The 72,089-nt window shown below is 40.6% G+C and overlaps 1 protein-coding gene across 3 annotated transcripts; it reads left to right on the top strand.

Annotated features, from left to right (window-relative positions):
- The first annotated feature begins 12,895 nt into the window (after positions 1 to 12,895).
- Positions 12,896 to 67,461, top strand: mylk4b (myosin light chain kinase family, member 4b). Of its 3 annotated transcripts, none has more exons than XM_080886214.1 (14): positions 12,896 to 13,138; positions 40,366 to 40,618; positions 59,485 to 59,566; positions 60,589 to 60,991; positions 61,184 to 61,404; positions 62,388 to 62,493; positions 63,134 to 63,227; positions 64,459 to 64,568; positions 64,654 to 64,795; positions 65,071 to 65,141; positions 65,224 to 65,352; positions 65,435 to 65,666; positions 66,035 to 66,083; positions 66,223 to 67,461. In XM_080886214.1, the coding sequence occupies exons 2-14, from the start codon at positions 40,454 to 40,456 to the stop codon at positions 66,231 to 66,233; spliced, it is 1,815 nt and encodes a 604-aa protein (XP_080742340.1). In that variant the 5' UTR covers positions 12,896 to 13,138; positions 40,366 to 40,453; the 3' UTR covers positions 66,234 to 67,461. The 3 variants fall into 3 exon arrangements, with proteins under 3 accessions (XP_080742340.1, XP_080742339.1, XP_080742338.1); XM_080886213.1 differs by lacking the exon at positions 12,896 to 13,138 and adding an exon at positions 33,324 to 33,671; XM_080886212.1 differs by lacking the exons at positions 12,896 to 13,138; positions 40,366 to 40,618 and adding an exon at positions 50,971 to 58,484.
- The last annotated feature ends 4,628 nt before the right edge of the window (positions 67,462 to 72,089 follow it).

The raw sequence follows: 72,089 nt of genomic DNA, 5'->3' as shown, positions 1-72,089 counted from the left end.
GCAAAGCACCGAGCAGCATATCAGTCAGCACAGAAAACAAATGCCATAAATGTCATCAATTAGGCTGGAATAGTTTGTTTCTAGTGGCTTCTATCAGAGGTGTGGACTCGAGTCACATGACTTGGACTCGAGTCAGACTCGAGTCATTAATTTTATGACTTTAGACTTGACTTGAAAAAATGTTGTAAGACTTGTGACTTGACTTGGACTTTTACACCAATGACCTGGGACTTGAATTGGACTTGAACCGGTTTACTTGAAAAGACTTGATATTTCACCCCAAATATAAAATGTAACATGCATATTATATAGAGATTGAAAATGTGATGTCATTCTGGGGTAGAACCACAAAGGATTCTGGGAACTCGTGGCAAGAGGTACTAGCGCACGCAGGCTTTTAATTGAAATCAGTTATACAGCGATAAAAAGAAACACAAAAAATGGCAAGAAGCTGTTGTATTATTAACTGCAATAGCCGGTCACATGACAGCCACGGGAAGCCGACAGGTAGAGAAATCGGTTGTTATCGGATTACGTCGTTGAAGAGAAATTGTTCAAGCCATGTTTCCGAAGTAACAAAGAGGCGACGGATGGCCTGGATCGCAGCCATTCAAAGACCAAATATAACGTCCCAGAACACTCCAGCTCACAGGTTAGTCTGCTCCAAGCATTTCCACAAAGGTCAGTCTGCTGTAGTAGTTAATGCGTCATTTTCATAACATAATTGGTGATATAGGTTACAAGCAAGTCTGGCGCTGAACAGAAATTGTCGCGCTATGCTCCTTTATTTATTGTGCATAAATAGTGAATTGTCCTGACACAATATTGTGTTTCGCTTCTGTTATTATGGTGCATTGACAAAAACATACTTTTATTCACAGGATAAAACAGTTGTTTTGTATCACTAATTGCCCAGTACGATTACAGCATACAGTATTATTGTCACTGCTACATTTCTGTAACGCGTACCAGAAATTATTTCCACTACTAATTAATTACCGTTGAGCTCAAAGGTTATATTAATAAACGGTTAACGAATGTGTGTTTATGACGACGATTTGTGAGACTGGTAAACTTATGATATGTACGATGGTCTTTCGTTCTACACGGTGCATTTCAAGGTCCTGCACCCATCCGTCGGTAAACTGTACCTGGGCTTGTTGCAGTGACCTGAAGTTACTAAACTTCATGAGTGTGTGCACTCACTCCAAGAACCGTATGATTATAAATATGCATATAAATATGCTACGATGAGATAGCTGACTTCATCTAACTAGCAAATGTTGTCCAGGCTACGTTGGTGATGCAGTTTTTTTTAATGTGTATGATATTTTTGTCATGCGATTTTAAAGCCGGTCCTACAAGCGCATCCAAGAATAACATGCAGCTTATCTCAGAACTGTCGGTGAAAATTATTCTTGGAGCTAGGTTTAATTGAGCTGCATTTTAAAGAGGTGCAATTTCACAATTTGTGTATATTTTCTAAGTTCACTATTTTGTCATGTGTTGAGAAAAACACAGATTTAAAAATTACATGGTCTAATATTTACATTTAGCATAACTGCAACATTCTTTTTTCGTTTTTTTTTAAATACTCGAAAGGACTTGAAATTCAAAATTTCAGACTTGTGACTTTACTTGGACTTTTACACCAGTGACTTGAGACTCGACTGTGACTTGCCTGACATTACTTGAGACTTGACTTGAGACTTGAGGATAAAGACTTGAGACTTACTTGAGACTTGCAAAACAATGACTTGGTCCCACCTCTGCTGGTTAGAGTTGCATGGATCGCAGATTTATCCGTTTTTTGTGAATATAAGCTGCTGACTGGTGAGCAGAATTTTCAGCTTGGTACGTTAGTGTTCATCAGTTAATCATAAAACATATTTAGTGCTTATAACAAATATATTATGCTAAATAAAGACAGATTTTTCCACAATGTATATGATAGTAAGAGTTAGTAAGCCTCTATTAAAGTCTCCCTCTGCAGTCTGTTGTTTCTTAGATTCAGCATTGAAACTGAATTTAAAACAAAACATAGATGACATTCTGTCGCCTCATCAACCACCAAGATCTCACTGCCTACAGACATTCAGTAACTCTCATTGGATAATGTTAATAAATATCTTTCACTAAATATGAACGTTTTTTGCTTTTGTTTTATTTTTTACTGCAATTCCTGTAGAGTAGCTTTTATAGTGTTAATTCAGTATGTGCTACAAAATAAAAGCCTTTCCTTTACATTAGGTTTGTGGGCATTTTATTTTGAATTGTTCCAATCATGGCACTTCAAAGGAACAGCGCATCACAGGAACAGCCTGTGATGTCACAGTGCACATTCTACTGGAAAACCCTATAAATAGGGGAGACGTTCAACCAACTTTAGTGGATCTCGGATGGCAGAAACACAAAGCAACCTGGTTGTTAAAACAAAGACAAGGCGGACGCAGAGAAACGCACACGCACACGCTGACGCATCTACAATGGCAGAAGCAAAAATAGAAATGGTCATCACACCAAAACCTGAGGTTGATAAAGCCGCACAACCAAATACTAAAAAGTCTCCTGTGGCACAACCACCAAAGGAAACGGTTGTGAAACCAAAGAAACAAAAAAAGCAAAAACAGAAAAGAGTGGCTGAAGAACCAAAAAGACCAATTACTCGGGCATATGCCCGGGCTCTTCTTGAAGCTCAAAGCAGCACGGGTGATGGAGCAAACCCGAAAAATGAAGAAATGCAAAAAAACACTGGAGCCACTCCTGAAAAAGAAAAGGCTGAATCCCTCCCCATTTCAAATGCAAAGGAGGACATGGAGAGAGAGAGAAATGGGAAGAACCCCAGCAGACCAAACCCTGTGCCTAATGGAGGGACCCCGTTTAATCCCTGGCACGAGATTGCTGCTCTCAGACACCAACTGGAAGCCTCCCAATACCATCAGAACGACCTTTACTGTAAAATGGTAGGTGCAAACAAGAGGGCCTCTTATCACCAGTTTCAGGTGAACAAACTTCGTGAAGAAATTCACGAGAACGAGCGAAATCACGAGGAAACGATTAAAGGCCTCATAGAGCAGCTGGAAGAGGCTTCTAGTAATAAGCCCAATGACATCAGTGAGACAGACACTCTCGCAAGTGACAATGAAGCTATGGTCATATTGGATGAGGTGATTGCTACCCTGCAGGACCAAATCTGCCACCCTACCACAGAGCAGTGTGTGGAGTCTGCCACTCCAACCACAGAGGCTTCACACACTGACTCTGTAGGACTGAAGTCCTCTAAGGAGGCTGAATTTGAGCTCAAATGTAGGATTCAGCAAGAGCAGATTGAGATGCTCCAGAAACAGCTCCTAGCAGCTCAAAATCAGCTTGAAGAGCAGGCCGTTAAACATAGGCAGGAGCAGGAGACACTCAACCTGGAAATCAGTGACCTGAAATCCCAGCTCTGCCCCAACAAGGCCCTTCATGATTTGAAGCTAGAGTCTCTGGAGCGAGAGCTGAAAGGGGCCAAAGCTTCCTCACTTAAAATCCCACAGCAGCACAAAGAACAAAATTCCACTGCTGCAAATGAAATGCACAAATTTGAGCTTCCGAAAGAAAACGAGACTGGAGAACAGGAGAAGATGGAAAAAGAGGACTCACGGCCATCCACTGCAAGGTCTCTGCAGGAGCCTCAGAAAGAAAAAGACACCACAGAACAACAGAAGATAGAAAAAGAAGAGTCAGCTGCATTTTCTGTACAGGAATCTTTGCAAAGTCTACAAGACAAACAGAAAATGCTCAATGTCAAGGTGGCTGAACTCAAGACTGAAGTTAAGAGCCTGCCAGAGATTCCGCCAAGGAAGAAGAAGAACAAGAAGAAGCGGAACTGTGCGCGTCCCCAATTTCACATAATTGGTGTCAACATCAAGTCCTAAAAATCATATTTATATACAACTAAATTGTCAGTGAACATTTGAACCCCTCTCGGTCAAGACAGAAGGCCACCCCTTCCTGAGCCCGGTTCTGTCAGAGGTTTCTCCCTATTAAGAGGGAGTTTTTCCTCTCCACTGTCGCCAAGTGCTTGCTCATAGGGGATTTGGGGGCTTTTTTTTAACACCAACCACTGAAAAGTTCACTGACATCAAATTTAAGACTCAGCAAATATGGAAATGGATCATTCGTCATCAAGTGAGGAATCATCCATTTAAAACATGTTTGCTGAGTCATATTTAGTTGTATATAAATATGATTTCTGTCACACTAAGGCCAATCACAGACTAATTTGGACAATTGGTAAAAAATAAATAAATTGAAAAAATTGAAAAAAAGTAGTTGTGTCATTGTTTCGTGTAGATTTCAAATAACATGCCATTTTATGTCAACATATTTCTGTTACATTTGTAGTGCTCGTGGTTTTATATTCTTATGATCCTGTTTGTTTGATGAGTATATCCTTCTGCCTTGCTTCACATATTTACTGCTGCTTGGCTAGCTTTAGTCATGCTAGCATCAGCACGGGTAGAAACAGATACACATCAGAGACATCACATGTAGCTTGTGTTTATGTTCAGAGTGACACCTGATTTAAAAGCAGGCAGCAAAGCACCGAGCAGCATATCAGTCAGCACAGAAAACAAATGCCATAAATGTCATCAATTAGGCTGGAATAGTTTGTTTCTAGTGGCTTCTATCAGAGGTGTGGACTCGAGTCACATGACTTGGACTCGAGTCAGACTCGAGTCATTAATTTTATGACTTTAGACTTGACTTGAAAAAATGTTGTAAGACTTGTGACTTGACTTGGACTTTTACACCAATGACCTGGGACTTGAATTGGACTTGAACCGGTTTACTTGAAAAGACTTGATATTTCACCCCAAATATAAAATGTAACATGCATATTATATAGAGATTGAAAATGTGATGTCATTCTGGGGTAGAACCACAAAGGATTCTGGGAACTCGTGGCAAGAGGTACTAGCGCACGCAGGCTTTTAATTGAAATCAGTTATACAGCGATAAAAAGAAACACAAAAAATGGCAAGAAGCTGTTGTATTATTAACTGCAATAGCCGGTCACATGACAGCCACGGGAAGCCGACAGGTAGAGAAATCGGTTGTTATCGGATTACGTCGTTGAAGAGAAATTGTTCGAGCCATGTTTCCGAAGTAACAAAGAGGCGACGGATGGCCTGGATCGCAGCCATTCAAAGACCAAATATAACGTCCCAGAACACTCCAGCTCACAGGTTAGTCTGCTCCAAGCATTTCCACAAAGGTCAGTCTGCTGTAGTAGTTAATGCGTCATTTTCATAACATAATTGGTGATATAGGTTACAAGCAAGTCTGGCGCTGAACAGAAATTGTCGCGCTATGCTCCTTTATTTATTGTGCATAAATAGTGAATTGTCCTGACACAATATTGTGTTTCGCTTCTGTTATTATGGTGCATTGACAAAAACATACTTTTATTCACAGGATAAAACAGTTGTTTTGTATCACTAATTGCCCAGTACGATTACAGCATACAGTATTATTGTCACTGCTACATTTCTGTAACGCGTACCAGAAATTATTTCCACTACTAATTAATTACCGTTGAGCTCAAAGGTTATATTAATAAACGGTTAATGAATGTGTGTTTATGACGACGATTTGTGAGACTGGTAAACTTATGATATGTACGATGGTCTTTCGTTCTACACGGTGCATTTCAAGGTCCTGTACCCATCCGTCGGTAAACTGTACCTGGGCTTGTTGCAGTGACCTGAAGTTACTAAACTTCATGAGTGTGTGCACTCACTCCAAGAACCGTATGATTATAAATATGCATATAAATATGCTACGATGAGATAGCTGACTTCATCTAACTAGCAAATGTTGTCCAGGCTACGTTGGTGATGCAGTTTTTTTTAATGTGTATGATATTTTTGTCATGCGATTTTAAAGCCGGTCCTACAAGCGCATCCAAGAATAACATGCAGCTTATCTCAGAACTGTCGGTGAAAATTATTCTTGGAGCTAGGTTTAATTGAGCTGCATTTTAAAGAGGTGCAATTTCACAATTTGTGTATATTTTCTAAGTTCACTATTTTGTCATGTGTTGAGAAAAACACAGATTTAAAAATTACATGGTCTAATATTTACATTTAGCATAACTGCAACATTCTTTTTTCGTTTTTTTTTAAATACTCGAAAGGACTTGAAATTCAAAATTTCAGACTTGTGACTTTACTTGGACTTTTACACCAGTGACTTGAGACTCGACTGTGACTTGCCTGACATTACTTGAGACTTGACTTGAGACTTGAGGATAAAGACTTGAGACTTACTTGAGACTTGCAAAACAATGACTTGGTCCCACCTCTGCTGGTTAGAGTTGCATGGATCGCAGATTTATCCGTTTTTTGTGAATATAAGCTGCTGACTGGTGAGCAGAATTTTCAGCTTGGTACGTTAGTGTTCATCAGTTAATCATAAAACATATTTAGTGCTTATAACAAATATATTATGCTAAATAAAGACAGATTTTTCCACAATGTATATGATAGTAAGAGTTAGTAAGCCTCTATTAAAGTCTCCCTCTGCAGTCTGTTGTTTCTTAGATTCAGCATTGAAACTGAATTTAAAACAAAACATAGATGACATTCTGTCGCCTCATCAACCACCAAGATCTCACTGCCTACAGACATTCAGTAACTCTCATTGGATAATGTTAATAAATATCTTTCACTAAATATGAACGTTTTCTACCTGTCCTTGTTAAAATTATGAAAGAAGTTATTATGCCTGAGAATCTCTAGAATGTCGAATACTTTCCACTAAACAGTTGTCTTCTACTTTGGTTAGTTTTTTTAACAACCATTTAAAAAACATATTTTGCTTTTGTTTTATTTTTTACTGCAATTCCTGTAGAGTAGCTTTTATAGTGTTAATTCAGTATGTGCTACAAAATAAAAGCCTTTCCTTTACATTAGGTTTGTGGACATTTTATTTTGAATTGTTCCAATCATGGCACTTCAAAGGAACAGCGCATCACAGGAACAGCCTGTGATGTCACAGTGCACATTCTACTGGAAAACCCTATAAATAGGGGAGACGTTCAACCAACTTTAGTGGATCTCGGATGGCAGAAACACAAAGCAACCTGGTTGTTAAAACAAAGACAAGGCGGACGCAGAGAAACGCAGACGCACACGCTGACGCATCTACAATGGCAGAAGCAAAAATAGAAATGGTCATCACACCAAAACCTGAGGTTGATAAAGCCGCACAACCAAATACTAAAAAGTCTCCTGTGGCACAACCACCAAAGGAAACGGTTGTGAAACCAAAGAAACAAAAAAAGCAAAAACAGAAAAGAGTGGCTGAAGAACCAAGAAGACCAATTACTCGGGCATATGCCCGGGCTCTTCTTGAAGCTCAAAGCAGCACGGGTGATGGAGCAAACCCGAAAAATGAAGAAATGCAAAAAAACACTGGAGCCACTCCTGAAAAAGAAAAGGCTGAATCCCTCCCCATTTCAAATGCAAAGGAGGACATGGAGAGAGAGAGAAATGGGAAGAACCCCAGCAGACCAAACCCTGTGCCTAATGGAGGGACCCCGTTTAATCCCTGGCACGAGATTGCTGCTCTCAGACACCAACTGGAAGCCTCCCAATACCATCAGAACGACCTTTACTGTAAAATGGTAGGTGCAAACAAGAGGGCCTCTTATCACCAGTTTCAGGTGAACAAACTTCGTGAAGAAATTCACGAGAACGAGCGAAATCACGAGGAAACGATTAAAGGCCTCATAGAGCAGCTGGAAGAGGCTTCTAGTAATAAGCCCAATGACATCAGTGAGACAGACACTCTCGCAAGTGACAATGAAGCTATGGTCATATTGGATGAGGTGATTGCTACCCTGCAGGACCAAATCAGCCACCCTACCACAGAGCAGTGTGTGGAGTCTGCCACTCCAACCACAGAGGCTTCACACACTGACTCTGTAGGACTGAAGTCCTCTAAGGAGGCTGAATTTGAGCTCAAATGTAGGATTCAGCAAGAGCAGATTGAGATGCTCCAGAAACAGCTCCTAGCAGCTCAAAATCAGCTTGAAGAGCAGGCCGTTAAACATAGGCAGGAGCAGGAGACACTCAACCTGGAAATCAGTGACCTGAAATCCCAGCTCTGCCCCAACAAGGCCCTTCATGATTTGAAGCTAGAGTCTCTGGAGCGAGAGCTGAAAGGGGCCAAAGCTTCCTCACTTAAAATCCCACAGCAGCACAAAGAACAAAATTCCACTGCTGCAAATGAAATGCACAAATTTGAGCTTCCGAAAGAAAACGAGACTGGAGAACAGGAGAAGATGGAAAAAGAGGACTCACGGCCATCCACTGCAAGGTCTCTGCAGGAGCCTCAGAAAGAAAAAGACACCACAGAACAACAGAAGATAGAAAAAGAAGAGTCAGCTGCATTTTCTGTACAGGAATCTTTGCAAAGTCTACAAGACAAACAGAAAATGCTCAATGTCAAGGTGGCTGAACTCAAGACTGAAGTTAAGAGCCTGCCAGAGATTCCGCCAAGGAAGAAGAAGAACAAGAAGAAGCGGAACTGTGCGCGTCCCCAATTTCACATAATTGGTGTCAACATCAAGTCCTAAAAATCATATTTATATACAACTAAATTGTCAGTGAACATTTGAACCCCTCTCGGTCAAGACAGAAGGCCACCCCTTCCTGAGCCCGGTTCTGTCAGAGGTTTCTCCCTATTAAGAGGGAGTTTTTCCTCTCCACTGTCGCCAAGTGCTTGCTCATAGGGGATTTGGGGGCTTTTTTTTAACACCAACCACTGAAAAGTTCACTGACATCAAATTTAAGACTCAGCAAATATGGAAATGGATCATTCGTCATCAAGTGAGGAATCATCCATTTAAAACATGTTTGCTGAGTCATATTTAGTTGTATATAAATATGATTTCTGTCACACTAAGGCCAATCACAGACTAATTTGGACAATTGGTAAAAAATAAATAAATTGAAAAAATTGAAAAAAAGTAGTTGTGTCATTGTTTCGTGTAGATTTCAAATAACATGCCATTTTATGTCAACATATTTCTGTTACATTTGTAGTGCTCGTGGTTTTATATTCTTATGATCCTGTTTGTTTGATGAGTATATCCTTCTGCCTTGCTTCACATATTTACTGCTGCTTGGCTAGCTTTAGTCATGCTAGCATCAGCACGGGTAGAAACAGATACACATCAGAGACATCACATGTAGCTTGTGTTTATGTTCAGAGTGACACCTGATTTAAAAGCAGGCAGCAAAGCACCGAGCAGCATATCAGTCAGCACAGAAAACAAATGCCATAAATGTCATCAATTAGGCTGGAATAGTTTGTTTCTAGTGGCTTCTATCAGAGGTGTGGACTCGAGTCACATGACTTGGACTCGAGTCAGACTCGAGTCATTAATTTTATGACTTTAGACTTGACTTGAAAAAATGTTGTAAGACTTGTGACTTGACTTGGACTTTTACACCAATGACCTGGGACTTGAATTGGACTTGAACCGGTTTACTTGAAAAGACTTGATATTTCACCCCAAATATAAAATGTAACATGCATATTATATAGAGATTGAAAATGTGATGTCATTCTGGGGTAGAACCACAAAGGATTCTGGGAACTCGTGGCAAGAGGTACTAGCGCACGCAGGCTTTTAATTGAAATCAGTTATACAGCGATAAAAAGAAACACAAAAAATGGCAAGAAGCTGTTGTATTATTAACTGCAATAGCCGGTCACATGACAGCCACGGGAAGCCGACAGGTAGAGAAATCGGTTGTTATCGGATTACGTCGTTGAAGAGAAATTGTTCGAGCCATGTTTCCGAAGTAACAAAGAGGCGACGGATGGCCTGGATCGCAGCCATTCAAAGACCAAATATAACGTCCCAGAACACTCCAGCTCACAGGTTAGTCTGCTCCAAGCATTTCCACAAAGGTCAGTCTGCTGTAGTAGTTAATGCGTCATTTTCATAACATAATTGGTGATATAGGTTACAAGCAAGTCTGGCGCTGAACAGAAATTGTCACGCTATGCTCCTTTATTTATTGTGCATAAATAGTGAATTGTCCTGACACAATATTGTGTTTCGCTTCTGTTATTATGGTGCATTGACAAAAACATACTTTTATTCACAGGATAAAACAGTTGTTTTGTATCACTAATTGCCCAGTACGATTACAGCATACAGTATTATTGTCACTGCTACATTTCTGTAACGCGTACCAGAAATTATTTCCACTACTAATTAATTACCGTTGAGCTCAAAGGTTATATTAATAAACGGTTAATGAATGTGTGTTTATGACAACGATTTGTGAGACTGGTAAACTTATGATATGTACGATGGTCTTTCGTTCTACACGGTGCATTTCAAGGTCCTGCACCCATCCGTCGGTAAACTGTACCTGGGCTTGTTGCAGTGACCTGAAGTTACTAAACTTCATGAGTGTGTGCACTCACTCCAAGAACCGTATGATTATAAATATGCATATAAATATGCTACGATGAGATAGCTGACTTCATCTAACTAGCAAATGTTGTCCAGGCTACGTTGGTGATGCAGTTTTTTTTTAATGTGTATGATATTTTTGTCATGCGATTTTAAAGCCGGTCCTACAAGCGCATCCAAGAATAACATGCAGCTTATCTCAGAACTGTCGGTGAAAATTATTCTTGGAGCTAGGTTTAATTGAGCTGCATTTTAAAGAGGTGCAATTTCACAATTTGTGTATATTTTCTAAGTTCACTATTTTGTCATGTGTTGAGAAAAACACAGATTTAAAAATTACATGGTCTAATATTTACATTTAGCATAACTGCAACATTCTTTTTTCGTTTTTTTTTTAAATACTCGAAAGGACTTGAAATTCAAAATTTCAGACTTGTGACTTTACTTGGACTTTTACACCAGTGACTTGAGACTCGACTGTGACTTGCCTGACATTACTTGAGACTTGACTTGAGACTTGAGGATAAAGACTTGAGACTTACTTGAGACTTGCAAAACAATGACTTGGTCCCACCTCTGTGATAAACCTCCCTGATTAATGACAGCTGTTAGACTCCAAGTCTCTCTGTTATGTTACCATTTCTCTTGTAACTCTCCTTCCACTGCATTGTTTAACTATCAATTCAAAAGCTGGTCTTTAACAGAAATTCTAATGGGTTTTTTTTTTTGCTTTTTTTAAATCAGTTTTTTTCTTTTCGTTTACGAAAAAAATACAGATTTTGGCTGAAACAGTTTTTGAGCTATTGCAGGTAAATAGGGGAGGCAGGGATAGCTCAGTAGGTAGAGTGGTGGCCCCATGGTCGGGAATTCGAACGGTTCAATGAAAGGCCACCCTGAGCAAGGTACCATCCATACACATTGCTGGGCGCTAGATTGGTGGCTGCCCACTGCTTCACTGAGTGAATGGATTAAATGCAGGGAGGAATTTCCCCACAGGGATCAATAAAGTATTCATCATTATCAAATCAAGGATAAAGTAAAGACATCTACAAAATATCCCCAACATTTGATCTCAATTTGCTGTTCTTTAAATAAAACTTGATGTAATACACCCCCATACAATGTTTTAAAAGGACAATAAAGTACACAGAGATAGGAGATGAATGCATTACCAAAGTGTGGGATTTTGAGCAAGGTCTTGGCCCGTAACGTCATATGCAGAGGGTTTGCATGTCAAGTGAAGGCTGTGTGCAGGCAGGAATGGTGGATCTAAAGTGCAGACTCACGGCAGGCAAAGATGCACTCAAAAACAGCTTTATTGCTAGACACAAAAACGAACTAAACTGAAACTACAAATAAACTAAACAGGCTTGGCAGACAGAGCACACAGTACAGAACAAGGGAGATCACAACACAGACCACGAAAAACACAGGGTTTAAATACACAGAAGGAGCAATCAGGGAATGGGAGACAGGAGAGAAATAAAGCTAGGACAAATCAGGGCTAACGAGACAAGGGAAGCAAAACCCGACACATTAACATAGGACACATGTGACACACTGTAATGTGTGGTCACATTATGTGATTTAATTTTTGTACATTGTATAAGCTTTTAGGTGTAGTTTTGTTAAGGAAGGGCCTTAATCTTGTGATTTTTGTTGGAGATCCAACATGTGGTGTGATCCCTAGTTACGCCACAAGGGGGCACTTCCGCCCCAGTGAGATGGTTTAGTGTGACGCTACTGCTCGTCTTCAGATCTGGCAGAAGCGAGAGAGGAAACACACTACCTGTCGTCCATCTCATAATTTATCTGTTTTTTTCAGGTTAGTAAGTAATAAGGCCACACATGTGGTCCACATAATTTACATGCCAAATAAGGGTAAAACCTGACCAGCAGTTTGTTTTGCTGGGATCTGTATTCGTCTGTTTTGCTCATTGAAATGTGTTACGATCGAGAGTAGGAGCTAGCTTAGCTCGCCACATCCTAGAGTAGCTGTTAGCTTTGTTGTTTTCTAAACTTAAGGCACCCTCTTGTAACAAAAGTACACCACGGCTCCTGTATATTTGAGTTAATGTGTTCGCAGAGACAGTTTGATATGTTGTCACTGTTATTGTCTAAAGTTAGTGTAATAACCTATAATAATTCTGATCGCTCTGCAATGTTGATGTGGAGATTTCCACTACACAGATACGCCATTAGTATATGGTACAATACTGGAATGTTTGCTTTATCAAACGATGTGTGAAAAAAAGTGTGATTTATAGCTCTTAGTAACAAACAACAGAGATGACTGTTTAGATTTTTGTTTATACTATTATTATACTATTTTAGTTTATTCTGATTTTGGGCTTTGGGAATGTGAGACAGAGATGTTAAGAAGTTTTTGCAACCTGTTGTGAACACATGAATGTGTTTAAATAAAGATCTGGCAGAAGCGAGAGAGGAAACACACTACCTGTCGTCCATCTCATAATTTATCTGTTTTTTTCAGAACCAGACATAATCTGTCAGCCGCCCTCTTGCTTGGGGTGTGTTACACACAGACTACCAAAATAAAACAGGACGACAGGCACAGACGTACAGACTTGATACTAAACAGAGGGATGAACCATGGGACAGGAGAAACAGCACAGAGTAGTAACACGGATACTGGTAAGGCACATTGACTGAAACTAGAAAAACAAAAATAACCTCAAAAGAACTAAAACCATGAATAACAATGATTTAAAATTATAATTAAACACAAAGCACTGGGTCAGCAACCCAGGGCCCCCAATATTGCAGCCCATTCTGTTTTAGGCACAGGTGTCGAATCCAGGCCTCCAGGGCCGGTGTCCTGCCGGTTTTAGATGTGTCCTTGATCCAAGAAAGCTGATTTAAATGGCTAAATTACCTCCTCAACGGCTGTGTCCCAATTCAGGGTCTTCACGCTTGAAGTACGCGCACTACGCGTACTACGTACGGTGCGTACTATAAGTACGAGAAGTGCGGAAGTGAGAGGCTTGTGAAATGGGACGGTCTAGTCTTTGTCGCGCTGTTCAGGTTGCCTAGCAACCACGATACTAACCACGAGAAACGTTTCATACAGCTTTGTTTGACATAAATGAAGGAGAAAAAAATGTTTTTTTTGGTCATTAATTTTTGTCATGACATCACTTTGATTAGTTGAGTATCTGAGGCTGAGACCACGGGACTGTAAAACATGATTGTTGGGCTTTATTTCTGTGCTGAACAGTCATTTAAGATTCGTTAGTAAATAACAATTAGCTAATGTTGTTCATGAGACTAAAATCATCTCAATGTGGTAATGTAAATATAATATGGCCAATATTATAGTATTGTCAGATTATTATGAGATATATCTATCTATCCATATCTCTCTCTCTCTCTCTCTCTCTCTCTCTCTCTATATATATATATATATATATATATATATATATATTCTTCTCGCTTCTTTCCCTGCGGGCGGTTTATCCTTCAAGCTCGGGTCCTCTACCAGAGGCCTGGGAGCTTGAGGGTCCTGCGCAGTATCTTAGCTGTTCCCAGGACTGCGCTCTTCTGGACAGAGATCTCCGATGTTGTTCCCGGGATCTGCTGGAGCCACTCGCCTAGCTTGGGAGTCACCGCACCTAGTGCTCCGATTACCACGGGGACCACCGTTACCTTCACCCTCCACATCCTCTCGAGCTCTTCTCTGAGCCCTTGGTATTTCTCCAGCTTCTCGTGTTCCTTCTTCCTGATATTGCTGTCATTCGGAACCGCTACATCGATCACTACGGCCGTCTTCTTCTGTTTGTCTACCACCACTATGTCCGGTTGGTTAGCCACCACCATTTTGTCCGTCTGTATCTGGAAGTCCCACAGGATCTTAGCTCGGTCATTCTCCACCACCCTTGGGGGCATCTCCCATTTTGACCTCGGGACTTCCAGGTTGTACTCAGCACAGATGTTCCTGTACACTATGCCGGCCACTTCGTTATGGCGTTCCATGTATGCCTTGCCTGCTAGCATCTTGCACCCTGCTGTTATGTGCTGGATTGTCTCTGGGGCATCTTTACACAGCCTGCACCTGGGGTCTTGCCTGGTGTGATAGACCCCAGCCTCTATGGATCTTGTGCTCAGAGCTTGTTCTTGTGCTGCCATGATTAGTGCCTCTGTGCTGTCTTTCAGTCCAGCTTTGTCCAGCCACTGGTAGGATTTCTGGATATCAGCCACCTCCTCTATCTGCCGGTGGTACATACCATGCAGGGGCCTGTCCTTCCATGATGGTTCCTCGTCTCCCTCCTCTTTCTTGGGTTTCTGCTGCCTGAGGTATTCACTGAGCACTCGGTCAGTTGGGGCCATCTTCCCATTGTATTCTTGGATGTTCCTTGTCTCATCCTGGACTGTGGTGCTGACACTCACCAGTCCCCGGCCCCCTTCCTTCCGCTTAGCGTACAGCCTCAGGGTGCTGGACTTGGGGTGAAACCCTCCATGCATGGTAAGGAGCTTTCTTGTCTTGATGTCAGTGGCTTCTATCTCCTCCTTTGGCCAGCCTATTACCCCAGCAGGGTACCTGATCACGGGCAGGGCGTACGTGTTGATGGCCCGGATCTTGTTCTTACCATTCAGCTGACTCCTCAGGACTTGCCTGACCCTCTGCAGGTACTTGGTGGTTGCAGCTTTTCTAGCGGCCTCTTCATGGTTCCCATTCGCCTGTGGGATCCCCAGGTACTTGTAACTGTCCTCTATGTCTGCAATGTTGCCTTCTGGTAGTTCAATCCCCTCAGTTCTGACTACCTTCCCTCTCTTTGTTACCATCCGGCTACACTTCTCCAGTCCGAACGACATTCCAATGTCATTGCTGTATAGCCTGGTAGTGTGGATCAGTGAATCGATGTCTCGTTCACTCTTGGCATACAGCTTGATGTCATCCATGTACAGGAGGTGGCTGACAACTGCTCCGTTCCTTAGTCGGTATCCGTAGCCAGCCTTGTTAATGATCTCACTGAGGGGGTTCAGGCCTATGCAGAACAGCAGTGGGGACAGAGCATCTCCTTGGTAGATCCCGCACTTGATGGTGACTTGTGCTATGGGCTTGGAGTTGGCCTCTAGTGTTGTACGCCACATCCCTATTGAGTTCCTGATGAAGGCTCTTAGGGTCCCATTGATCTTGTACAATTCTAGGCATTCCAGTATCCAGCTGTGGGGCATTGAGTCATAGGCCTTCTTGTAATCAATCCAGGCAGTGCACAGGTTGGTCAGTCTGGTCTTGCAGTCTCGGCTGATTGTTCTGTCTACCAGTAGCTGGTGTTTTGCGCCTCTGGTATTCTTGCCAATTCCTTTCTGTGTCCCGCTCATGTATTGACCCATGTGCCTGTTCATCTTAGCCGATATGATGCCTGACAGGAGTTTCCATGTAGTACTGAGGCAGGTTATTGGTCGGTAGTTGGAGGGGACCGGTCCCTTCTGGGGGTCCTTGGGGATCAGGACCGTCCGGCCTTCAGTTAGCCATTCCGGGTGTCTCTCGTTAACTAGCAGCTGGTTCATTTGTGCTGCCAGACGCTCGTGGAGTGCAGTCAGCTTCTTCAGCCAGTAGGCGTGAACCATGTCGGGCCCTGGTGCTGTCCGACTCTTCATACTGGAGACCCTTTCTTGGATATCTGCCACTGTGATGGTTACTGGACCCTGTTCAGGGAGGTCGCTGTGGTCTGCCCTCAGATCCTCTAGCCACTGAGCATTGCCGTTATGGGTTGCATCCTTCTCCCATATGCTCTTCCAGTATTGCTCCGTCTCCAGCCTTGGTGGTGCTGTTCTCTTATTGTTCCCTTGCCACTGAGAGTACACCTTTGCTGGTTCTGTGGAGAACAGCTGGTTTATTCTCCTGCCTTCTATCTCTCTGGTGTACCTCCTCAAGCGGCTGGCCAAGGCTGTGAGTCTTTGCTTGGCAGTTTCCAAGGCCTCAGATATGGACAGCTTGCTGTATTTCTTAGGCACCTTATTTGTCGCACCTTTCTGCAACTCCGTTAGTTGGCTAACCTCCCTCCGTGCTACTTTGATCTTGCCCTCTAGCCTCCTTCTCCATGGAGGGTACTGCCCCTTGTCGCTGTTCAACTTGTAGCCAAGCATCTCACTGATCACTGCTGCCGTATTGTAGATCAGCTTGTTAGTGTCGGTAATCGTGGTTGTAGGTATTGCCCGTAGTGCTGCATTAACATCATCTAGCAGACCTTCTGAGGGTACTTCACGTAATCTTGGTAACCGGCTACGGGGGATCCAGGTTTCAAGCTTGGCCATGATCCTATTTTTCAGGTCAGTTCCTCTCGCACTCAACGATCCTTCTCCTATCGCACTTGGGGCTATGTACCCAATCTCGGGTGGGGGTGATGATATCGCCCCCCTGACCTGGCGTCCTGACTCCTCCTTGCCGTAGCATTTGTGTTGTACCTCGTCAATCTCTAGCTGTGAGAGCAGTCCTTTCTTTCGAATGTTGGAACACTGAGCTACTAGTTGTTTCGCCGTCATTGTGGATGTTGGGTATCGAAGAATCCATAGGTCCCTCATCCTATTCATGTAGCCCCTTCCGCCGGGGTTACTTGCGTAGTAGCATTCCAACAACGCCCTGTTTTCGTCTCTTGCCCACCGATGCCTTCTTGTTCCAGTAGCCCACTTTTCGTCAGGGTGCCCTGGTTCCTCAACACCTGACGCGGACCTTGTTGATCCGGGCGACGTCCGAGCCGGCATGCCTTCATATTTATCTGTCTCGCTCATGTCTGCGGTAGGCTTGCTTAGCATATATATATATATATACATATACATATATGCTTTAAAACCAAGTTAACGCTGAAAGTACAAACATCGCTAATGTCACACAACTTTGCCGACATGTGGCCAACAGTAATGTTTTAATGTTCGTCATTATTAAACATTCGCACATAAATAAGTGACGTCATATTCAGTACTTACTTTTGACACTTCACTCTTCGGCCGCTCCCTTCTGCCGTGTTTTGCGGAAAAATTATCCATACCCACCGCCGCGCTATGAATTGTGGGATATATGGGACCACGAAGCGTGCACCGGACCACGCTTGATATTTGGGGAAATCGACGGCGCATTTGGAGTATGCATTTGAAGTACACTTCGAATTGGGACAGCCGTCGTCGCGTGGCGGTGACGTAATCGCACTTAAAATGCGTACTTCAAGCGTGCAGACCCTGAATTGGGACGCAGACCCTGAATTGGGACACAGCCAAAATGTGTTAAAGTTCTCCAGAAGCCTGTTAATGAACTAATCATTTGATTCAGGTGTGTTGACCCTGGGTGAGATCTAAAACCTGCACAACACCAGCCCTCGAGGCCTGGAGTTTGACACCCCTGGTTTTAGGCATCTCAAGGCCCAGTAAGCAGCAGAAGTATCCTGCAGGTGGCAGTGGATCTGCAGAGGACAGCAGATTACCTGGATACCCAACTGGGTCACCTGCTTGAGGGTGTCTGATGTATCTGATGTCCAAATGTGAAAAAAAAATTGTTTCTTTAATAATCACTTAAACAAAATGATTTATTTAATCTCTTTAATATATGAATGTTTTATCTGATGTTTACATTTTATGTTCAAAGGATTCAAGGATTCAAAGTGTGTATTGTCATGTGTACAAAGAAAAGCATTTCTCTGTACAATGAAATTTTTTCCACACACAGATGCTGGTTAATATATACAAATAGAACTAGAACAGATAAATACAAATAGTATGAATAAATAAATGGAGACAACAAAATTGAAGTAGACAGATGTGTGTGCAAAAGAGCTGTGAGCTTAATATGCTGGTTTGATAAGTAAGATGACCTGATGTGCAAAAAATTATTATTACTGTTAAAATAGGTCAGCTGTTCAAGAGTCTGATAGCAGTGGGGAAGAAGGAGTTGATGAGTCGAGATGTTCTGGATTTCACCTTCTAAACCTTCGTCCTGAGGGGAGAAGTGTGAACAGTCTGTGTTGGGGGTGTGTGTGGGCTTTGAAGATGGAGGCAGCCTCTAGACTCTGCGATGGTAGATGCTCTGCAGAGAGGGTAGCGGGGTCCTGGTGCTCTCCAGAGTGCAGCTGTAGAACCTGCTGAGGATCTTGGCCGACATACCAAATTTCTTCAGCCTCCTCAGGAAATACAGCCTGGCCAGTGTCCAGGTGAGGACCTTGGTGACGTAGACGCCTAAAGTTGCTTTTTGTCAGGTCACGTCTGTTTCTATTTTTTCTCTTTGTATTGTTTTTTGTTTTCACAATGAGAGGTGGAATAAAAATAACTAGCCTTAGTCAGTTAATTAAAAAAAAAAGATCTGATGCAGAAATCCTGAAACTTAAGTCTGAATAAACATGTATTCACCACAAGAGGAAGCCAGAGTCACATACTACTGCTTTTGAGGGGGGCTCTTTTGTTTTGTGTTTTTTCTCCATGTTCATTACTGCAGAAACCTGATTAGAGTCTGTGTGTATGATGTAAAGACTGATAAAAACAAACATTTATTCAAAGAGGTAGACTATCCAGAGATTGTTTCAGAAAACACAAAAACTCTACCTCTCCTAACATCCATCTCTGAAGTGTTGTTTTCCTGCACTGGCATTTCTGTTAACAGCAGAATAATCTTTGTGTCCTGTCAGCATGCTCCAGTATCAAAAGGCAGTGCACTATAAAAAAATATTCAACAAAAAAATTCCTTGTAATTTTCTACAATGACATTTTCTGTTTTTCATGTAAGTTCATGGACTTTTCTGTACATGGTAAAATGGAAAATTCTGTAGATTTACAGTATGTCCTTCTTTACTATTTACAGACATTTCCTTTAACTATAAAATGGAAAATTCTATTTACATTACAGGCACTTTCTTTCACTGCAACTCAATAAATATCCTTGTATTCTCTTCAACTCAAAAACTTGACTAAAATATAATGACAGCATGTCATTGACAGCATGTCATTATATTTCATCTAACACATGAACAAAATATATGGGCAGAAATCTGTGCCATCGGAAACTGAATTTGAATAAGTTCAATTCGAATTTGAATTGCTCGGATTGAATCTGAATTGTAACTTGAATAAATGCTTTTACAAATTGAATATGAATTACCCCAATTTGAAATTAAATTTATTGGTTTGAAAATGATCATCACTAAATTGAATTGAATTTTTTATTTTGAAAATGAATTCATTTGCTTTGAAACGGTATTTTATCATTTAAAATTTAGCTCTCGAATAATTTCAGATTCACTTCTCACGATTCAGTTTAAGTTCTACAATTCAGTTTTTTTGGGACTTAAATCCGGTTCCGGTTCAAGAGTAGTCGAGCGCAGATTAATAGAACTACATTTTACTAGCGGACCGAAAGTGTTACTGACGGGAATCTACAGCGTCTTGAGCTGAATTAAGACTTCAGAAGTCATTCGTCATTTCGAATGACCAGCGGATGAACTCTCAGGTTGGTAATAAATGTATTACATAAGAACAAGCGTCATGTTAACAAATGATAGCCGTACAGTAACTTTTATCCTTATTGCAGCTGTTAGCTGAAAATGCTAATTTAGCGTAGTTTGCTCTGGATTTAGCTTTGACATGAATTAGACTAACTATTCACTTTAGCTAAAGTTAAGTTAGCTAAAGAGTTGGGATGCTGTATAAGACATAAATAAAGCTAAAATACAAAGGTTTGGATACCGTTTTGCATGTTTCCCTACTGTAGGGGTCTCTACAAGCATACAGAGGGGGTACTCTCAGAGGGTACAAGATGACAACTCTGGAATTCTACTAGAAACAGTCGATCATATTTGTTTGTCAAAGCTGAATCTAGGGCAAACTATGCTAAATTAGCGTTTTTAGCTAACAGCTACAATAAGGATAAAAGTTACTGTACGGCTATCATTTGTTAACATGACACTTCTTCTTATACATGTAATACATTTATTACCAACCTGAGAGTTTATCCGCTGGTCATTCGAAATGACGAATGACTTCTGAAGTCTTAATTCAGCTCAAGACGCTGTAGATTACCTTCAGTAACACTTTCGGTCCGCTAGTAAAACATAGTTCTATTAATCTGCGCTCGACTACTCTTGAACCGGAACCGGATGTAAGTCCCAAAAACTGAATTGTAGGACTGAAACTGAATGGTGAGAAGTGAATCTGAAATTATTCGAGAGCTAACTTTTAAACGATAAAATACAGTTTCAAAGCAAATGAATTCATTTTCAAAATATAAAATTCAATTCAATTTAGTGATGATCATTTTCAAACCAATAAATTTAATTTCAAATTGGGGTAATTCATATTCAGTTTGTAAAAGCATTTATTCAAGTTACAATTCAGATTCAATCCGAGCAATTCAAATTCGAATTGAACTTATTCAAATTCAGTTTCTGATTGCACAGATTTCTGCCCGTAAAAATAACTCACAATCTTTAAAATTTGAGCATTTTTATTTTCCTTCAAATCAGTTTGGTCCTCTTGTGAATTTGTTTGTATACATCCAAGTGGCTCCAAAGTGTTTTCTTTAAACAGAACACCTGACAAACGCAAACATGACATTTAACAACCTGCAGAGTACCTTTAAGCTAGAATCACTGCCCCCTCTGCAGGTGGGGGAGGGATATACAGTGGGGCAAAAAAGTATTTAGTCAGCCACCGATTGTGCAAGTTCCCCCACCTAAAATGATGACAGAGGTCAGTAATTTGCACCAGAGGTACACTTCAACTGTGAGAGACAGAATGTGAAAAAAAAATCCATGAATCCACATGGTAGGATTTGTAAAGAATTTATTCGTAAATCAGGGTGGAAAATAAGTATTTGGTCAATAACAAAAATACAACTCAATACTTTGTAACATAACCTTTGTTGGCAATAACAGAGGTCAAACGTTTACTATAGGTCTTTACCAGGTTTGCACACACAGTAGCTGGTATTTTGGCCCATTCCTCCATGCAGATCTTCTCGAGAGCAGTGATGTTTTGGGGCTGTCGCCGAGCAACACGGACTTTCAACTCCCGCCACAGATTTTCTATGGGGTTGAGGTCTGGAGACTGGCTAGGCCACTCCAGGACTTTCAAATGCTTCTTACGGAGCCACTCCTTTGTTGCCCGGGCGGTGTGTTTTGGATCATTGTCATGTTGGAAGACCCAGCCTCGTTTCATCTTCAAAGTTCTCACTGATGGAAGGAGGTTTTGGCTCAAACTTTCACGATACATGGCCCCATTCATTCTGTCCTTAACACGGATCAGTCGTCCTGTCCCCTTGGCAGAAAAACAGCCCCATAGCATGATGTTTCCACCCCCATGCTTCACAGTAAGTATGGTGTTCTTGGGATGCAACTCAGTATTCTTCTTCCTCCAAACACGACGAGTTGAGTTTATACCAAGAAGTTCTACTTTGGTTTCATCTGACCACATGACATTCTCCCAATCCTCTGCTGTATCATCCATGTGCTCTCTGGCAAACTTCAGACGGGCCTGGACATGCACTGGCTTCAGCAGCGGAACACGTCTGGCACTGCGGGATTTGATTCCCTGCCATTGTAGTGTGTTACTGATGGTGACCTTTGTTACTTTGGTCCCAGCTCTCTGCAGGTCATTCACCAGGTCCCCCCGTGTGGTTCTGGGATCTTTGCTCACTGTTCTCATGATCATTTTGACCCCACGGGATGAGATCTTGCGTGGAGCCCCAGATCGAGGGAGATTATCAGTGGTCTTGTATGTCTTCCATTTTCTGATGATTGCTCCCACAGTTGATTTTTTCACACCAAGCTGCTTGCCTATTGTAGATTCACTCTTCCCAGTCTGGTGCAGGTCTACAATACTTTTCCTGGTGTCCTTCGAAAGCTCTTTGGTCTTGGCCATGGCGGAGTTTGGAGTCTGACTGTTTGAGGCTGTGGACAGGTGTCTTTTATACAGATGATGAGTTCAAACAGGTGCCATTCATACAGGTAACGAGTGGGGGACAGAAAAGCTTCTTACAGAAGACGTTACAGGTCTGTGAGAGCCAGAGATTTTCCTTGTTTGAGGTGACCAAATACTTATTTTCCACCCTAATTTACGAATAAATTCTTTACAAATCCTACCATGTGAATTCATGGATTTTTTTTTTCACACTCTGTCTCTCACAGTTGAAGTGTACCTCTGGTGCAAATTACTGACCTCTGTCATCATTTTAAGTGGGGGAACTTGCACAATCGGTGGCTGGTTAAATACTTTTTTGCCCCACTGTAGCAGAAGTGGAGGATGAACTCAACTTGGGTGTCTATTGTCTTATGTAGTTTGGGAGTCCATTGAATGCTGGTGTGGGTGTACTTTTCCTCTGCGGTGGGGTCGTGTGGGCTGCCCCAGGCTCTGTGGGGCTTCGAGGTGCTGCTGCACCTGTGGCCCCAGGTCCGTATGATCCCTGTCCCCCTGCCATTGGTGGATTCCAGGGAACGGGGGTACCTACAAGGGTCAGCGGGAGAGCTGGCTCATTCTTTAAATGAACTGCTCAGCATTACATAAATAACATTTTGAACAAATGTTAGAAAGACAGAGTTACAGGGAAAATGTCTGCAAATGTTAACTGAACATTTTTTGTTACAACGTAGACATAATGATAAAGGTACTGGGGTGAAACGAAACTTTTAATAATAATAAGATACACAGTTTATTTGTGTATTGATAACAAACTATATTATCCAGCTATAAATGAATAATCTTAATTTTGTGCCTTTGTCATACAGTCTTAAAATCCCTGCAAGGCTCAAAGTGGCTGAGATATAACTCTACACATTTACTCCCTCTGGGTGGATCTATAAACATAGACACTGATTTCTATTTCGGTCTCCTCCTTTATCTGCAGCCGACTCTGCTCAAACACTGTAAAACTGCTGCAGTCTGTACTGCAACATCTATGTGAATGTCTTCCTAGTGTTACAGAAACGTTTTTACCTGATTGGAAGTTCTGACAGGTTAGCCACACCAAAGTGACAGGGTTGGTTCCTCAGGTTTGCTACATAACCCCAGTTTTCTGAGTCCACTGAGTCAATTCCAAATTAAAATGCCTAAATTTGATACTGGTAGCTTGTTCTTTTCATGATATTCTTCTAGCATGAAAAAAGAGAGAGTGGGTGGCTTTAAGATACTGAACCCCAAGTTGCTCTCCGATCCTTTCGTCGGGTGTGAATTTTAGATAGATAAAGTGCTTGTGTGAATGAGGCTCTATGTAATAGACAGTTCATTTAGCATATGGATATGTACACAGGATTAAAAAGCTGATTTTCATTGGAGACAGTCGTGTAGTTCCTTTGGTATTTTGAACTGTATGTTCTGTGCCTTTCCCTGACCCAGTATTTGATGGTGTTACACTTCTCTCTTCAATATGTTGCACTTGTCAGCAACAGGGGGGCCATGTTGGAAGAGTGCCTGACCTTTCATAAATCTCATCATTGTTATTTTGACTTATTTACGAGAGTGAGATGAAAGCAGACCAGCTTTACACCACCAGCAGGAGGCAAAGGCAGGGGAAGGAGTGTGTGTATGTGAGGGGTGTTTAACTTACTACCTTTGTCCTTCACCCTGCACATTTAGGGCACACTAATATCCCAGAAGCACAGTTAAACAGTTCTTAACTCTCAGACAGTATGGCTTAAATGATCAGGTTCTCCTGAGGCACATATTACAACACAAATTGAGGCTAGTGTCACCTAAGCCAGCCTACTAGACCACAGCAGGAAAAACCCCATTGTAGAATATAAAAAGACATAATGATGATGTTCCACAGCAATGTCTGATGTCAGCCAAGGACTTTCAGCTACAACTACAACTACATGAAGTTATGGAACTATTGTATATACATGTATATAAATATAACCATATAACAAGTTAAATGCTGAACTATTCTCTTTGGAGTTTGGAGTTCTTAGTCAGCTACAGGTTTGACTCTGGCCATGCTTTGTGAGGTGAAATCAAAGAAGTAGAAATGGAACATGCTGATCATGAAATGCGTTATCATGTTAATGTGTGCTTTTCTTTTACCCTAACCCTAGTCATAACCATGTGTATTTCCTCCATCCTCCAGAATCCCTGTTAAGCTAAGGGAAACGCCCACTGCCACCGGGTCCATCCTCAAAGCACAGAACATTAGCATTCATTTAACATTGGTTTGAATATTCATCATTCTCTTGGTTCTAATTTAGTTGGCATATAGAACTGAAGATTACATGTGACTTTTACATTTGTCAACTGCTACGTTTTGTTGTCTGTCTTTCGACACACAGAAATGTCCTTTGATTCTTGTGAATGTTTGATGTGATTTTTAGTGTTTAGTTAGTAAAAGGTCAACAGACTCACAGCTATGCTGATTTAAAAAAAAAAAAGAGTGTTCCTAAGCTATTAACAAGGTTAATAGCTAGATGTCCTGTTAATAGCTAAAGCTATTCACTGCTCTTAGTTAGAAAAACACTGCATTTCACGTAAAATTAAATAAGTTACTTCAATACATTCTGTATGGTTCATGAGTGTTGTAAAATACACAACACTCGAGTTTTACAGTTTATACAAACTGGCATGACTTTACCCCCCAAGTTGGCATATTTATGATATGTTTGATGTTTGATTCTTTTTAACATAAAGACACTTAGCTTCTGAAAATCCAAACACAAGTGCCAAAAGGAGCTAAAATGCCCGGTGGAGATGCAGAGCTGGGTGCTAATTCTCTGCTACTTGATCACCCACCACTCCACTGGTCCATTAATGACTCAGGGTACAAGTTCATGCATGGCAGGTTAGTGGGTTTAAGTTGTCAGTGAAGTTTGTGCGAGTGTGTGTATATCAGCCTGAGCACATGCTGAACAGACCCTGGCAAATGAGAGATCACCGATACCCCAGATAGCTGCATGTTTACAATACTGACCTTATAACCCTAGCATTAATGTTCCCTAGATGCAATTAAATAAGGTGTTACATATTTGATACAGATTCTGCAGCTGCCATGTATGAAACTACCAACAGAGCATGAACACTGTGTCCCATCTCTTTCTGTGTTACCCTGATTTTCCAAGCTATTTAGCTTCACTGAAAATGTTTTTTCCCCATAGAATTTGTACCTGTTTGTTTTATATACTCTTATTTTTTTCCTTTTTATGTTGCCAGTCCAAAATACTGACAGCTTGTTCCATTAGGAATTGATGTCAACAGCTGTAATATTTGTGGAACATGCATTGAGGGTCTTAACATAACATTAAAAAATCCCTGCGCAGACAGCCTCATGTCTATGCCTATTTATTTTCCATTTAAAAATGGCAACTAGGCAGCAGGATCAAAAAACATGCTGCAAATTTGTAGATATGAGATCATGCCATGTACTCCACTGACCAACCCCATCCTCCTCAAATGCATTTCGGAGCAAAGCCAACCCATGTGCCCTTAATTCTGTCATTCAGGGGATGCAACCTCTGCAGCCGACCACTGTGGTCAGCTGCTATGCCAGGCTCATTGTGTGCCCACGCAACTGTGACCTTCTCAGGGATCACTAAGGAATCCACACTTCTGATTGAGATTCCACGTAAGATTAAGCAAGGCCCCTGGAAATCTATGTCAAGTGTTCTGTGTGTCAACCATCAGCCTTTAAAGTATGCGTTGTGTATTTTGCAGCTCACGTGCAGTCAGTGGCTGAAAGATTTGCACTTTCTGTGATGTCAGTGCCCTTGTCGAAAACATGTGTCTCAAAAACTTTACTATGCTATGTGTAATTGTAAAAATTGTTCTGTTCTTTTTAGGGCTTTTAATAAACTCCTGTCATTGCTAGTACTGGGTAGGACCTCCTTGTGTTTTGATTTTTCGTGGCATAGATTTAAAAAGCTGGAAACATTCATCAGAGATTTTGGGCCACACTGACATGATTGCATCATACAGTTGCTGCACGTCCTCCACATCCCAAAGGTAATTTGTTGGATTGTGATTTGGTGACTGTGGAAGCCATTTCAGTACAGTGAACTTTTTCAGATTTCTAGAAGGCAGCTTGAGATGATTTAAACTTTGTGACATTGTGAGTTTTCCTGCTGGAAGCAGCCATCAAAAGATGTCTGTCATAATAAAAAGGATGGATATTGTCAGCAATGCTGAAATTGGTACTAAAGGGCTTTCAAGGGTCCTGCGCAGTATCTTAGCTGTTCCTAGGACTGCACTCTTTTGGACAGAGATCTCAGATGTTGTTCCTGGGATCTGCTGGAGCAACTCACCCAGCTTGGGGGCCACTTCACCGAGCGCTCCGATTAATACTGGGACCACTGTTCCCTTCCTCCTCCACATCATCTCGAGCTCTTCTCTGAGCCCTTGGTACTTCTTCAGCTTCTCATGTTCCTTCTTCCTGACATTGCTGTCATTCAGTATCGCTACGGCTATCATTGCAGCCATCTTCCTTTACTTGTCTACCGCTACTATGTTCAGTTGGTTAGCCATCTGTATCTGGATCTTAGCTCAGTCATTCTCCACCACCCTTGGGGGCGTCTCCCATTTTGACCTTGGGACTTCCAGGCCATACTCAGCACAGATGTTCCTATGTACTATCCCGGCAACTTGGTAATGGTGTTCCATGCATGCCCTGCCAGCTAGCATCTTGCACCCTACTGTTATGTGCTGGATTGTCTCGGGGGCTTATTTACAAAGCCTGCACCTGGGGTCTTGCGTGGTGTGATAGACCCCAGCCTCTATGGCTCTTGTGCTCAGAGCTTGTTCCTGTGCTGCCATGATTAGTGCCTCTGTGCCACTGTCCTGTCTTTCAGACCAGCTTTGTGGACCTTCCTCTGTCCTCTACACACCGTGCAGGGGCTTGTCCTTCCATGATGGTTCCTCCTCTTTCTTGGGTTTCTGCTGCCTGAGGCATTCACATTGTCAGTCATCGCAGTATTTCTGATGTACTTGTGGATGTTCACTCACTAGTCCTTGGTCCTTCCGCTTAGTCTACAATCTGAGGGTGAAACCCTCCTTTGGCCATCTTATTATCCCAGCAGGGTACCTGATCACAGCAGGGCGTAGGTGTTGATTGCCCAGATCTTGTTCTTACCATTCAGCTCACTCCTCAGGACTTTCCTTACTCTCTGCAGGTACTTGGTGGTTGCAGCTTTCCCAGCACCCTCTTTGTGGTTCCCATTTGCCTGTGGGATTCCCAGGTATGGCTCCCATACCATACCATACATTTCGCCAATCTGCATGACATTCCAATGTCCTTGTTGTACATGAAGCACGAACTTCATGTCACAAGAGATAAATAACAAGTATGATTCATTCATGTGAATATTTAATTTTTCAAATTATGTGTTATGGAAAGGTATGAATTACATTTATGAAAATCCGTACAGAACTGACGAAACAGAAGAACAAACAGTATCTTAACACAATCAATCCCATTCCTGTTGTTGACACATTTACTGTTTATTTATAAAATCACTATCTGTCATGTCAACTGAAAATTTAAATTGAAGGAAAACTGGCAAGAGTTTTTCATGGAACAGCTTTACTGTATGTACAAATGAAAAACAGGTGTTTTGTGGCTATGCTGTGAAAGCTAACATGTTGGCTCTTGAAAGGCCTTTTAAAAAAGAATGCAGGAGCAGAGATGACAGCTAGCAGCTGACCGTTTGTCCTTTGTAAAAAGCATCTTTAAATTTAGATTTAACTTGTCTTGTTGACATTTTCCAGTACAAGACAGGTTCACAACCGTTCTTGTACTGGATTACTATGATTTACAAAGAGTGTGGCAATACTCTGTCCTATTTCCTGTGGCATACACTACTATTGTCCCAAGATAATTTAATTGAGTGTGTGCTATATATATCATAAGTGGAATGCAAACATTTGGCCCTGGGTGACACTGTTGGACAGATGAAAAGTACTACTAAACCCTACAGCAACAAGCACCAGTGTGCCCACTTATCACAGAGGAAGAAGGTGGAGGGAAAGGAGGACATGAGGAAGGACTCAGAGCTGGAAGTCTAAATATCATGTTTAGAGTTTGAGCCCACTGATTAGGAGGTCAAGAGAACAATAGATGATGATAATCAGCAGAACAGATGACAATGAGAAAATCCAGTGTAAGCCTGGTGCACATTTCAGATGTGCTGAAGCACATTAAGAAGCTGAAATGGCTGCTTAAAAAAGTTGTTTTTGTGTGTGGTAGGTGTGTTTCTTTTTTTCCTTAAAATGAGATCGTACAATTTTTAATAAAACTGAGTTTGTATTTTAGGCAAACAAAGTGTCCTTTAACTATTAATTATTTATATGTGTCCAACAACTCCTTTAAATGAAGCAACTAAATCTAAATCTGAATCAACTAAATAAATCTTTCGGCTTTGTGCTTAAGATTATGCGAAAAAGTGTAATATAATGCATACAAACAAACATGTTATTTACAGCTCACTCAGACTTCTTTACATTGTTGGTCACAAACTTTAGATGAAAGGTATCAAAGGGAGCTGTCGCTAAGGTTAAAATTGGAACGTTTTAAATCATTCAAAATTACTTGGTTGGGTTTAAGCATGAAAAACAACCAGGTTAAAAAAAGATAACTGTTTTGGTTGTAACTGTTTCAAATGTCTGGTTTTCTTGTAATTTTTTTCTTGCAATGGTGATGAATCCCAGTTGAAGTGTGGGCATATCAACATGTCCTTCAGACACAAAATGTTCTTCCGTTGAAGTATATTGTAGATTCAGTGTCATTCGGACAGTCATGTTTGTGACTTCATGCAAAAATAAATAGATTACTTTTCAGTAATCTATTTGCAACGAGACCAGCCTGTCAAATAATATTTGCAGCCGCCTGAAGCTTGGTACGAAAATGAACCCATATTGAAAAGAACATAGTTAAATATAATGGATGGAGCAGGAAAGTACACTATAAATATTATTAGGCATTAGAAAATCTGTAAGGCTTGTAAAATTCAGAGCTTTCTGTATCTTCTCAGTTTCTCAGTTAAGCCTTTTAGCAATAATCGTGTTTGCTAGTTAGTCCACCTGTTAACACTTTTGAATCACTGACTGGAACTGAGAGAGTTTGCCAGCAAGCACACAGCTGCTGTTGTCTTGGTCTCTTGACAAGATAAGCATGTACGTCACCACCTGAGCAATGTGCTAAGCAGGCCACATTTATCACTGAGCTAAATTTACTAGTTGACCATCCTCTTATTTATCCATCTGACTGCATGCTAACTTAATTAAAGTTATATGTTACTAATCAATTATTTCAGATTTCTAAAAGAAATAAGCTGCCAGCCATAACTAAGTAATGCTGGTTAAAAAAATGCTGAGCCAACCTACTATAAGCCCAAGGTTTGATTTCTAAAGTGGAACTAAACTAGGTCCTAACTTTGAGCACTGCTCTGGTTCTTGGGCTGGTTTTAGGCCTTGGAGTCACTGGGTGGGGTGCTGTAGAGTGCGCCATCTGGGGACTCCATCATTCTGCTGGGGGACTTCATTGCTCACATGGGCAACAACAATGTGAACTGAAAGGGTGTGATTGGGAGAGATGGCCTACCCAATCTGAAACAGAGGGGTGTTCTGCAAATTGGACTCATGCTAACCAAAGTTTGTCCATAGCAAACACCATGTTTGAACATGTGGTGTGTAGATAATGTAGTTCTGTTGGGTGCATCAGGTGATGACCTCAAGCTTGCATTGGAGCAGTTTTTGGATGAGTGTGAAGGAGGAGGAGTTCAAGTATCTGAGAGTCTTGTTCAGGACTGAGGAAGGAGTGAAGCATGAGAATGACAATCAGACTGTAACGACCTGTTGTGGTGAAGAGAGAGCTAAGCATAAAAGTGAAGCCCACAACTGGCCCTCAAACCCATGATCACAAGCTATAGGGTAGGGTGCTCGGTCTTTTGAAAGGGGCTCGGATTAGAGCCAAGTGAGGCGTTTGGGTTTGGGCATCTGACTAGCCCGGATAGATTTGAAAAAGGCGTTTTCGTCTGAAAATGCTCCGCGTTCACACTAGTGTTGCGCGTCCACACTAAAATGGCCGAAAACACTGACGTTGCAGTTCCGCGCATGCGTGAAACGCAAGACGGCTCGACTACCAAACTTGTGAGCAAACAAAATAACTGCTGTCCGATGCCGTCTGCCATCTTGGTTTAAGTGGTCACATGACTGCATTATATGACCAACATGCGTCATCGTTTTTGAAAGTCTGCGTTTTCGCTGTCCACACTGCGACGGGACAGCTCCATTTTGAAATGTATGCGTTTTCAAGAGCGTTTTCAAAACGCAGCGTTTTTCCTTGGGGAAAACGCTGTCTCAGTGTGGCCAGGAGGCCAAAACTGAGAGAAAACGATGTGTTTTCAAACGAAAACGCATTAGTGTGGACGTAGCCTAGGATACCTCCTCGACACCTCATAGGTGAGGTGTTTTGAACATCACCAAGAGGAGGCCTCGGTGCGTTTGGCTTTCCGTCCACACTGAGACGGTTTTAGGTCAAGGAAAACACGGAGCGTTTTAAAACACTCTCCAAAGCAGATACATTTGAAAACGCCGTTTTCGTGTCACAGTGTGGACAGCAAAAACGGAACCTTTTCGAAAACGATGACACATTTTAGTCATGTGATGCAGTCATGTGACCAATTAAACTAAGATAGGAGGGCATTACACAGCAGTTGTTTTGTTTGCTCTCAATTTTGACAGCCCTATTAAAGATTAATATCAGTCTGTACATGCTCCAGATAGCTTTTCTTCAAATTCTTTAATTCTCACTCGCTTTTGCAACTTTGTACTTTTGTGTTACTCGCAGCAACAACTCTACCTCATTGTTAGTCCATTTAAAAAACTCGGTGCTTCTCCTCAACAGTTTGCTGCGATGTCTCAAAAAGCTGGAAAGTAAATAAATGGCAGACGGAAATGAGGCAGGTCGAATCGTCTTGCGTTTCACGCATATGCAGTACTGGAACGTAGGCGTTTTTGGCCGTTTCAATGTGAATGAACAACTCTGTGAAAACGACTGAAAATGATATAGTGTGGATGCGGAGCGTTTTCAGACGTTTACGCCGTTTTCAAATTTATCCAGGCTACTGTAGACATGGCCTATGTCTTAGCTGGCTTGGGAATGTCTTGGTGTCCCACTGGATGACCTGAAAGAGAAGATGCAAATGTCAGGTGTGAAATGTTTTCCCATTGATGGGAATGCAAGAAAAGTTGCGGGCCCTAATTAAACAGAAGGAGGGGTACTTGGAGACTCTGCCAACCAATACAAAAATGTTTTTACTTCAGTTTATCTCTGCAACTGCTCCTGCATCAAGTAAACTATTATTATCCCAGTCCAAAAACAGGTGCTAATCACCACCTTTAATGACTACACTGACAAATATGATTTCTATGCAATTATTTTAGGAATGTCTCAGAAATAACATTTTAAAAGCCTTTTTTTGTACAGTGTGTTTATTAAAGGTGGCTCATAATTCAAATGTTCATCAGTTATAAATGCTGCTGACAAACAAGTAGAAGAAAAGAATGAAGACATGTGGGAGCAATGTGGAATGGTAAACAGTTCAAGTGATGGAGATGAATCTAACCCAGCCATCTGACAGCAGTATAAGTTGATCCTGATACTGTCAGGAAGTTCCTGTTTCTGCTGGAGAAAGGCAAGAACTCTTGCCCCAAAGCGTTTGGCTTTATTTGCACCCTTCCCCTTCAGCAGCTTCAGCACTGGTGACTTCAGCTGAAATGGATAAAAGTCCAGTACAAAGTTGTTTTCTCAGTCATGCGAAAATCTGTACAATGTGGAAACTGCAGGAAGTGCAGGTGTGAATGCATGCGTGTGTTAATCAGAGGGAACACGGGTGAGGTGATGACTGGTGGAACAGGTGGCAGCTTCTTCAACCGGCTTCTGATAGTCCACAACATAAGGCGCCTAACGGCAGGGCCACGGCAGAAGGGGAATCACTTGTCTCCTTCCTCTCCCAACCAGCGTCTCTTGTAACAAGTATGTCTGCCAGTAGGTTTAGGCATGCGAGGTTTTCTCGGTTATGTTAGATTTGTTTGTTTTTCATTTTGGCCCTTGCCCACCCATAGATGCCAAATCCCAACTCATTAGATATGTAAATAAAGACAGCAATGATCAAATGTCAACAGTCAGGTTGTGCGACTGCTTGGGACTTGGAGAAAGTGGATCACTTTCATGTTGTGTCTCAGGCACCAGTAGATGGGTTTAACAGATGGAAATCAAAGGGCACAAGTGCTTATTATGTTTCATTACTCCCCATATATCTCCCCTCTCTATTGTCCTATATTACTCTTAATGAATTTTGGTGTTGGTTTCTTTTACTCAAACAAGTCTGTCTTATGTTTCATAAAACTTAACACAACCTAACTCACAATACTTGACCTTCCATGCCAGTTAGACAGATACACAATATAACCCCCAGCTCTAGAGGGATTTTATTTGTTAGAATGTTCCATATCTTTGACATTTTACTGTTTTGTTGATGATGTCATATCCGTCAGCAGATAAAAAGGACATCATCAACACAAAGAAAACAATCAAATAGGTGGTAGAGACCAAAACAGGGTTAAAACGAGAGTCAGTTGATCAGAGGAAAGACTTGTGACTCCTATCAAATAGTAATGTTGCTCTAAACATAAAAGTAAACAATAAACCAAGTAGACATTTTTAAAACCTCAGTCTGTATCCTTGCTCCCTCCCTCTTTTGACCTCTTGCTTCCCCCCACTCTGTCTTTCTCAGTCTATCATCCCTCCTCTTGCAGACACACACGGCACTCTGGCATTCCGCTCATTCCATTATAATAAGCCACATTCCCTGGAACACTTCCTCCACTCTCTCACTGCTTGTGGTCCCTGAGTCCCAGAGCAGACACCCCCCACCCTCCTCCCTCACACCCTCTTTTTCCCTCACCCGCCCTCCTCTGGTGCTTATCCCGGGGCGGCTGTGGCTCCCGGCGCAGATAGCCACAAGCAGCCAGAGCTTCCCATTGAGTTATCTGTCCTCATCTGTCAGTCTGTCAGTCACATTTGGTCACTCCGTCCTAGCTGCTCCGTGTATGTAGAGAAGTAAAAAAATAAAAGCAACACATCCAGTATCTGGTGAAGAAAACGAAAACCAGTGGAGGAAGAGAGGCAACCTGGAGACACGGACTCCATCACACCCATGAAAGACATGGGAGGAAAGGAAAAGAAGATTCTGGTGATTGCAAATGTGCACCCAGGGTGAGTGTTGTTTCCTTACCACTGCAGGATTTTCTGTGGAGAAAGGTGGAAAATCCTTCACCGCTGTCATATTCTAATCCCTGACTTAAATAGTAAAAGAAACATTTTTGATAGTGACTATTTTTGTTAATGGCAAGAAATGCAAAGCAACATTAAACTTGCATGATGACCGTGTTTTGAATTCTAACACCTCTTCTCCTGTGGGATCGTTTGCACCAAGTGCAAGATGCCGCTTGTCCAGTTACCCATATGCTGTATGCATGTGAGACAGATTTACTCTCTGGGAAGCTTTGGCTTAAAAACTATTTGAAAAAATAAAAAACAAAACATATATTTGAAATGTAAAATATAACAAGTCTTGTGTAACAATGCAGTAAATTGGGAACATTTGATTAATGAAGTCTACTTAACTTTGTTTCAAAGCAGAAAGCAGGTGTTCTTGATGTGGACTAAAAGGAGAGCACTGCTTTGTTCTTGGCGAAACTGGAAAGTGCACTGTGTGGAAGTTCTACGGTTACACTCTGTTACTGCCTGGGTTGCTGAGTAGTTGTCAGCACGAAGGATTGGAGGGGATGTGGGCACTGAATACGCCTAATGGGTATCAGATTAGAGTCTGCATACGTACTAGGCATGTATATATGAGAAACTGCTGTTTGATTGCACAAAGTCTAATGCAACGGCCGCAAATAGTTTGCGCATTTTTTGAGAAGGCAGTGCTCATATGAACTCCATGCACCTAAAACGCATTTAAATACGCATGTAGGCATATTGTATATGGCACTTGCAATGGAATGTCAGGGTTGCCTGGGCTCAGTAACAAATTGGCTTCAACCTCAGAGAACCTCCACAGTCCGATGGCAGATCACACCTTGGCTTTAACTGTGATGAAAGCGTGCTGGCAAGCTAAAAAGGAGAGAATGTCGAGTTTAGATGGAGAAAAATAAACCTGCTGATCACTTGATATCATAGTGTCGGGCGGTCAACTCTTTTAATTTGATGCCTGTTCATTTGTAATGACCGCTGCCCCTTGAGTGCCCCCTCTAATTAAGCAGTGTGGACTGGGATTCAGGTTCAGCATTGCTGTTTCATTTTATTAGTGATCAGCACTGGTGTTGAGTAGCATGTCCTTTAACTGAGGAAATTTAAAAAGCTATGCTTTTTTAAATACTGTATGTTTTTTTTTTAAAATATACATATTATAGCCTGTTTTTATTCATTCATTTGGTGTGAGAGAAGGCACAAATATGGTTGATTATGGATGACAATATTCCCTAATATTCTACTCTCCATATAGACACACAGACACCTCCCCCACATTCCTGTGGTTTATAGGCTTTGATGGCTGTTTCCATGCAGCTACTAAACCAGGACAGCAGAGGCCCCAGAGAGAAAGATAGCAACCTGGGATTGAAGACTGTCCATTCCAAGCCACCACCCCACCCCCATTTGAGCCGACTGGCACAAGGCCTTCTATTCTGGCCTAACACTTAAAACAGGTCTCTCATTTGCCCTATTGGTGTTTCTGTGTCATGCCTGCATGATAAAAAACACGGCCCAACAGAGCTTGGCCTTAGGTTACCTCCACATGGCTGCATGGGTACTTCCTGCATACACAAATGCATCCACATGTGGACACAATGCAAGCAAACGGAAGTGCAGCCGACTTTGTGTCTCCTCGCCCCACTTAATGTTATCTTAGTTAAGTGTGACTACAAAGTGTGTGTACCTAGCAGCAGATAATTTCTGGATCTGCATTTGAAAATTTGCCACAAGAAACACTGATTGTGCAGAATTTGTTCACTGTGACTCAAATCTGTACACGGTGCTCTATTTGGAAAAAGTTGATTAATTCTCCTTCCTGTGCTCCAGTCTTTGAGCTGAAAGGAACCCAAACATATGTTTGTATTGGACACTATAAAAAGAAAGGCATCCATGTTTTTTAAAGGCGTCCATGTCAGATCTACACTTCACTGCTAAAGACATTTTACCTGATTGTAAAAGTGGATATATATAGATATCCTAAAGCAGAGCTTACCAAATTGGGGGTGGGGGCACAGAGCCATTGCAGGGGGGGCGCTGAATATGTTTCCAAACCAACTTCATTCTAAGCCAAAGACTAGAAAATATGGTGAAGCATGTCTTCCCTTTGGTTTCACCTGCACAAGTGCCGAGGTAGGTCTCCCTGCAGGATTGGTTTTCCCTTCGTCGGGAGCAGCGCTGGGCTGTTCAAATCACGGACAAACAGTATCTCACATTCTTGATAATAACTAACTACTCCTGACATTTTGGAGATGTTAGTTCTTTATACAGTAAAGTTACAGCGGGATACAAATAATATCAGGCTGATCCTGCCACGATTTGTTCCCTCGGTTCAAATCCCGGACAAACAGTATCCCACCGTTATTTATTATTACACAGGGAAAAAAAACAACTACACGTAAAATAATTACACCGTGACGCCTCTGCCTTTCTAAATGGAGGGACAGTAACTGCGTGTGTGTATGTAAGCGTGTAAAACCTGCAGATAGTCAGATTAACAGTATTTTGTCTCTATCTGCCATTCTGCAATTCATCTCATGTAAACAATAACGTGGCGCACAGCGTGACGTGAAAAAATGCACATACCTTTGACGTTGCGCGGCGAACTCTGTATTCCTCGTCCACACATAAACGCAAAAAAGGAGTTTTAAAAAATCTCCGTTTTCGGTGACTCCAAACGCCGTTTACGTGTGGACGAAACAGCTGCGTTTTTCAAAAATACACGTGTAGGTGCGGACGTAGCGTAAAAGAGTTAGTAGTTTATTTTCTTACTACCTGTAATTTATTGCAGATTACTTGTATTTGCTTAATTGTTTACTAAATATCTGAGGTGTGAAATAAACGCAATGGAGCAAAATATGGGTGTGTGTGGTTGGAGGATGTGTTTGTACATTTTTCTTGTAAAACAAAGGGGGGCCTAGCAGAAAATGTTTGGGAACCACTGTCCTAAAGTATGTTGTTCCACTAAGGTTATTTATGAATGGCCCTGTTAGTGCTTTACAGTGACGGGAAACTTTATTACTCCGGCAGCATTTGTGCTGTGGCAATCATTTGAGAAGGCATAAAAGACAGGGAGGAGTGTTTTATTGCCACCTGTTGCTACTGTCTTTCATTGTGTCCCTCACTGTGATTCGTTTCAGTGTCTCCAGCTTGTACTTTGTAAAATTAACCTGTTACAATAAACCTACAGCTGTGTATAGACACAGAGTTTGGCAACAATCCCTAACACAAAGATATAGTTTCACCTGAAAAACACCTCATTTCTGTCTCCTCCTGCTAGTATTGGTATCATACATATATTAAAACTATGGACAGTTAATCTGAAAAGATTTTTCAGATCTATAGCTTGGGTTTCAAAGGCAGGTTTGGACATTGATGTCTCCTGTTATTACTGTACCCTTGTGGCCAACTTGGCATCATAGGGGGTTTTGAAAGATGCCAACAGTTTTCTGGTGCTCATCTAAACATACACTTGAGGCTTCAAACAGTCCCAAGGGTCTTCATGATTCATTGCTACTTTAAGAGTTATGAGACACATGCAGTTTGTCCTGTCGGTTACATGGAAGGATTAGGATGGAGAAGACAGATAGGAACCCCCCTGCCATTTTATAGAGAGGGATTACTAAATGCCGCCAAGCTAAGCAAACATACACAAACTACAGCAGTGCTTGGACATGCTCACTGCCAGGGGGTACATGAAACAGCCGCATCCACAATGCCTTTATGTAATGGGCGGCTGAAACAACAACCGGAATGAGTCAAAGCGACCACAATGGAAAGCAAACTAATCAGTTTTAATTCCTGTCCACCTGGCAACAAGCCTTTTGATAGCTCATGCCTCCTAATGGTTTTACCAAGTGAGGTTTTTTCCATATCTGGTGATAGCGCGCCCCTTGACCTTCACCCTGCACTACAGAGAACCCAAAATAAAGCCCTATAAAACAAACGACCGAAGGGTCAGCCTGTCTGACAGAGCAAACAGGACAGGCAAGGGCTGTGGGCCGTCTCAGCACCAGCTGACAGTCAAAACAGGCCCTCTTCAAGATAGATTTGAAGCCACAGGAAGGGCAGTTGGCAGTGTGTCTCACAGTGAGTGGCAGAAATAGTTCTTAGCTTTTAGGCTTGCATTCAATTAGTAATATGTAGGGTTAGGGTTAGCCACATGGACTCCCCAACAACTTGTTTTTAAGCATCACTCAAGGATAAAATAGGATGAAATTTGTAAAAGGAAGTCATGGTTTACTGACAAATAAAGTGGTGGACATGTTTTCTTTTGCCATATGCACTGTGTGTGGTCACACCTGATTAAAAAGTCATTGTGAAAGCTGGTTCCATGAATCAGTATTATGAAGGAATTTTTCTGTATTCAGCTAAGCAGGAACAAAGTCTCCCTTTCCTTCCGTTCAGGATGTTTTAAATACTTCTTATTTTTAAAAAAGAGCTGCAGACATCTTTATTTACATATTATGTTTTCATTGATTCATCACATGTGAGTCTTTTCTTTCTTTCTCCTTGACTGAGTTTAAGTAAAGTACTAATAATGTCAGGTCACGGGACATTTTGACAATTCAAATACTTTGCTGCCTATAAATAGAGTGAGCTCCAAAAAACTATGAAGCCAGATATGCCTTGTGGCAGCCAGAGGCATAGCTTGTAAATAATTGCACTTTATAGGATGTTGGTTTTGAGAAGCGCCTCAGCAAAAGGCTGCAGGTACAGGATGTTGTCCATTGTTTGCATGAACTGCAGTTATGCTTTGTGTTCCACCTGCTAACTGCCATCCTCATCACGAGTAGATAAATAGAGTCATTTAGTCAAATAAGTGCAATGCAGTTATTTTTTGCCTCTAACTGTTAATGATCGTTTGCAAATTAGTATTCACACAAATGTTCTACGACGTGTCTCATTGAAAGTTCTTGGAGAAGGGAGTACAACTTACAAGTGCACTTTAAAAGTGACATGTTATTTTCCTGCGATTCTACATATGCAAACTTTGTTCAAACATTTTCACACTTTCATCTACCTCTAAGTTTAAATGATCAATTTACCACAAACCAATTCAAAGGTGAACAGAAATAAAAGAAAACAATTATACAGTTTAAATATATCCCCACTATTAACAAATCACCAAATGTAAAAAAAAGAAAAAAGAAAAAAAAAGGCCAATATAAGAAGCAGTGACAGGTGCATCCATGGCCACTCTGTTGGTTCACTGAAGCTGAAATCCTACCCCGAGAAAGCCTCTGATGCTGAGGAACAGCTCTGGCTGTTACACACAGGTTGCATTAGAGGCTTATGCACCATGCTGAAACTGCAGCCACTCTCTGGCCTCTGTAATTGTCAAGAAGAGCTGGAACATTTACACTCTAGAGGTATAAATATCCCCAGTGATCTTCCATGACTTCCCTAGAGGCTCAACAGGTAGAGCACAGCAGAAAGCCAGCTGTCGCTAGCAGGCGTCAGAGTGGATTTCTCCACCACATCATCAGTCATCTCATTTGGATCTGACATACTGCTTCACACTGGAGGCCTGGATCAAAGCGTATGGGATGTACAGCTATTTCAACAGTGTAGATTAGAGCGAGCAAGAGTATATTGCTAATACTAAGGTATCAATCCTTTTGATATTACATGTGGCATTACTACAGGGAAAGCAATTTTCAAATCACTGAACAGAACTGCTGTCTGTCAGTTTATATTTACATGATCTCTGCATCATAAGTTTTCAGTTATCTAGAGTCACAGTGGCAACGTTTTGTCTGCACCTTGGCTCAGTTCTAATTCTGAATTTCTTTTTAATCATATTCCCTGATGGATGATTTTAACATGATATTCTAAACGTCCAAAGTGGAAGCAAAGGCTTCAGATTGATTTTTTTTTCCTGCTACATTACTTTAGATGAAAAGTGTTCAAACAATTTGAAGCCATAAAAATACTAATAAAGGAAAAGACAGAGTATTGTGTGTAAAGTATTTAAAAGGCAGTGCAAATAGCCTGGATTTCAGTTGTGTGATTGTGCATTTGCGCATGTGTTTTATGTGCTTCTGTCTGTCAGCTGCCCTTCAGGAAAAAAAACCCATTGCCTGTTGATGAATGATTTGCGGATCCAGTAACTCATATCAGGGGGCATCAGGGAGAACAGGCATTTTAATATTTTACATATCTCAGAGCCGCCATTAGCAAACCAGTCACAAAAGCCTGTTTGCATGGTTCTGCCAGAGGTTTCTTCCTGTTAAAAGGGAGGTTTTCCTTCCCACTGTTACCAAGTGCTTGCTCAAAAGGGGGTCGTGTGTTGGGGCTTTCTCTGCTTTATTCTGTGGTCTTATTCTTGCATCATAAGGTTGCTTGAGGTGACTGTTGTTGTGGTTTGGACCTATATAAATACAATTTAATTTAATTGAACTATAATTTTACCTGTATGTGGTTTCAAATTAGATTTTCATTGATGTTTGTCTCTCAGGAGGTGGTGAAGAATGAGATCCAGGTTATTATTGTCTTTACTTTACAATATAATGAACTCTAAGATGACTGCTGTTGTGATTTAAAGCTATACAAATATAAACTGAACTGAATCTTTTTGTGTTGATTTCTAAGACTAATGATTCTAACAGCAGATTTTATCGAGTGGGTTCATGATTGGTTGTCATAATTTCAGGTCGGACAAGAAGACTCCCTGTAACGAGTCCCTTTCTGCTAATAAAAATGGAAAACCTCCCCCATCAGCTGTACCACCACCGATACCCATGTCTCCCATTGTTGAAAAGATGGAGGGACTGAAGGCCATCCGCAACCGCAGCAACAGCCTCCGCCTGGGCCGCCTGGCCTTCTACCGACACCTGGAGAAGGTGGAGACCATGCGCTGTTTCTGGGAGCTCAAACATGTGGAGCTGGAGGGAAGAAACCAACAGGTAATATGCACTCATTCTACACTCCTCGCTGTTATTGTTCACACATTACACTGAGGTTTGTGATCGGGTGAATCACTGATCTGGATTTGGATCACTCAGTGTTGTTTTATTCAACACTAATCGGCTTAGGTAAAAGGTTCTCTATTCACTCCTGACTCAACTGACAATTAAATATCAGCTTCTCAGACACTATTCTAGTTCACAGCGCCTCATAGAAAGCGTAGCATTCATTGACTGGGGTTGGCATGCAAGAGGCCTTGACAGGTGAAGTACAGCAAGCTCACTAGAGGGCGCTGCAGGTCTATTTAATTTTTTTATTGCTCACTTGAACCTCCTCAACTCTGCCCGTCTATCATACAGTACATAAAACCACACACTGAAATGAATTTGGCTCTTCACAGGATACAGCTCCAGTTGCCACAAGATGGCAGCCCTGGACTGCTTTGCTCTGCTTATTTAGAAAGTGGATACATACTTCTAGGATTGATCGCTTTATGAATATGAGCTACAGTCAATGTCCATACGCTTGCTTCTAAGTCAATCTTAGTTTGTCAAAATTATTTTTTAACTTTAATAACTTGTTATGGTAACACTTTATAATAACTACACACTATAAAGCATTATTAACGTATTAGTAAATGCTTCATTCATTATTTACAAAGCAGCCTTTTTAAAAAGCGGCAGACTGTTGTGTGTGCCACTGAGGCAAGTGGTTGAAGTCCACATGTAAAGAGATGATTTGTGTTTATTTACATTGTAAAGCACTAAAATGCAAGAGTCCTCCTCCCTCCATCATTTGTCTATTCCAGCTGTGTGCTAAACTCTTTTAGATGCTGAAAAGAGGCTACACCAGTGCATTACACAAGCAAGAGGACAGACAACACAGACGAGGGGTAAAATGTGAAAAATTAGTGTGCCAGGACAACTTATAACTAATAAAATGTAAAAGAATAATAACAAAAATGCACCAGGGAGAGAAAGAAGGATCATGAAGTACAGGTGAACTCAATAAGACTCTAACAGGGGCATCAAAAAGAATGAGGGAAAACAATAAAAACACTGAAAATCAGCTCAGCTCAGTAAGGCAAATATAGAAGGAACACAGTAGGCACGACAAAAAAGAGTAAGAGTAAGAAACAATGAACTAAGACGTTATGACAGAAGCCCAGGCTGTGAGAACTGCATGGCAATTTTGGGCAAGACTAACAGAGTATAGAAAATCTGATAATGTACACTAACTAATGATGCCTGCTATATTTTATATGTCACATTTTAAATCTTAGTTGGCAATTTGGTGATAATGGCAACTTTATTGCTGCCAGTTTTTGCTTTTCTCAGGAGAATATTATTACACACACACGCGCGCGCACACGCAGGCCTAAAATGGCTTTTATGTTTGTACCAGCGTACTTTTTGGAGCCAGTTTAAAGGTAATAAATGACAAATTAAGAATACACTATACCTGTGGTGGAATAGAATCTACACACAACAATGCTCCACAAAACACTGTCTCTTAGGAACAACTATATGTTGTCGTAATATCGCAGGCTAGTTTCCAGATCCACCAGCATCGTTACCTAATGCTGACCCTTCTGCCCCTGATCTGTTTGTGCAGAGGTTCTCCTCATATTCCCACTGGGGAATGTTTGTCCTCCCAGGGTTCCTGCTCAGCAACATTTATGACCACTTAACCCCCCACCCCCAACTGTTGTTGCTTGTTAAATCAAGCTTGCCTTAGAGTGCTGCAGTGAAGAATCTTCAATATTATGTGAACACCTGTAAAGTCCTTTGTCTTTTTGAAAAGGTCTATTCTACACTTTTGTCAAACTGATAAAGTAAGTTTTGACAAAGAGGACAAGAAAAAGTCTCAATATCTCTTAAAGAAACATTTAGAAGCACCAAAGTAAAATATTCTTAAGAAAAAGCTGAAAACATGAAAACAGCAAAATAAAACTTTACACAAAAAAACAAACATTAACATGTTCCACTATCACTGTACAACTGACCAGATCTATAAAGACAACTCTATAAAGATAGGCAAGCATGAGAAGTCTTTTGTCTTTCTTTCTCCTCTTTTCAAAGTGAAATTAGGGGGCGATCGTGGCTCAAGTGTTGGCAGTTCGTCTTGTAATCGGAAGGTTGCCAGTTCGAGCCCCGGCTCGGACAATCTCGGTCGTTGTTTTCTTGGGCAAGACACTTCACCTACCGCCTAGTGGTGATTGCCAGAGGGCCCGATGGTGCAATATGGCAGCCTCGCTTCTGTCAGTCTGCCCCAGAGCAGCTACAACTGTAGCTTGCCTCCACCAGTGTGTGAATGAATAGTGGAATTGTAAAGTGCTCTGACAGTCTTGAAAAGCGCTATATAATGCAATCCATTATTATATTATTAATATAAATTCAGAATTTTACACATTAAATAAGTGTACCCTTACTGCTTCCTGAAGAATTAAAATCATAAATAGCAGCCAGGTGCTGATAATAAAATACACACGGTTGACTGATCAACAGCGAGTGCGAGCAGCGCTATAAAATTCTTGGCAGTTTGCTGAAGCATTCAGGTGTGTTAACACAATGCTACAGTCTTTGCAGGAGTTCACATCCCAGCAACTTCACTCAAAGTCAGCAAAAAACACAGGAGCTAAATCTCAAAATCTCTCTGCAGGCAGATGGGCAATCCCCCGAGTGGAGCGCGCACCAAACTCTGCTGCACCATAAAACCGCCTTTAGTGTGTTATGTTCAAGTTCATTACAGTAAAATAACAAAGAGTCAGAACAATTCAGTTCCTTCCCATTTTTATTTATAACGGCAAATCACAACAACAGTCACCTCAAAGTGCTTTACACGGTAAGGTAAAGACCCTGAAATTATACAGAGAGATATTATTGTAGGGTACAAACATGCGTGGTTTGTTTGGAAGGGTTGCCTGGAGACAGCCTCTTCTCTCTAAAAAAAACACGGTAACATGGCCTAGGTTTGCAAAGTTGTATCTGAACAAACCACAAGACTTCAGAAACAATGTCCTTTGGATAAATAAGACCAAAGTAGAAATGTCTGACCATAACGCAGAGTGACACCAAACAGCAGGACAAACACCTCGTGCTAACTGTCAAGCCTTAATGGTGGGGCTTTTTAGCAGTAACGGGACCAGAGCACCTTGCCGTCAAGAAAATTACCATAAACTCATCTGTATACCAAAGTATTCTAGAGTCAGTTGTGAGGTGTTGCTTTTCTGACAACTGAAACTTTGTCACAACTGGTCATACGACAGAACAAGGTTCCTATGCACGGCAGCAAATCAGCAGCAGAAGGACTGAAAAAGGAAAACCTCAAGATGTTGCGATGGCCCGGTCAAAGTCCAGACCTCAATCTGACTGAAATGGTGTAGTTGAACCTTAAGGGAGCTGTGCATAAACAAATAATAAAGTGATACGGAGAAGTTATTGTTGCTAAATGTGGTGATCCAAGCTAGTAAACACACTTTTCATAGGACTACGTAGAGTTCCATACAAATATTCCTTTTTACGTGACCTCCAATAATTAATACACAATATTACCTTAAAAAGAAGGTCCCCTTTTCCCCGTCTTTGACTCACTATGGACACCATACTGCACTTACAAAGACTTCAGCTTCAGCTCTTGTTTTAATGTCACCTGTGCTGTTGAAGAGAATGCAAATTTAGCAGCACTCAGTTGCAAGTGTTTGTTTCCAGTCATGCATGCTTGTGTAACTGTTTGCCATGAGGTGTGTCTGCAGTGATGCATGCACTTGTCTTTGCCTATATGTGAGGCTTAAGTAGGAAAAAGCGGCTGCCTGGGAGGCAGACTAAAGAGGGCTGAAACATGTATGAAGTGCTGTGTCTGAAGTTAAAGGATACCACAGGGGTCTCACTGACATGCCTGCAGCAGCAGGGACAGCAGCAGGCATCTGATTCTGCGTACAGCAACGACACCCTGAACCCTACACCACCTGTCCCCTTCTCGTCTCAGAGACAGCGTGTTCTCTCCTTTTAGGTCCTGTGGTGGGAGGTAGGGAGGAAGCCGGGTGGAGGGTGAATGGGTGGCTGGGTGGGCGGGTGGCTCGACTCCACAGAAACCCTGTCCTCTTCTGATACCGCTGCAAGCAAACGATTTAGCATTACATGATACAGGAGCCTAGCTATTTCATAAATAAGGCCTGCTGCCTCTTCCCTTGTCAACATCTTGTTGCCAGCCACCCAAGCCAGCAAAGAGCCTGAAATAAGACGGACAGCCCGTGCAGGCAGACAGCGGGGACAGGAAGAGGAAGAGGAAGGCTTCCATCATGGAGAACTTCCTAAGGGATAAAGATCTTTGGATCTTAGGCAGTGTGTGTCTGGTGGCCACTTTTCTGTGGCGACGGCTGTGGAAATTATTCTCCACAAAGAAGAGAAGAAAGACTACATCATCTTCAGATGCAGAGGTAACAGAGTGAGACAGTAGTTTAGGTCAATGCAGCTGTGCTACATCTGCACAGGTGAATATGGGAGCATGCATGAGGGTCACTCAATCTAAACAGCACAAGTGTAAACAGTAAGAAATATAGAAATGGGGAAATCTGGCATCGCTCATGTTGGGGAATATGTTAGAGCCTGACAAGCTGCAGCTCTCTATTAAGCAGAAATTAAGTAACGGATGTTGTCACATTATCACTCAGAGGGATGCTGTCTTGATGCCAGAGTGATGCAATCTGATTCTGAGATTCTGTTTGTTAGTGGTGATTGTTGCTTTGACCACGTCTGTCCTGTAAGAGAAATTCTTATATCAATTAACCTCCAGGTAAAATAAAAGTGAAATGAAAAAGAGAAACAAATTAGTTTTAATGATGATTCGAATAAACACCACAGTAATTAATGTGTATTAGTTTTTGCACAAACTGATTTTCTGGACTTTCAGATGATTGGCAAAATTTCTGTTAATAATAAAATAACAGATTCTGTTTAATAATGTGCAGCACTGGCACCTATATGGATGATCTGAAGTGAGAAGGCCTCCATGCTAAAAGAGCACACATGCACACACTTTGGTGGCTTGTGATAGCAGAAGCCATTGGCACTGCGTGCAGGTATTTTGATTATCATATCTTTGCAATGAAGATCCTAAAATATCTCAGCTCAGCTATGCTGGTGTTATCTGTTGGTAGTGTCTGATTTCACTCCAAGAAGAAGAGTTGTGTTTCTGATCATGTGAACGTGGTCCGCTGACTTGACTGATGAGGTCCGTTTTATAGACGGTAACTGTAAAGTGGCAGTAAGACTAATCAGCTCAGTTATCTCTGGCATCACTGACATTTTTCATCTGCACTGAGGTTGAACTGCTGACGCCCAGTCAACATGCTGCTTTAATGAAACCCAACAACAACAATAGTATTGAGGCATGTGAAGCCACATTTCATGCCTCTGAAGGCAACGTGTGAGTGTCAGTGGAAAACATAACGTCATCATACATGCGTCAAACACATGTCACCAGGAGTGACATCTATATTGATATCCAACTGCACTTAACTCCACCACTCCATGCAGACAAGCCTATGCCCTCCACACTTAAGCATACTGTGTCCAGTAAGCCGGTTTATTATGTTAACATAATCCAGCAGGAAGTAAATGTGACCCACTCCCCATAAAGCTGGGTGCTGTGGTGCTTCGGCAGTTAATGTCTGTCAGTATCAGCTTAATCGTTTTATTGCTCTGTCTTCTTCTCCTCACACTGATCGACTACCGTTAGATTTATAGCTCTGCTTATCATTTCTACTACTGTCACAGCAACTTTCAGGGTTTTTAAAGTGATTCGTAGCCTGTAGGTGCAGCGGGTTAATCCTGTTTAAAAGAAATCTGTCCACGGTGTTAAAGCAAGACAGCCCTCTGCAGAATCGAAAATATCACTGCACACCTGAATGACATTCAAGCTGTAGGAAAAGCCTTTGTTAAAACAAACTCCACTTCATGGTTTTTTCTAAACGATTGCAATGGTCCATTCATGCCAAAGTTCACTAATTTAAATGCAATGCTTGTCTTTAACGTTGTGTTTGCACAAAAAAACAGCCAGCAGAACAAAATAATAAATAATAAAATAATAGCTACTTAACAGGGTGTATCAAAAAGAATCATGTGATTTCAAAAGGCAAAACTAAAAGTAATGGACAGAAGCTTGCGGTCAATTTTAAAACAAATGGCTGAATGTGACGTTTTACATCCAAAACACTGTTCTCAAGTCATCGTGTCCCACTCTGGATGCACGGCATATGTCCATACTACAGCCAAACTCATCTCATACTTCTGCAAGCAAGTCTGGAGTCACTGCAGCCACCGCTACTTACCCACAACCACGTGAAACTCATGACTCCTTTCTCGCGGTTCGTGATTCGATCGTTACCGGTGAACCCGATTAAAGACTTTAAATGTTGGAGGATTCTTTTTCATAGACTCTATATTAAGTGTACAGTGTGTAAAATGTCACCACCATATGTCAGTAGATTGCTGATTGCAGTAAGTTATGTTTTCTTACTGTGAAAGATCCACGACAGACTCGACCACTCGTTCATGCTTTCAGCATACTTTTATTAACTGCGGTTGCTGTTGCACACAACTCGGCTATAGCTCTGCAGATCACTGCCAGACACACACCAACAACCACAACAGTCAGTAAGCATAGACGCTAAACGCGAGGCGTGATTGTGGATACTTTTGGAGTTCGATACAAGTAAATGAGTCAATGAATTTCACCTTTGTCCAATAACACTGATACTAAGGACATCAAGAACATTTCTGTTGGTAAGCACTTCTATTTTTGCTGCTGTGTTTTAAGTGGTCGCTTAGTTTAAGAATAAACTCATGCATGATGTAAGAATGTAATCAAACTGTGTGATTTTTGTGACATTCGACAGAGCAATGCTGGAGGAGGAGAAAGACAGAATGAGAAAGAGATGATGAAAATATACATGTACACATGTTCAATCAAGATATATATAGTTTGAAAGTGCAATCTGTGATCTTTAAATTAAAAGTAACTTATGAGACATATGACACCAGGACAGCTGTGATAGTACTCAGGATGGTCACATTTCTCATCCTGTTAACATTTTGTCACCTCATTGTCAGATCTTGCTGTCACTTACAGACAGGTGTGCGTAACTAAGCAAGAGATGCACGTACAGTCTTTTGCATTCTATTTAACATTAAAGGACTAGTGTTGGGACTGAAATGGGGAAAAAGCCTTAATCTTGTCTTCAACTGGAGTGTGGAAAAAAGCCTGTTTAACATAACTTTTTTCTTTTGTTAAATTTTCTATTAAACAACAGTGTGAGAGCATGAGACACAAAGAGGAAGGCTGTTCACACACCACAAACTGAAGAGTCACCACACTGGCAATGTTTTGTTTCCCTTCTCTTGCATCATTGATAAAACAAAATTGCCTCAGCAGGGAGGCATTTAATTGTTTTAATTAAGTCAAAGTGTTCAAATGTGTACATTTATGTAACTCAGCTCTTTTGTCATACTGACTGCCACAAAGACTCAAGGTAGTTTTACACTACAAGCCCCATTCTCTCAAACAGTGAGTCCAGGGATCAGCTTTTATGGGTTTAATGTCTTAAAAGCAAATTTCAGCTACAATATGCTTGGCTAATGCAATTATGAAATTCCAAATGAATTTGTATAAATATTGGTGTTACAGATCAGTTGTAGCTGATATAATAGGCAAATAAGTTAAATAATTACCATGACTTTCATGCATCCATCCATCCTCTTCCGGTTATCCAATTCAGGATCACCGGGGAGGCTGGAGCCAATCAAATCCAGTATTGTAAGTTTACAATCAAAACCAGTCATCTGAATTTGATAAGATAATTTGAACCGTGGGTTTTTGTATGAGGCTTGTGAAGAGTAAACTGCAGCTTGTGTTAATACATGTGAGTATGACTAATGTGAGAAGGGTTTCTCCAGCTTCAGATTCTCACACTCACATAGCTCAGATAAAATTAGCACACATGCAAATACATGAGGGATAGAGAAGAGCCCATAATGGTTTGAGTCTCACAGTCATGACACAATGAAAAAACACAAAGAAAGACATTCAGAACCGAGAGCCGCCTTGTTTTATAGGCTTAATTGTCTAAACTGAGCAAAACTACTTTTAGAAATAATGTAGATTCATTTTTTTAGACTAATGACTTTTATATTGAAAAAGATATTTTCACATTATGCCATGTGCAAGCTGGGAAACAGTTATATTTGGTGGATACATAGTCACATGTTTTTCTTTTACTGCACTATTGCCCTGTATCCTAAAACCAAAAACAGGCTGTTTAAAAAGCTGTTTTCTGTTAAACAGGTGTTGGGTATAAAATGGGTTTTGGTGAAACATACCCGTCCTTTTAATTCTTATTTTCTACTCAGAAGTAGACTTTTCCCCCCAGTTGTTTACTTTTCATTGTCAACAAACACAAATAAATATACACGGGCAAAGCTGTGTGTCAATGCAGAGCTCCAAAAGGAGTAATTTCCGTATCCTTTTTCTTTCCTGTTGTATCGCTCTAACACAATGATGATCACTGTATTTCTTTTTTTATTCCTTTTACCTTTTATATTTAAATGTTGAGAAATTTCAAGGTTTATGGTGTTATCATCAAAAAATGGTGCTGATGTGTTAAACAATTTTAGGTTTAAATTTCTTTAGCGTCACTATCAGTAGATGGTAATATTGTTGGTATGTACATAGAAGTGTGAGTTTATTGTACTTTGAAGTTTGAAGTGGAGAAATCTAATTATTCTTCATCTGGTTATCAAAAAGAGTTTTCTCCATGAAGGCTAGGTAGTAAGCAAATTGTTTCAGTACTATGTATTTACTTTATGTGGGCTGACCCACATGTTTATTTTGTTGGAAACACTCACTAGTTCATATTTGGCACAGTCACAACTACCAGAGCCATCTGAAAGATCTTTGGCAAGTGTTCTCATAGAGTGTATATTATTGATGCTAACTGCTTATTAATGCTAAGTGACAGACTGAACAAATACAGACTTTAACTCACCAGAACCGAAGCCCAGACGTCCTCAGCGATCTGTATACGACAGCAGGCTGTATTTTTCTAAAATAATGCTACAAAAAGCTTCGAAATGCACCATCATTGACATTTTAGCAAAGAGGTTCAGTACAGTGACTTGATCGGATCAGTGGTGGACTGTTAGCACTGCAGTCTCGTTAAGAAAGCTTTGCTGTGCCTGCATGGGTTTGCAGATCTCCAGTAAATATCATTGAGATGTGATGTACAGTGTGCAGAAAACTTTCATTGATTCATGCCAAAAATATACAGTACTGAACAAAAGACTTGAGGCAGACCACACAGAGACGGGAACAAAATCACTTAGAAAGAAATCACATAATAGCCTAATTTGTTATGTGAGCTTCAGTGGATTTTTCTTTGTGCGTAGGCTCTGACTCAGGTATTTGGCACCGATTCATTTGGAAAACTTGCTTGGCCAGGCCTTAAGCCTGAAATACTTTGAATGAGAGAAAATGCTGCTAAAACATTCAAGTCATTTTTCATTATTGTCTTTGGGATCATTTGGATTTGTCGACACATTAGCAGATTAAAGAATAGTAGTTAAAACAACAGCAAACAAGACAGCTTCCCAGCAGTCTTTAAAGCAGGCAGATTTAGAACAACCACTGAAACCTGTCCAAAAAGCACAAAAACCTTCATTTGTTAGCCCACATAACCCGATTAGTTTTTTTAAAACTAGTTTATAAAGTCAACATGTTTATTTTTTCTATTTTTTCTTTACCTGAGAGTCAAAACAGTTTGAGTAGTCAGACTGAGTCAGTCATTATTGAGATAAACAGAGTGCAGCAAACTAATCTCAAGGAAAGTAATGGCCTGTGTTGCTTACAGTAGCAATATAAATTACATATACAACAATTATTCTATATCTAAGGGCATTTTCAGTAAAAACTGGACATTTTGCAGAGCTTTTAGACTGATTAAGAGTATGTGTGTTGCTCTTTTTAAAATAGCAAATGAGTCCGTTTAAAATGTATCCCATTTTAATCCAGATTATACTATTTCCCCTGAGTTTGCAGCAGAGCATCAGCATTGACAAAATACACAGCAGAGAGAGAAGCATCATCTTAATTAGGCTGCTTTATAAAGGATGCATTGGGATGTAAAGTGCAGCATGTAATGAATGGACAAGTAAAATGAGTGTTCATGGGCTCATTATAGCTATTTAATTAAATCAACTAATCAAATATGCTAAGCACTTTAATAGAAAATGCTATGCATGTAAAATGTGCTGAAAGAGGCAAAAACAAAATTAGCTAATGTTAGTAAGAGAATGCCAGCCAGCATGGAATTTCATCTCTCAGTAAAACAGATATGCGATTGGATGCTGTGTTTATGATCTGTCACCATGTACAGCAGATCTTCCATGGCAAGCACTGACTATTTGGATTTGTGCGATTAAATGTTTGTACAGGGGCATTAGGTCAGGGGTCACAGTAACCAGGGAACAGCTGGGTGCTACACTCTGACAACATGCTTTTATTTCCAGATTCCCAAGTAGTCAACAGTTGTGCGCATAGACCAGAGACAGTCTATGGCAGAGCCGTCCATGATGGGTCTGTGATCACAGACTTCCATCTAGTGGCAAGAAGACCAAAGTGCAAAATACTTGATTTTAAAATACAGCCACCAGACTTATTTTTACATAGTGTAATTATACGATATGATGCTGTAATTAAGTATCGTATAAAGATTTACACAGTTGTGAATAACCTCTGACCTCTCCTTCTAGATTAATAGATTCATCTGAAGGTCTTTCAATACTATATAGAGCTATTTAAAAGTATGTTACTGCCCTTGTTTTGTCCAAGGAATTATGTCAAAAATTATGTCACATATATTAAAATAGTTTTCAACAGAGCAAATAACAAAATCCTGCCCTTTGTGCTAATTTTTACCACGCTAGGAAAAAATCAACAAAGAAAGCAAAATGAATAGACACAAATTACAATGCTGTTCTGTTAAAAGTAAATACTGCCCAGAGAGTGAGCTGATTTGGTGGATGTCTGTGTGCAGTGCTTCTTGTTACATTGTTATATGTTACTTTAAACTAGTACCTAAAAGACTATTATAGAATGATAGTGTTGCACATCCTGACCAGATCACTACAGATTATAGAAATCCATTAACATATATCTACGGCAACAGATTTAGGAAGAAGTATTTAAGTGTTTCTCTTTCACCATTTGTTTTTTTAAATCACAGCACTTACTTTGATTGCTGTCAGACACTTTTATGTACCGCTGCAAACATGCAGCTTCTACTCTGTTCAATTCTGTTAAAGAGTTGGGTATTGTGGAGGTCTATCTGAAAATGATGGTGTTGCATCGTAACGTTTCCCAGATGTGACAATGTGATGAGATTGGATTGGACATAAATAGCAAATCTCTTCAGGAATGTGCATGTCTATACTTCTCACTTTTAGGGTGAGGGTCACAAGTAGGGTTTCATTTGTCAGCGGTACATGTTATGAAAAAAAAGCACATGAAAAGCAAAAATGCACGAAATGACTTCACTTCAGACTGTACCAAACAACCCATTTGTATTGAAACCATCTCTGGACGTATGATGTATCAGATTTGCTGCTTTTGCATGTTTTGGGGCATTGAAACAAAAATATGTGTCGGCTTAACTTTTTAGATCCTATCTCGCAAAATTGTCTCTGCGTGGCCCTAAGCTAATAGTTAGTGTATAATAAGCCTTAAATATCCAATGATTTTGTTTCAATTTTATATGTAGAATATTTCCTTCTATAAACACTCAAAGTATCCCAAAGTAAGAAGTAGCCCAAAAAGTATTGCGGAGGATGCTCTAGGGGTCTCCAGATATCCTAAGTGCATCAACATGGTTATTGAATTACCTGTAAATACCAGAAGTGTCTCTGGTTCGTGCCTGTGGACTGTGTCTATCTGCATGTTTGCATCATGAAAATGAGCCCGAGCCCATTGCCAGCACTTAAGCAAGTGTGATTTCTGTACGAGAAAAGCTTTGATATAATAAATCTAAACCATTAGCTTTTAGTTTAGCATAAAATGGAATGTGATACAGTTTTGATATTTGACATTTGTGTGATATCACTCGGGGTTATGCATTCATGCTGTTTAGCATGTAACACGTCTGCATGCTTATCCTCGCTACCCCCTGCACCACAAACACGCTTCACATACACACAAACTTTTCTGACGTAATAAATTACCTCTGTTCTATGAAGAGAATTTTTTCCTGTCCCACTGAGCTCTGAGGCTGCTGAGAGCTAAATCTACCATCTGGTTATCATGGCAGCTAAACTGTGGAAAGAACAGACTGTCATCGGCCAGTGGTGACACATGCAGGTTTGACAGATAAAAAAGCAGCAGGTGGAGCTGCGGAGATAATATGTGCACTTGTTCCTATTGGCATCTACTCGCCAGACTTATATGGTCTATCAACAACGGAACAATCCTGTCATTAAACGCAAAATGTTACATAACCTGCTGAACAGATCACTACAGCTTTGCATGGTGCAGGTTTAGCAAAACTTTAGTTTCAAATTGACTCATGTTGCTCCCAACGACTAAATCTCTAATAGGGAACTGTAAGGAAAAAGTGTAGATTGTGCAAAATATGTTGAAATTTTCTATTTCAAATGTACAACTATGAAGAGACGGTATCTTGGGTTTGCATACTTTGGCTGGCATGCAGGGCTGAAATAGCTTTTCAGGGTTTTTCCAGAATTTCAAACTAAAACCTCTAAGAAAATGTAAAATGTAAAAATGAAGTCTGTGTGAAGAGTGTGCATGTGGTTCGTTACTGTTCAGGTCAAGCACACTGCTGGGTTGATGAGGACCCCCTCTCTGAATGCAACTATCTTTGGTCTCATAAAGGTTGCGTGGTGTGAGTCATATTCATGGTATGGTGAATCTTATGTGGTTAGGGATGCCATTTGGGAGGGAAACCCTGGATTATCCAGGGGTCCCAGAGCTGGACCAGCACCCTGGAACATGCCAAAGCTCAAAGAGCCGCCACTGAGCTGTTGTCGGTGGGTCCAAAATGTCTCGTCTGTATCCCTTCCCTTCCTGGTCTAATCATTTGGATAGGAGGCACCAATTTAATCCACAAGCCCTACTTCTTCCTATGTCCTTTAAAACACTCGTCTACCTGACCCAAACTGCTTTTCAAGTATATCAATTTGAAGCAAAATATAGAAAAGGCATGCATGAATCTACTGACACATGCACATTTATATTTTGCTGTCATTTCAAGAAACTGAAAACACATTTTAGACCATTTTTCTGTGTTCTAGTTTATAAATAAGCAAGCCTAGGAAAAAATGTTTGTCTCAAAAATATGAAAAAATCCATCACTTAAGTAAATTACCTACTTACCATGTCCCTCTTATTTCAGCTTTCCCTCGCCAAGCTACAGCATTGTTAAATATGGACCAGGTTTACCACAACAGCAACCATCCCAAGGCGTGCATTTGTTATGTGTGACACAGACTATAATTGTGGCTCTGGGAGTGATAATGGATTACTGGAAAGCCCACGGCAGTAGAAGAAGCATTATAAATTGTCTGTGTCTTCCTGCTGAGTAATTCTATATGCGGTGAGAGTGGCTAGGCTGCGTCAGCCTCATTCCCAAACTGTGCTCCTGTACCACACAGCCTCTCGTGTTACCATGTAACCTTTTCTGACTAGGGATTTCAGAGCTTGTCTGACAGGGTACAGTTAAACCTTCCACCAGACCAATCTACCAGCACTCTGCTCCGACCCTACTGGCTCTTGGCTATTGTAGTGTGGAGTCTGTGTGGAGATTTATTTAGCCATCTACTGTATCACAATTTGTCCCCACAAAAGGTAGTTGTTATGGAGTATGCAGTGATTCAGAGCTGATGCTGATATAAGGAAATAAAGAAGTAGGGAAAAGGAAGATACATTCATATAAAATAGTGTACTGTTTACTCCCTTTTTACTTATATATTTCTAAAACAAGCACAATATACTTTTGAGTATATGACAGTATAATATAATCTAAATAATAAAATATTTTTTTGTTGTAGCAGTATTGTTTGTTGTTGCCTGTGAAAAAATTGTTTAATGCTGTTAAAATGTATCTGGTCTGATTTCTTTTTTTTGTTACACAAATAGTAGCTTTGAAAAAGATAAAGGTTTTACACAGTGCAATTATGACCACAGAGCAGCATATCACATTTGATGTTTATTTCATATAAAATATCATGGCATTCCTATTTGAGTATTCTCAAATGTAAATCAAAAAGACCGCAGTGGCAGGAAACGTCTGTGTAACCTCTTCTTCCTTTAGAAACAATAAACACTGTCAATACTCTCCATGACGGCGTGGCAGCAATTCACTGAGCTTGGGCGAAGCAAGGATCTTTGAAGGAGAGAAAGAGAAACCAAAAAAGACAGCTCCTGAAAATAATAATTTTTCCTGAGATGCAGTGTTTTTGTGTGTATGTAGCATTTTAATGGCAGCAATTCTTTTGAGTCATTACATGTGTGTATTTGACTGCCTGTGTGTGTTTCCTATAGGTCATTGTTTAGTGGCTATGGCTAAGTGCAAAACTTTCTGAAGTTTTTCAAAAGAGATGCTTGAGATCTGTGCTAACTTGCTGTAACATATATAGTACTGAAGTTTAACAAAAGTATTCATGTAGTCAGAGCAGCTTACTTTAAAATGAACACCAAGCGTACATAGAACATGTTTTAATTAATTAAAGACAACAAAAAATAAAGAGAGCAAGAGAAAGAATGGTGGCCTTGCCATCTGACATGTTAACTATAGTGTCATTCATGAATGAATCCTGACTGGATTTTCTTTAACTAGATATTTTCGAAATTGTTTTCACACAGTGACTTTTGATCACCCAGTTCTTCCCTGAGTCCAAGTTATCCGCAAAACTCCTGAGAAATACCTTTATGAAACAGGCCGTTGATACAGAGATATAAAAACCTCTTTGTGGTTGAATCTGTGGTGTTTAGTTTGTGGTGTTTCAAGTGCAAAACTATGGTGCCCCTGTGAGGCCAAATGTACTGCACCTTCAGAAAGCACCACCAAATGTGAAAATGTTCCAAAAGCACATAAAACACACATCAGAAGTTGAATAAAATAGAAGAGAACTATTAAAAAAAATGTCAAAAAGCACAACAGAAGCGTTTTGGGGGAAACAAAACTGTGACGAACCAGCTCCTGAAGTGACAGAAACCAAAACACTGCACTGAGATAGTGAAGGCATGAAGGAGAGGATTCACCAGTGCTGTGAAGGAGGAAAAAGATGAATGCACAATCTCTTCCATCTTTTTCCTCCTTCACAGCACTGCTGAATCCTCAGATGGAGATGGAAAAGATGGAAGATATTGTGCATTCATCTTTTTCTCCCTCATATAGTATTTTTGTCATGTTTTGTGATTATTTTTTTTGTGAGCTTGGGCTGCATTTTTTTTTCTACGTCCTTTGTGTTTTATACAACTTCTGTTGCGTTTTATGTGCTTTTGCAGTTGTTTTTCTTATAATTTCAGGTGTTTTCTTAAACAGTTTGACCTCTTAGGGCCACCGTACAAAGCAATTGCTTGAAAAAGCTACAAAAAACAGATTTTTCTATATGTTTACTTGCAGTAATCCACTTTAGCATGAGAGCTGTTTCTGAAGTTTCACTGAATATCGTTTTAGACCCTGACTAATTACAGTATTTTATCTTTGATTAATGTCAAACAGAGGCTTTGCAATAATCTTTATAAAGCAGTTTAGTGTGAAAACACTTTTGCCGGATTACTGATCTCCTTCAGTAAGGAAACATGTATTTCAACCATATGTTTTGCATTCTGTCTGCACTTGCACCGTGTCCTTTATCATTCTCACCTTCAATAGCAAATAGCCACTGGGGATACAAGTGTTAACCCTGACAGCTGATGAGCTGTCCGTACTTGGGAACAGCGTGAGGAGCAGAGTATAGGTCAGGTTTTTCCGTTGTTGACAAATGGGTGCCAGTATATAGGCGCCAGCGCTTTGTCGCTCAGCCTACTCCTGATAGACTGTACTGAGATGTGGAAAAGTTTGAGGTCAATGTGCAGAGTCACGTCTCAGTAGGTGGGCCTGTTCATGAATATGAACTCGTGTGTCAGCGACAGTGTGTATGTCTGTCCTCTTTAATTCTGTACAGCAACACATGTGCAGGAAGTTTCCTCTCCCACAATCCCCCTCTCCTCTGCATCAACAGTTCTTAGGTGTCAGCTGGATCACCTGTGTCCCGTTGTCTTTGTGTCCCTCACGGTGTGTGGACAGCAGGCTTATATTGGGAACCTCGGAAGTTCTTTCCACTTGGTGGCCTCCAGAGGAAAACCAAACCCTTTTAACTTTTACTCAACTTCTGTCCTTGAACAGTGTTGGCTCAGGATTAGTGAGCTGTAAAATAAATGATGACTTTTAAACTTAATGAACAGCAAATAAAAAAATCTTTAATATTCATATTTAACCATAAATACAATCAAAATAACTCAAAAATGCAGCAATACACTGCAGAAAGATAGAAAACAGTCTGCTAAATAGTCAGAATGGTGGTGATTTGGTAAAAATTTAAATGGCTCCTCTCTGCTACTCTGAGTGAAACAAGTTAGGTATAAAAAGCAATAAACTGATAGTATTTGGCAGTGTTCAGAAATAATCTCAGTCCTCTTTAATTAGTAACTTTTTTACCACTTCGCACGTGCTGGCATCCCTCCTTCAATCTTGTTACAATGTGAAAAACAAAATGAAAATGCGATTAATGGTGTAATGTGACTAAACCTGCTGAAAAATGGCACGGGCTCTTCAGATTTAGAGATGTTATGCTTTTCTTTATTGGCCCTAAACTATATTTGTTTATCTTGCTTTTTACAGCATCATATTTAGTTCAGCATTCTTGGGATTCTAACACCTGACTGAAGGGCTTTTGAAGTATCTCAAATGTCACATAGCGACCCTCCCCAGCATCCCCCACTGTACACTCGAGCCCTCAGCTCTTATCACTGGCCACCGAGGCCCTTACGTCCACAGCGGTGTTGCACTGTAATTGGGAGAACAGCCATTTGCTATTCTTAAAACTCAGCTCGGTGGTGAAGGATTGGAAGAGAGCTATCTGTTGTCCCTCCAGTCCTTTTAACTTGTCTGCAGCTTTGTCTGGCACTATGTTTTTTGTGCTAGTTGAGACTTTGTGAGAGTAACTGGACTTTAGATTAAATAAACGCTTTTTATTAGAAGTCACGTTTAGGTCAATCATGAGCTCCAGCCTTGTTAACTCTTTAGCCAAGGTTTATGATCCAAACCCTCTTCACGGGCAGAAGCCAGGTGGAAGGAAGCTTTCTCTAAATGGATCAGAAAAGTCTCAAGCTGCTTCTTCCTCTTCTTCATCATCATCCTCTTGCTCTCCTCATGATGTTGCCCTGCGATCTGTGGAAAGTCGAATGGACTTCCTGAGCTCTCAGATGGAGCGTTTGCTCAACATGCAACAGACTGTCTTGATCAAGCTGGATGGCCTGTCGCAGGATGTCAGGGGTATGGGATTGGATCTAGCTTCAATACGTGAAGAAAGCCATGGAAAAAGCCGTGGGTCTGGGGTAGAAGCAGTATGCAGGGAGCTGCATGGGGCCATGGAGAGGGCCAGTGAGCACATGGAGAGTCAGGGACGCAGGTTGGAGGGGGTGGAGAAACTGGTGGAGGGCACCCAGCAGGTGATAAGCTTCATCGGTGAGGTGGTAAAGAGCTCCAGGTTGGTGGAGCTTCTGTTCAAACAGCCTGGACGGAAAGCCAACAGGAAGGTGAGAAGTTTAAACGACATCATGAGCAAGTTTTCCACTAGAATCTAGCAAAAGCACTTTTAAAGTTCCATCATTTTTATCTGCATTGTTGAACATGGCAGTGAAAGTGAAAGGTCTCACTGTATAGTGAGCATGGTTGCATTGGTATCCTCTTGACTGAATGTATTCATATTGTGTATATGTGACAGTTCAAATAACATTTAAATGGCAATGTTTTTTAAAACTCTGCCTTTTAACTCCTGTGAGTTTAGATATGACTCCTATGTGGCTGGTCTTGGCTCTGCTGTGCCTGCTGTAATGTTAAGTGATTTACCATTGAGACTGTGATCGGCCTCCGAGGTGTAAATGATTAATGTCACATTGGTTATCTTTCCCAGACCACGTCTTTATCAGCTTGCAGTGCAGCTGCACAGCTTCAGTCCAACAGTCGTCAAATTCTTAATCGTTCTTAATGCCATGATTTATTAGAGAGACTCACTTCCTAGTGCTGTAACCAAATATGAATATATGTTACAGATGTGTAACACATGCAACATATATTGCATAGTTCATGCATTCATATAATCTATGGTTACACTGCTGATTCAGAGGCTTTTTTTAGATACAGGGTTAAGGAGACAGATTTGTTGCACCATATGGCGACTGTCATATATACTGTATGCAGGGATAAAGTGAATATTTCTCTTTTAAAGTGTGGAACTGATTCGAGTGATGTGTAGCATTTCAACTGCTGTAGTTGAAATGCCACATATTTCCTCTTTGGCCAGAAGGAGGCATCTGCTGAGCAAGACATCAATACACTTGAGTTATGAGGGAAAACCTTCCCAACAGAAACTGCTTTGAAGCTTGTTGTCACATTATTGCACAAATGGAAATATCTGCATCTATCAGCAATTTTCCTTTCTATGAGAAGTTTCCACCAATTGCAGGTTTTGTCCCACTTTTGAATGTTACGCACAATGTCTAAAACCTGATCTTTCTTTCCTCTGTTAACATCCAGGCAAAGGATGATAAGGAAAAAGCCAAGCTGAGCCTGAAAGGTTTAAAGGCCCAGAAAAAGAGAAAACCGCAAGAAACGTCAGGTAAACTCAAACATGATATTACACAATCCACAATCACAAGTTTATGCAGAGCCCACCACAAAATTTCTAAACTCGTTATCTGCATATAATACATCATAAATCTGAAATATATGTACATCATGGAATATAACGGACTTTAATATAACAGGGAGACCAGTTCAGGATTTCTGAGAATTGTTTTTGTAATATAAGATATGTGTTCTGTTTAGCATAAAAACATAAAATATAAGTAAATGATGGGAAACATATTAAGAAGGCCTTTAAAAATTTTAAATCTTATATGTAGACAAGCTATGTAATGATCCCTGGAAGTCTCGCATGGCTGCACTGCTACATCTGCTGACTTTTTGGTTTTCATCATGTTTGAAGGATAACAGCATAAAAAGGGAGACAAGAGGCAGTTCAGCCTTTATTTAAATATATGAGAAATCAAACAAAACACTACAAATTCAGGCAATGAGAAGAAAAAAATGCAAAAAGACACTGAAGACATCGCAATCTGACAAAAGTGAGGGAAGACAGTATAAGAGACCCAAGTAGGAGAATGAAACAGTATCTAAATAAATAGGATACATTCACATCGACCAACATGTAAACAGTCAGAACACAAAAGGCAAAGTGAATAAAATTTAAACAGTATTTGTCTGCAATAATCCCCCATGTTTACATGTCAAGCTCGCATAATAAATGTATATATGAGCAAAATTTGAAACACAGATGACAGATCAGAATTTAGGTCTTAGCTTGACAGCTTTAATATGGATCTGAGAACCGGATCTGCACTCGTGTCTTCACAACACTCTGCAACAAACTATCCAGAGGATGATGTGAGATTTTTATCTGAATTGGGCCAGACTTATCGAGCAAGTGACCACCCAGACTAGCATAAGATGTAAATATGTGATGAGTGAATTCCATCTATCTGAGGATTATCAATCATCTGATTACATTCATTTTTAGTAAATATAATACAGCGTTTTCACCAAACATCTGGTTGTATCCGTGTATTTTCTTCACTACAGACACCTCCTCCCTGAATGAGCCTGTGCTCCAGGAACAGGTGGAAAAGCTCAACAGGCAGAACACCGAGCATTCGCACATAAACATAGAGGCTGAGGGGGATGGAAGAAGTGGAAGACAGGATCTGGAAACGCTGATCCTTGAAGAACCGCACACCTCTGTTGCCCAGTCAGACGAAAGGCAGGAGGAGGCTGAGGAAAGGCAGGATGAGGAAGGAGAGGGGGGTATATTTGAAGACTCTGAGCCAGAAGAACAAGAAAAAGAAGAAGAAAAGCAAAATGGAGAAGATGTTAGTCTTGAAAATCGTGGAAAAGTGAAAGATGATGTGAAGACAACGCATAGAGAAGAATCATCAAAATCAGAAAAAGCCTGGCTCTGCAGGGCCTCTGTGCTTCAGTATGACAGGTGTGTCTTAGCAAAGCTACCATATATCTTTATGCTACTTGCTATTAAATTCATTAAGTTAACTATTTATTTTCTTTACTTGTACTTCTTTGGATCATTAAGCCAGCTAAGAGGAAATTATTTTGTTGGGGGAGGAAAAGGGGAACTTCAAACCACATCACACATTCATATTCTGTGCCTTCCTTTCTGAAGCTCCGAGGAGGCTGGTGATGTGGCCACTTGTAGCAAACGCCACGTCCCGGAAGAAGACCTTGGAAAAGACGACCTCAAAAAGAGCCGGGTGGAGGACAGTAAAGTGGAAAGGGCTGATGGACAGGTCGTAGAGGGAGCCGAGCCACAGGTCTCCATATCTGACCAAGCGAAGACAGAAGACGAAGGGGAGGCGGCGGAGGAAATAAAGGAGTTTATTATTGGTAAGAAAGTGTGTGAGTGCTTCTTTTCTGAACGGTCCAGGGAGGTTGGGGTGTAGGCTGTTGCTTTCTACAACTAATGCTACGACATGTAAATGGGAGTGTTTGTAGAAATCAGGTAAGGAAAGATTTCAGGAACTTGTGTTTTGAAATTTAGGCCTCTGAATCACCGTCAGTGTCAGTCAATATATTGTATACATGCAGTATCTTATCAATGTGCATGTGAGGGAGTAGAGACCGCAGACTGACAAAGATCAAGAAGTAGTGCTGTGCAATACTGCAAATTTCAATATCGATCCAATCCCAGGAACATGCAGGGCACTATTAGAGGAGGACAGGGTTTCATGATGAATGAGATGAATCATCATCAATCTGAAAACTCAAAACACATTTTAATGATCATTAAAACACAGTGATTTTTACTTAACACAACAAAACATGCATTTCAGCTTTAATGTATTTTTTGGGGGGAGATGTAAAAAAGCACTTTAGGTCAACTTCTGTTGTTTAAATCTGCTATAAGCTGCAAATAAAAGATATGTGACAGTCAGCAAAAAACGGTCAGACACTTTTCATAGTGCATCTTTGAGGGTTTTTTTTTTTTCCATTTCCAGTGCTATCCATAAAAGATGCATTTAGGCTTCATGACCTCAGTGTTTCAAAATCCTGGACTGCTCAGCGCAGTATTCATGCATCCTATAGGCTCTCCGTGTAGACTCAGCTTGATGAGTTACTTTATGACATTTGCCTCTGCGTTCCTCAGACTTTAAATCAGCTTCAGTGTCATAACAGCATGCCTGTGCGAGCGTCACTAACATGTCAGCGAGCACAGCTGGCGGAGCACATAATGAGACGCCGGCATGCTGCTATTTTAAACTACTTTGTTTCTGGGTGCTGAGACCTCTTCCTCAGCCTTTCGTTCCCTCTCTGCACTCAGTAACAGTAACTTGTCTTCTCTTTGCCTTTCTTTTTCATTTCTTCTTCAGATTCAAGTCCTCCACCGCTAGCACCTTTCGACCACCGCATCGTTACTCCCAAACCCCACCAGATCGCCACCTATTACACTATCAACAGAGAGGAGGTCCTGGGAGGGTGAGGGAAACACTCAGAACATTCATCTCTCATTACAGAACTTTTTTTTCATTTCGCTCAGTTACAGGCACAGATGCTTAGTGTGCACTGGCACTCAATAATGAAATAACAGACGATCTCACACCCTGCGCTAATAATTTTAGTTGCCCCCCAAAGGGCAAATGGTGCTGACCCTCAGGGGGCTCTCTGATGTAACAGACCAGCGCTAAATCCTGCCTCTCAAATAGAAGATTACTCCTTAGCACGCAAACACATTTGTCAAATTACACAAGAGCATAGCCTGAATTTCTATACGAGTCAATAAACTATTATAATGTATAGACATAAGTAAGAGTCACAAACAAATTGTTATTTTGATATTTAAAAGAATTTTCAGCTTTTTAATGGCAGCTGATTCATAAAACCCCTTTGTTTAATTGGTCCGACATAAACATTAAAGAGATCCTGAACAAAACCAATCAAAACCGTATCCAAATACGCTTGAGCAGCAAACACCAGCAAACGTGAAACATCATATTTCAGCGCCAGGAATATTTGTTTTTAATAATAAAATCCAATTTACAGAATGGTTGTTCTCCGGCTCTTCATCCCATCTGTCCACACCTCTAACTCCTCCGTGTGTTTGCTTTTCTTTCATTAGGGGACGTTTTGGACAAGTCCACAAGTGCGTAGAGAACTCGTCTGGTCTGACTCTGGCTGCCAAGATCATCAAAGCCCGGAGCCAGAAAGAGAAGGTGCAGCAATGATTGGCTGGTTAATGCTGAATACGAAACAGAATCCAGGTTTAGCGATGCTGCTGAGATGCCAGTTTTCTCAGACAGTCTAATACATGGTCACTTTTATCACTGCACTATAAAGGATTCGATTTTAAAAATAGACACGCTGAGGTAATGGGCATTTGTCAGCCCCATTGTGTCTTTATTTCTCTCAGTCAACTAGATATGCGGTGGAGGTCAGATGTCAGAGTATAGCTGTGTGGTTAGATTATAATCTGAAGTATTTAAAAAGCTCATTAAACTTGTAGCCAGATCCTCAAATGACCCACATGGCTGTCGCTGATGATCCACGACCAAACAGCTGGCACTTTGTGTCTGACTGTACGTCTGTTTTGTCTTATTTGTATCTAACTATGCCTCCGAATGGCTGTAGCACAGGCTGCTATGAGTTGCATGCTGCTAATATAAATATTTACTTTTTAATCAAGTCCCTTAGGTCTGTAACTTCTGTTTCCATTGAACATTTTAAACTGAACCACAAGCAAAAACTGCCATGAAGGATTTGATCTACCTCGTCCCTAACATACCATCTTGACCAAACCAACCTTTCTATAGCAGTCTGCAGTAGCTTAAATCATAGAAAGGACCCTGCCTGTTTGATCGCTCCAGTTTTATGATATGAGGGACCAAAGAGGAATAATTGTGCAGTGAAGCAAAAGGCACTCTTGCACTTTTTGACATGCTTCAATAAGGCAAAATATAACCAGCACTTGGCTTTTAAGGTCTTTTTTTTTTTTTTTACAAATTCAACAGCTGATATGTTACACACTGAAAATCCTCAAGACAAGCATGACTTATTTGTGTTCATAACTTATTCCTTGTAAGCTTTAAAAATCTTGCAGACTGGCTTTTTCTTGTTTTCCTCTCCTTACCCCCAATTGGTCAAAGCAGATGGCCCCGCCCCTCCCTGAGCCTTGTTCTGCTAGAGGTTTCTTCCTGTTAAAAGGCAGTTTTTCCTTTTCACTATCACCAAGTGCTGCTCATTTTCTGTTTGTTGGGATTTTCTCTGTATTATTAAATCTTTAACCTACAATATAAAGCTCCTTGAGGCAACTGTTGTGATTTGGCTCTAAAAAATACAATTGAATTAAAATTAATATAGTTTTGTCATTCATTAACTTCCATATTTACGTGTCATTTTCCTATATGTGATTTTAAATTTGATTTACATTTCATTTCCGTCTATCAGGAGGTGGTGAGGAATGAGATCCAGGTGATGAACCAGCTGAACCACGCCAACCTCATTCAGCTATACGCTGCATTTGAGTCGCGTAACGACATCATCCTGGTCATGGAATAGTAAGTTTGTGTGTGTCTGTGACAATACAAAAAGAGCCTCTACAAATTCGAACTGGCTGTAACAGTGTCTCTCTTTGTGTGGTAGTGTGGAAGGAGGGGAGCTGTTTGACCGCATCATTGACGAGAACTACAACCTCACAGAGTTGGACACGGTGCTATTTATACGGCAAATCTGTGAAGGGCTGCAGTACATGCATAAAATGTACATCTTACATCTCGACCTCAAGGTAAACCTACTTGAGTCTTCGCATCACAGTAGGAATAATCTCTTTCAGTATTTTTATTTATTTTTCAATATGTTACAACATTCATTTGGAGCCTAAACAGTCTAATGAAAAGACAAGTTTATAAAGTTTCAAAATAAAAGCTTCCATCTCTGTTAATGAAATAAAATTTAGGGTGTTGTCTGTGTTCTTTTCTTTATCTTTTGCACCTATGCCAAAAAGAAGAACGGCCTCTAAAACACAGTATATGTGACACCAGAATCTGTGTTCTTTTTCAGCCTGAGAACATTCTTTGTGTCAGCAGAGCTACTAACAAGATTAAAATCATTGACTTTGGCCTTGCCAGGAGGTAAGATTTATAGTCACCTCATCTTTCATGCACTGGTTTATTTGAGTATGTTTTTCTCTTATGGTTCTGGTTCCTCTGACAGGTATAAGCCTAGGGAGAAGCTAAAGGTCAACTTTGGAACGCCTGAGTTTTTAGCTCCTGAAGTCATCAACTACGAGTTTGTGTCATTCCCAACGGACATGTGGAGTCTTGGAGTCATCACCTATATGCTGTGAGTCAAGGAGTTCATTCAGTGCACACACAGAGACACAACCTGTACAGTTCCTGACATCTGTATTCTGTATTATGTCCAGACTCAGCGGCTTGTCTCCGTTTCTGGGGGATGATGACAACGAGACGCTGAACAACATCCTGGCCTGTGAGTGGAACTTTGAGGAAGAGGAGTTTAAAGACGTCTCAGATGAAGCTAAAGACTTTATCACACGTCTTCTGGTGAAAAGCAAGAGCTGGAGGATGAGTGCAACAGAGTCCCTCAAACATCCCTGGCTGTCAGACCGGAGTCTGCACTATCAACTAAATCGCAAGGTAAATACTAAATTCACCTTACCGCAAAATTTACTTTATAGTAAACAGTGAATAATACAAAATACAATTTTAAAAATGCTTCTTTTTATTAGTAAAATGCATCTGAAATATAAAAGATCAAAAGTTTATTAATTCAAATATGAATGTGTACCATTCAAGTAAATTTCACTTGATTAGATTTGTACTTATGTAACAACATTAGATGTAAATTTTGCATGTAAGCAAATGAACCAATATGTGTGTAATATCTATTGTAAACATGAAAGGAAGACTTAAAAGTGTTTGTGTTATGCATCTTTGAAGCCTGTTTGCTATCCTAATTCAAAGAGTGTAATAACAAACAGTTTTACTGGATCCTCTTACTGCAGAAAACTAAGTGCCACTCCACGCATGGTCCTCCTTCAGAGAGTAAGACAAGTAAGAGATTTTTGTCTTCATTTTCCTGTTAGCTTATATATAAATGTTTTAATTAATTTTCAACCCAAAGAGCCTATTGTAGGACAGTTTCTCAACTTTTCTTCTATTAAGCCAAACATATTGTTTGCTTTCCTCTTAGAAACTATGTGAGACCCTCGGCATGCCTTTTGATAATGAAAGGAGCTGGAGCCCAACACTGGACCAATGCTGCTGTACCTGTGTATGAACTTGATAACTACTCTCCTCCATCCGTCTTCTGCATCGCTCCATATCTTGCAGTTCTGACTCCAGATAGTGTGATGCACGGTAATAACAGACACTCCTATTCTGTAGTGTCTGAAAACACTGATGATGAAGAACCCAAACTGTTGGACACATAAAGGCCACGTGACCTGTCTGCTTCCACATATATGACAGATCAGCTGTGTATAGCATCAAACCATCATTGTTATTCAGCCACAGTTTGTCATATTGTCCTGTTTTCTTGCATGCTTTGCACTTTCTTCATTTATTTTCTCTAAGAGTCAGAAAACATTTTTAAACACAATATAGACTGAATTCTCTTATTTGAATAATATATTTTTGCGATTTTTTTTCTTTTAATTTACAAGTCTTATAAAAACGAAATGTTTTTTTTCTTGAACATAACTTTAAGTATATTTAGAATTTGATCGAATTAGAAGTCATAGCTGATTAATTTATTTTGTGTACAGCACAGCACTGCATACCCTCACTTCCCGTTGAGGATTGACAAAATGTTAGTGATCAGTGAACCAGTGAATATATCTTGGTTTGTGCCATCGTTCACCCTAATTTTTAAGCCCTATCACCTTCTGTATGCATTTATGCCGCCACCTTGTCTTGCTTCGGCAGTTTGGAGTAGCCCTTTCACCTTCCATGAAGGCATCACGAACAACAGAATACTACCTGTGAATAATATATATATATATATTTTTTCATGACTGAAGTGGATTCTTATGTTCATTTATTTACTGGTTCAACACCAGAATGTACTTGAAGAGCTTTTATTCAATAAGTGATTTTTTTTCAATGGAGAAGAGCAGGATTTAATGTAGATATGCACAGATGGTAAGTGCATCTGTGCAGCTCAGTTTGACGGAGAGCCAACAACAGAGCAGAGAAGACACCAGCCATTGCTTTGTCATCCCTTTCAAGGAGATGAAAACTGAATGTGACTTCAACGCTCAGTTGTTTGCTTTTCCATTTGGAAGCAGAAAAGCTCTGTGAATTCAATACTTGTGCATTTGAATTTATTATTTCTTTTTCAGGTTTTCTTGTGCAATTATGAGAGATCAGTAATTATGAAATATTATTATGTTAATAAATAACTCACACCAGACAACATTCATAGTGCATCTTACTTACTGGGTATTTTTGGAAATTGAAAAAGAACTATGACAGTAAAGATACTTCTGCTTTGGAATTTTCTTTGATTTTTTAAAAGGTTCTAAAGTAGGGCACCCCTGTTGCTCACAGCAGAGTAGGTAACCCATGTAACAAAGCCTCTAGCCCTCAATACAGTGGTCTAGGTCCCCCCTTTCCTCTCTTGTGTACGCTGTCATATCATAAAGATAAAGAAGGTACAGCAAGCACTGAAGCCACTGTGTGACTTGTCTCAGGTAGGTCAAAGTCAAAAGCCTTTACTTGGCACTGGTTCTGTACATAATCTGGCATTTCAAGACCCAGTTAGAGCTTGCTTTATTTAAGCATTATGCAATTCTGTTATTCCAGCTTAATGTACTTGAGTTGGACCAACTTAATTAATTAATGATGAATCAACTTATTTACTGCACTTGAGTCCAACTTAATTTGATGGAAATGATCCAACTCATGCAAATTTTGTTAGGCCAACTCAAATACAAACAGAAGTGTGAATAGAAAGCCATTTATTAATGTGGAAATCCTTTCCACGATTATTTAAGTTCACGTAAAGGGTTATTTTTAGGAGTGTTCAACAAAGTCTAGTCTGGTTAACATAAAACTTGTCATGTGCATCTTTCAATTTTATGGATTTATAACAAATTTCACATACAGCTGCTGCTTCATCCATGCTCTTCCACTTATTACGGGTAGCCTGAAGTCTATCCCAGCTGTCGAGAGGCGGGGTACACCCTGGACAGGTCGCAAGTCTATTGCAGCGATAACACCGAGAGACAGAAAAGAATTTGCAATCACATTCACACTTATGGGTAATTTAGAATAACCAATTAACCTAAACACACTAACTGCATGTCTTTGGATTGTGGGAGGAAGCCAGAGTACCTTGACAGAACCCATGCAAGCACAGAAATACCAATAGCACACATATGGTGTGTATCCTTTTCTGCCCTACTGCAGAAGTGCAGTGAGTTATCTCGCCTGTTTACCTCAACTAGAGTTGCTCAGTTCAGAGGAAAATCCCTCATGTGGGGAAAGATAAGATAAGATAAGATAACCTTTATTAGTCCCACACGTGGGAAATTTGTTTTGTCACAGCAGGAGTGGACAGTGCAAAAGTTATGAGGCAAAAATTAGAATACAATAAGAATAAATACAGTACACAACTGTACAGAATAGAATAGAATAAAATACTATATACAGTAGAATAAAATAAAATAAATATACAATAAGATAAAAATAGAATACAAATACAAATACTATATACAACTGAGTAAAAATACAACGATGACAGAAAGGATTATTGCACTTAGTATTATTGCATATGTATGGATGTGTGTGCTTGATCAGTTAAAGTCTTTATTATGGAGTCTGACAGCAGTGGGGAGGAAAGACCTGCGAAATCTCTCCGTCCCACACCGTGGGTGCCGCAGTCTCCCACTGAAGGAGCTGCTCAGTGCTGTCACAGTCTGCTGCATGGGGTGGGAGATGTTGTCCATCAGGGATGACAGCTTAGCCGCCGTTCTCCTGTCACTCACCACCTCCACTGGGTCCAGAGGGCATCCTAGAACAGAGCTGGCCCTTCGGATCACCCTGTTCAGTCTCTTCCTGTCCCCAGCAGAGATGCTGCCGCCCCAGCAGACCACGCCATAAAAGATAGCAGAAGCCACAACAGAGTCATAGAAGGTCTTCAGGAGTGGGCCCTCCACTCCAAACGACCTGAGTCTCCGCAGCAGGTACAGCCTGCTCTGCCCTTTCCTGGAGGAAACGGAGGAATAGTCCCTCTTTGTCTCACTGGAGACTGGGACACATTATTTTCTGACAACTAAAGAAATAACATGTTTGAACAATCTGATCATTAAAATGAAATAAGATTTTATGGGGGGTGGCTTATTTCCATCCATGATTTACTTCTTGCCTTTGCGCCCTTGCATAATATCTGCTTAACAATTTCAAACAAGCTGCATAGATGGATTCACCGGATTCATTGAAACCACAAGCGCACGTAGAGGAAAGTCCATGAAAATGCATTCCTTGGTCATCTTTAATCTTCTGAGTTTTAAAGTTCATTTGGGATGATTGTCCTGCTACAAAATCTTCTTAATTGAACATGTTATAATTTCTTATGTTTTCATAAGTTTGTAAATGCATCCTGACTCTTTCCATGTTTCCAAAAAACAAACCAAACCAAAAGAAACTCACCAGATATTTGACCCTTTCATCTCAAAATCTGAACCAGATACAAAATAGGGTACGGAGAGAAACGCAAAGGATTATTTGTATTTGAGGTATATTAACTACTTAATTTTCATATTACTCAATTTCTACAAATCAGCATTCTACAGCCTCGCAGAAAGAGAAATGTACCTTAAATCGTGAAAACATGCCTAAGGTTACATTTAATCCTTGTAATCTATAGTGTATCTGCAATTCTTAAGACCAAAAGTAGCTGTAGGTTGCTAAACTTGGCCTTGTGTAGATTTGTATGAAGGCCTCTTTGACTGTTTCAGATATGATTCCCATTATTTTAATTTCACTATGCACAGACCACGTGTAGTGTTTAATTTTTTTTTTAAAGTTACTCGTTTTCCGTTGTTCCCTGTCTCCTGGTTTTACTAGCCGTTTTAATCCACTTATCTCCAAAATCCCACTTTAAATAACTGTCAAAATATTTAACCCAAGCCAAAGGAAGACTGCACAACAGCAAATGATTGAAAGGATGTAACTGTATTTAAATATTTGATATGACTCATGAGATTCTGTGCTTGAATCCCTACTAAGGATTGTATGTCCAGTGATTAATGCAGCATTACGGGAAATCAGCGGCTGGAAGCATCATTACTTCACACAGTCAGCTGCTGAGAATCCAAACCTCATTTAACAACTGAGTTCCAACTGAGTCCCCCTCAGTCTCATTCTCCAGCAATAACAAACATGTCCCTGTGCACAGCGAGGGATTTTTGGCTATTTGCAAAAGAAAAACGACAGTCCAACAAAGAGAAGATAACCAATTTTATGGGTCAAAGTTAAAAACAAAAAAAGAGAGGAAACAAAAACCAGTATGAGAATGAGGGCGATTCACTGATTAGTTGATATGCTGAGTTAGCAGACAGCTCCAGTGAGTTTTCCAGCTGAGAATTACATTTTTCTCATAAATCCACCAGATAACGGGCTGGGGTTGTGAGTTTACATTGTCACATAAAACCACCCTGTGACCTGCTGAAATTTGTATTGCCATCAACTCGGGGATCTTTTAACATCCATCAAAATATCTGATTGCTGTACCAGAATGAGCCCCTTTTTATCAGCGTAAATCAAAACTCTGAAGTGCGAGCAAGGCTCTGGGAAAAGGAAAGGAAGAGGACATCCAAGACCAACGAAAATTCACTTGCTCATTCCCCAGCCTCATCTCAGTGAAATCTGAAATGTTTATTAGTGTCTGAAGACTAGGGAAAATACACAAAGCAGTAATGGGAGAGGGAGGGGCAGATAATGCAACTCAAGGACATGAAAAATGTAAGAGCTTATATACTTAAAGATGGATAAACTGTAAGACAGCAGCAACGAGACAGGGGCAAATGGGGTTAGTATCTTGCCCAAGGACAGTTGGCATGCAGACTGGGGGAGCCAAGGAATCAAACCACTAACCTTCCAGTCAGTAAATACTACCTCAGTAGAAGCTCTACCTCCAGAGCTACAGCCACCCCAGGGAGAAGAGTTCCCGACATCTAGGGCAACCACGTCCTCATTTGAACAGAAAGCACCTCAGCAGCCTTTCACATAAACCATCTGGGTGATGAGGTCACTCAGTCACTTAGCCCAGAGGTTTCTAACATGAGTGCATTCACAGTTTACTTCCCTGAGAACCATGAATCTCCCGGGCAGACCAAAAAAACAGACTGACACTCTTGCCACAGAGTCCCCTAAGGGGAGTGTAAGTTGCACCCACAAGTAGTGCAAATGATTTGGAATCAGTACAGCATAGCCTGGTTGGACATCTTTCTGTCCAAGCGCACAACTCTGCCATCTATGGTTTTTCTTGGTATAGGCTGGCGCCCAACTAAGGGTAGATGCTCTCACCAGTGCCTAGCCAGGGAGTCTCCTTTATGCTTTCCCTTTGATTCCCCTAATGTGCTTCAAATCAAATCAAATCAAATCACTTTTATTGTCACATCACATGTGCAGACACACTGATACAGTGCATGTGAGTGAAATTCTTGTGTGCGAGCTTCACAAGCAACAGAGGTGTGTAAAAATACAATAACATAAGAACAAGCAAAATATAAGAATGGGTAAATCTGTGAAGTATATGAATAAATATATGTACAATATAAGAGTGTATGTGCATTACGGAATGTGTATACTAAATATGTATATCTTTGTGTGTGTGTACATATATATATATATATATATATATATATATATATATATATATATATATATATATATATATATATATATATATATATATATATATATATATATATATATATATACACATATATATATATATATATGTCTTTGTCTTGTCTTGACACCAGTGGGTCAGGGCACTGACCTCCTCCCGGTAGGCCGTTTCATCACCTTTGGTGATAAGACCCACCACTG

This window comes from Rhamphochromis sp. 'chilingali' (genome assembly GCF_963969265.1).
Source record: "Rhamphochromis sp. 'chilingali' genome assembly, chromosome: 7".
NCBI lineage: Eukaryota > Metazoa > Chordata > Actinopteri > Cichliformes > Cichlidae > Rhamphochromis > Rhamphochromis sp. 'chilingali'.
The sequence above is the reverse complement of the archived record's forward strand: the minus strand, read 5'-3'. Positions and strand labels throughout refer to the sequence as shown.

Excerpts from the sequence above, each read along its gene's own strand:
- mylk4b (XM_080886212.1), top strand. The coding sequence starts at position 57,945 with ATGAGCTCCAGCCTTGTTAACTCTTTAGCCAAGGTTTATGATCCAAAC. Across the intron at positions 63,228-64,458 it reads CCCGGAGCCAGAAAGAGAAG|GAGGTGGTGAGGAATGAGAT; the intron begins GTGCAGCAATGA and ends TCCGTCTATCAG. Across the intron at positions 65,142-65,223 it reads GACTTTGGCCTTGCCAGGAG|GTATAAGCCTAGGGAGAAGC; the intron begins GTAAGATTTATA and ends TTCCTCTGACAG.